Here is a 61,015-nt window from a genome sequence, read left to right as displayed (position 1 = left end):
AGGGGGTTAGAGAACTGATTCTGGATTTCCCTTCCAACACTAAAGCCCCACAGCACAGAAATGGCATAGCAAACACCCTTGTTCACAAGGACCCCTGGGCCCTGAGGACACAGCGAATGACAGGTTCCCAATGGCCATGACAGGCACATCCCTCTTAAATCATGGTCACATTTGGCTTCAAAGAGACGTCACTGGCCACTCCGTCACTGTTATTATGGATTTTATTACCAGCTTTCCTGATTAAAGACCAAAAATATCAAATAACCGCCTTATTGTCAAAGGTAAGCTTATGCTTAAATTCACACAAGTAGCTACAGAATCTTCAGGAAAGTATATACTAAGTTATTCTGAAATACTACCCTTCCTCCCACCAAAAAAAAATCCCACCCACCTACATGTACCATTTAAGTCAACAAATTAAAAGTATTTTAGTACTATCTACACTGAAAGTGGGAAGGGGGTAAGATAGAGAAATGGAACCCAGATCATTATCAAGAGAAATGTTTTCCTTTTCTAGAAACCTTTAAAATTAAGATTGATACTCATCCATCTGGAATGATTCTAGTCCTTTTAAGCAGTGAAGAGAGTGAGTCATTGTGGGCCCTTCTATTCCTATGGTTTTAAGTAGTAAACATCCTAAAGTGCCTCAAAACTAGAAGCAAAATGAAAGAGGCTCATCCATGCACAAAACCACAAGCACACAACCGCCATTAAGGATCTGAAGTAATACAAGGAAAGACTGACTGATTGGTGGATTCTTCTGGCCACACCTTGTGAGAAAACAATTACTCCGAATACTCAATTTTGCACTGCATGTTTTTGAAAACTCAGATTCAGGAATCTGCAAAATATTTTCAGTAAGAGATCTAACAGAAATGCTTTGCTTTTCAATTTAAAAACATATGCTAATATTGATTGAAATGACGACACTCCAATATCTACCTGTGTTCATGTTAAATCTGTAATCAGAGATGGTGATGTAGAAATGCACAGTCAACTGTCACTTAAAAACACACCACAAAAATTGGACATGCTATACACTTCTCTTTTAAAATGTATTTGTATTATTTTCACCAATCAAAACACACATAATATATTTTATTATAAAACATTAGGCAATGTTACTTTTGAGATATGCAATCTGAAAGGTCACACCTGTGTTTACTACCAGTGTGAAACACCGGAGGAGTTACATTAGAAATCAACCAGACGAATTCATCATACATCATTATCATGACTTACACAGCATCAAATCTGGATTAAACCAGTATCCCATTCAGTGTTTCAACTATGGACTCTGGGTGTCAGTAAGAGGCCCTGCCAAGGGTTTTCTCCTTTCAGCACTGCGGCTCTGAGTTTCATGGTGCAGAGATAAACACAGAGCCCTGTTTCCATCTCCTGTTTCCACAGCTGATCAACACTGAGCAGGATGTGTTTCGAGAATGCTCTCCTACTCTGACAGACTCTGTCTGCTCTCTGGAACCTGTACTTGAAATCAAGACCCAACATAGGGGAGGCAGTCATTTCCTTTTTAACAAAAAACTAAGTCAACAAACAAAACGAACCTAGTCCAAATTCCAGGCTAATAATAAATTACCTGGTTTATAAAAATATGTGTCCAAAATAGTTACTTCAGGGTTGTGTACAATATAAATTACAAAAATAAAATAGAAAACATGAAAAACTGAGCAAATTTTTCAGTTCTTTATCCAACATCAGCATTTATCCATGGAGAGCAGTTTGAAACCATCTGCATTGCACCAGGGCCCTGGCACATCTCGGCTCAGGAGGGAGGACCCTGAAGTGGGGTGAGGTATTTCTATGGAGCTGGGCTGTCTGCAGCCCTGTGGCCTGTCCTAGGTGCACTCACTGATCTCTGATGGAAGGTGGTCTTGGCAGGAAACCCGTCAACACCATCACAGACTCCATCCGTGAACACACAGAGGAATGAGTGAGCAGAAAGCCAATCTGTGCGGCACCTAGCTCCACTTACAAATGGCGCCTGGCTGAATGTACAATCACTCAGTGAAACCTCGATGCATCCTCAGCATCCCTGTGCTGCATATACATAAGCCTAGGACAGATAATGTATTTTTAAGACTCTCACCTTTCTTTTTCTCTTTAAAGATAGATTTAGTAAAGTCTTTTTAAAGAATGTGTATTAGAGAGGAGGCCATTTTAAGATGTTTATATATGTATAGTGATAACTTGCTTCACAAGACCATCAGGCCTCCAAAACCAAAATAATCCTAAGCCATGTAATAGGTGTTTCTGCCTCAATTCAAGTTAGTATTTCCATCTTATAGTTGAATGTGTCTAAACCTCACAATATAAAACTATTTATTACTTCAATATTAATTTTGTTCATCAAGGGTTCCAGTTTCCAGTGATAAGACCAATAAGATACAACTGGTGTAGAAATAATCATATATTTTAGATAATATTTATAATAAACTTTCTTATCAAAGTTCCTCCTCAGAACACATTCTATAGAATGTGAACAATGTTGATCCAATAGCTTCCAAAATAACTAAACACAAGATATGAATTTGTAACAGAATAAGCTCAAGGGAAAAGCATTATGAGCACAGGTAGCCGTATGTGACCATTGTAACTCCATTTCTGCAATGACACTTCAATACTCAGTATTTTACTGAACTTTGAATGATTTCCATATCAGTCTGAAAGTATCAATTTCAGGTGAGCAGTTTAAAATCAGAAAATGTTCAATAGTTAATTATTACCCTTTAGGATATTTCCTCCATATCCCTCAGAAGAGTTTTTCCAGAACATTCATGGATTTCCCTTAGGAAAAGGAAATGCCTCCACAAAGTGGAAAACAAACCACAAACAGGCATTCTGAACCAGTCTGCTTCCTAAAACAGACCAAAGGGGGATTTATGTGGTTTCTTTCAGAGAAGAAAGTCGAGTAAGAATGCTGTGTTGGAAGAGGGAAACTCTGCCTTATGAAATCACGTATCTCACCTTGAGTGACAGAAGGTAAGAAAGGACCCAGTCCAGGCTCAAGCAAAACAAGCACTTAGTAAGTGACTGCAATCATCTTTAGTGATCACTTCATAAAATTCTACTCTAACAGCAGGTGATGGGTTCAAGAATCTATTTGCCATCATATTATTGACACAGGTATTAGGTGGCTAATAAAGAAGGTGAAGTTCTAGGTAGCATTTTAAATTAATAAGTCCAGAAGACCAAGAAAAAAGAGATAGGGAAGATAGGATTTTAAAGGTATATATGTTTTAAGCAGCACAAAACAAAACTTAAAATTTTATCATGCAGTAAAGCTGAATGTACAGTCACCCAGACTAAGACAATTTAGAGAAAACAAAGTGTCCTGGTCTTAGCAGTGGTAATTCTCAGCCCAAAACATGACAAATTTAAGAAAAGTTACATTTTTAATTTATTATATAGATTGAATTATATTCCTTCTGAAATACGAAAGAAAATAACTCATACCCTAAAAGAAGGTAAGATATGATAATATGATGGCGGCCAATTAATACACATAAATCTATTTTTCTGGACAGACACCAAATTACTTAAGAGGATTAAGAGACAATTCTAGAAGCAGCACTACCTTGAAGATTATTTGGCTTTATAAATACTGATTTCCAAAGTGCTAGAGGGCAAGTCTGAGCAAGCATTTGTGGTCACATGCATAAAAGTCCCAACGGTCACTGAGGATGAGAAATTGTCACTATTACTGTACAACTTAAAAAAAAAATTCATCTATTCTAATTGCTCACCTGAAATGACCTTGAACAAAATCTCTAAAAGTGTGGTTTGCACCTTTTTTCTTTAGACATAATCTGCTTCATTTTATAATCTAAGCAAGGCAAGCCTAGTACGACTGAGTAGGGGCAAGGCATCGTGTTTCTTACATGCAGAACATGGAGTTTTTCTATTTGGTTCCATCAACTCCCAAGTATTTCAGGCCCATGGAAGCGAGAGTTCCTTCACTGATGACAAGCTTGTTATTTCTAACTTATCATCGACAACCTTCAAGGGGTCCTGTTGAGGCATCCAGACTGCTGTCTGTGTCTGAGGCCAGCGTCTGCTCAGTGGACATGGATGAAATGTCATTGATAGATGACGACTGAGAAGGAGTGGCGTTGCTACTTACTGCTGCATCTGTGCTAAGAAAACCAAATATAATAAAATCTGAGGCACGACACTGCTGCAAATCCAGGCAATGAGACTTCAGGTCATTTCTCAGCTCTGTCCTTTTGTAGTTTCCTATACTATTAGTATAAACAAGAAGTTAGTTGACTGTACATTTTGAACTTTTCCTGGAGTCTTTCTTTAGGCTCAAAATCCCAATTATTCCTCCGTCTTTCCCTGCAATATTCTCTTTCTTCCCAGTGGCTAAACATCATATATGTACTCATGTATAATCATGTTATTAACTACTTTAAAAATACCTGCTGGTTTTAAAAAGATATTAAAAGAAAATTGCTGAATTTATCCTAAAACTATCAGTATCACAAAAGGCTTAAGCCCAAGTAGGATTCAAGTGTCATCAGACATTTCAATTATAATCATAAACACTTAGTCCAAGGAAAAAAGCATCAACCTTTGAAAAATTCTTTTGCAATAAAAATACCTTCTAAAAGAAGGATTGCATACAAATTAAAAAAGGAAAAAAAAATTAGTGGACTCTCGTTCATTTTATTTTTGCTTTCTAAATCCCCAAAACTGACATGTTAAGGCAAATGAAACTATCCTATTTCCTACTATCTATATTTTAGTCTGGTTTGAACAAAAACAAAACATCCAGGCTCTCAGACGTAAGTCTTAAATTTGTGCTGAGTTAACAACGAGCACCTAAATTCGTATTGAAATTATATAATCTCTAGACACTTGACACATTTGTCATGCTGAATATAAAATTCAAGAATAAAAAGCAGTCCAACATGTACTTACGTGTGTGTGTGTGCATGCGCTTTCCAGTGGGAGTGGAGTGAGAAAATAAATATAACTAAAGAGTTTTGTTTAAGTAGAACCCTACAGGACACCATATATACTATGTCTCTAATACTCATACAGTTACCTAATTGTTAGTCAGACTTCTACCACTAAGTAGAACACGTAGAAAGATGAGAGAATTATATGAACAATTTTCTCAAAAGAAAACCCAATTCCATTTTATCTAGATTCACATTAATTTTCTTTTTTAACTGGTTGGGGGCAGTACAAAGAGGGTCATGCGCATTGAAAAGGCTTTAAATTCAATTTCCTTATCTATTAACGAAACTGACAGCAGCTGTTACAAGGATGAAACAAGAATGTTCATAATATAGTTGGTTCGCTGCCTGGCACATCAGTAAAATGTTAGTTGCCACCACCAGGACAAACCAAAAAGAAGAAGACTATTTCACATAAAGAGTTTTCAAATCCAATGCTGGTCAAGCTGGCACTTAACACACTGTTGCCACTTATAAAAAATGAATAGGGAAAGAAAAATATTATGCAATCAAACTATTAAAGCAATCACTAACCTGAAGGTTGATCTTTCACAACACCATTCTTGCTTCTTTCTTCCCAATCCATTACTTCTTTGTAAATTAGCTCTTCAAATAGAAATGCAAGTTAAAATGCTTCATCAGTTTCTCTGCATCTCAAAATCCTGCTTCCAAATCAATTGGAACCACTCCAAGGGCACTGCGATGTACTATTTTTAATTGTGATAGACAATTAAGTAATATAGTTTACCTAGACCAAAATATAATTTGATCCATTATACCTTTTCAACCCAGCTATTAAGACAGCCAGGGACTTCCCTGGTGGTGTAATGGTTAACAATCCGCCTGCCAATGCAGGGGACACGGGTTCGATCCCTGGTCCGGGAAGATCCCACATGCTGCAGAGCAACTAAGCCCATGTGCCACAACTACTGAGCCTGCGCTCTAGAGCCCGTGAGCCACAACTACTGAGCCTGCATGTCACAACTATGGAAGCTCACACGCCTAGAGCCTGTGCTCCACAAGAGAAGCCACCGCCTGCGCACTGCAACAAATAGTAGCCCCCACTCGCCACAACTAGAGAAAGCCTGTGCAATCAAGACCCAACACAGCCAAAAATAAATTAAAAAAAAAAAAAAAAAAAGGGCAGCCAAAAATGTACAGTAGCTCTGGATCCACAATGGGGGTTTTACAAAGTGGGGGTGAGGGAGAGAGAATGAGAGAGACACACAGAGGGAGAGAGGTGGGGAGAGAGGGAGGGAAAGTACTAGCAAAGTGGCTCTAACAGAACAGTTTAAGTACTGGATATTCTCACATCTTTTTGCACATGTTTTCCTCCATCATTACTGTGGTTCTCCAAAAATAACCCCTCCAGATTGGTCAGAAATTAATCTAATTACCTAAGTTTTTTCTTGGCTTCAATCTCAGTTTTCCTCAATTTTCATTTGTAAGAAAAACTAATTACCTATTAACTAAGCAGCTTCCTAAAATTTTGCTATTCATGAAACAAAATTAGCATATTGCAAGCACTTAGTGAGGCCTATGGGTGTGTGCACATGCAGGTCGTTGGTATCCCTATATCCCGGGGAGGGGCTCTTGGGAAGGACACATCACCATGTTTGACTTGTGCTGACCATAGTTCTCAATTACTACTGATTCTGCTTTTTAATGAAAAATTTTTAGTTCAGCCTCTTTTTTACTGGTTTAGTTTGCTGTGGGTTGTTTGGTTAATCTTATAGTGGTAATAATAACTATCTGCATATTTTTGAACTGCAATTTTCCCCAAACTCTTATTTTAAAACACATATATAACTACATGGCTTACAAATACAGCAGAAGTTCACATGACCCCAGTGGGGTCTCCCACGTCTGCTTTACAAGGACCTGTGAATTGGGGTTACTCAACGATTTGCAACATGTTGTCAAGGTAAGTGTGATACAATCACTGAGTTTAGTTTACAAACCAAGATTTGATAATGTAAGACTGTGTGAAAAAGTCTTTATTTTTCTCTTTTGAAGCAAATAATATGCAATTCATACACGTTCCTCTCTAATTCTGTTATCTTCAAGTTCTTTTTCTACTGGGAAGTGGGAAGAGAGAGGATAAATGGGCTGCAGGGTTTCTTGCCCCCTCTTAGAAAGGCTATTGTCAAAAAGTGATGTTGCCCTGTTGCAAGAAATGTCATAAGTAACAATCAAAATAAGTTCCGTCTTTACCTTTCCATTCTTCAATTGCATGTTCTCTTTCTTCCAACTGGGCATCATAAATTTGAGGTGGTGGCTAAAAATTAAATTACAGGTAAAGTCAATAGTTAAAAGAATAATGAGGCATGAAGAAAAAGAATCACTTTGTAAGACTTCTAAAATATTTATAATATGGACATAGTTTCATTAAATACTTGGCTTATTAAAGATTTCTTTAGAAGTATGATTTTCCATCAGTTTCAGAATCAAAATAATTGAGGAAAAATTAACCAAAAAAATAGAGCTATTATAGTCCTCTTAATAATCACACTCTAAAGACATCTGCCCAAATGTAATTATAAAATTAGTAATCACAGGCTGCTTCCTAGAGATCCACCCTGGACAAGGTACTGTGCTATGAAATACAGAAGCTGCAAAACACATTTCAGGTTTATATTTCTTCCTGTTAGAACTCCCAAACTCAATCCCCAATTCATAAATGGACTGCTTCAAACATTTGCTTAAAATCAGGTGTTTATAAATCAAATTCTTTTCATATAAAACAATGTTTAAAATGGTGGTTAAATGCATAGGCCAAGATGTAATAATGAGCATGCCACTATGTGGTTATTTCACGTCCAGCTAAAGACCATCCATACCAATGCTGCTACAGAAAAATGCACATGAGCACCAAACTCAGAAGTGGAACTCCCCTAGCAGGTTCCTCTGGGGAAGAATGAACAAACTTGTGATTTTCAGCAAGTTTCTTAGCCTGACTGGATGCCTAAACAAGATGATGTAAAGCAAAGCCCAAGGCACAGTGCCAGGTACACAAATGGATGCCTAAAAAAGGTGATATTATGATCACACATCAGCATCTGCATAAATGAAGATAATTATATCACCACAGCATAAGCATGTTCACTCCTGAGGTACTCTGAGTAGAGCCCCAGTAACAAGAGTCCCAAAAGGGGTTGCGACCCATGTTACATGGCCTCGTTGTAATCAGGAGTCCTTTTAAATCTAGGACTTCACGTAGCCATTCCAGACTAACAGACAGAAGGTCCAGGGAAATGTATGCCCTGCCTTTACACATAAGTCTTTTCAAAATAGATGCTTACCGCTTCTGCTTCAGCAGGGTCATACCAAACAGTGATATAAGGGTGACGCAAAGCTTCATCTACAGAGATTCGCTTGTCAGGATCTATCACTAACATTTTTGATAGTAAGTCTCTGGCTTGACTTGCTAGGGTAAAAACAAATATTAGATTAATAAAGTAATAGTGTTAGCCTGAAAATCACACAATAAAGAACTAAATGTGATAGCATAGACAGAACAAAAATATATTAACTTTGAGAAATTGTTGATAGCTTCAAGATTATTAGAGTCTTTTTCTTTAACAGTAAGTCAAGCAGCCACTTCCACTACAAACCAGGCTTTCAAATGTGCTTTCAGCCTCTGAATCTGGGAGGGGAGAAGGACAGGGCACAAGGCTGAGAAGCCACGTCCAGGGAGGGTGCAGGAGCTAAGCTAAGGGTGGCACTGCCAAGAATGCAGGCATGAAGCATAGGCAAGTGTTTTTTCTTGATGCCACATCGAAGTGAAATTAAAACAGACTAAGCCACACAATGATTTCATATTTGCACAGTATAGAACACTTCACAGATACCTCTGCTTTGCCTACCTGTATACAATGTTGGCAACATACACTTTTTTTAAATCTAGAGATTAGTAGTTAGAAAAAAATCCAACAAGTTCAATAACTTGGTTAAATACAAGGCTCACCTAGGTTTCAGCAATTAAAATTCACATGTATAGTATAGGCAAAGAAGAGATGGGGCTTTTCTGAATGAGGCACTGTTTATCTTGATGTAGAGAGAAACAAATCTATTCTTTCCCTTAAAACACTTAGTGATAGGCACAGGAGAAGGGGAGAAGGAGCCTTTTAAAATTTCTGACTCTTCAACTGGGCTAGAATCTTTATTCAAGTATTCTTTATACCTGAAAACTGTTTGAATTCCATTTGCTGTAATTAACATGAGTCTTTCAGACTGATGTAAATATTTTGACCACAGGCTTCAGTTACGTCACTTTATTGAGGACAAAATTTCTAGGTCTTTAAGCTTTCTTTCTGAAATGCCTTCATTCTAGCCTGTAAATGACTTTGAGGGTTTCAACTATTTTGTCTCTCAATGTTCACAGGTTTTAGAATGCAAACATAAAGTGAAAGCTTCACCCAGTATAAGAAAAAAGGATACCTTACTTTTCATTTTGTCTCGTTCAGATTCTGATGGAAATATCCAATCTGGAAAGAGTTCTTCAAATTTGATTCCAGGATACTTTGGTCTGTTTTCTACGTAATTCCTCACAGTTGGCTGAAGTTTCTTCATGAAATCTGCAGATGGTGTTCCTAGCTGCTCAATAACTTTATTCCACTGATCAATATCTAAGGAGTCTCTTGAGGAAAATACAACTGAAATGCCTTATATTCATATTACATAAAGTAGCATCATTCAAAGAAAAACTTAAATTATATTTATACTTATCAACAAGTAATTAACCAGGCCACCTCAGTGGGTCAGCAGAAGCATTCTGAAATAATATTCAAAAAAGGTTTGGGCTCCAAGTTAAGACTATTTAAAAAAAACTCTGCATCTTTATAAACTCTGATCACAGTTTATTAAATCAACACGATGAAGTCTGTATGCCTTCCCATTCTAGATCAAAATAAAGTTATCTTGTAACTGAAGAATACCTATGACTGAAAGGCTTAAACATGAAATTAGGTAGTAATTATATAGGCAAATTGAAATCAGTTCTCATAATAAAACTATGTTAGATCTAAAGCTCCCTGAAGTAGAGAGACCTATCTGACTGCTCAATTTACAGCTGGGAGCCACCCCTGCGGGGCAGGCCTGGAGGGATGGGGTGGATGAGGGGGTGGGCAGGAGCCAAGGCTCTGGACTTTCTGAGCCCTCACCATGTCCTTTCCCACTGTAGCTGTGCTTACATTGAGCAGTGACAGCTTTGAGAGGTCATTCTGTTTTACTTGGCACTGACCCGGACCATCACTGCAATACAAAGGAGTGTGTTTTATTTCCTTTCAAAGTATATGACCTGGGTTTCAGACTCCATTGTGTATTAGACACTCACTAGGTGTCCGGCAGTCAATCTCCCTTGGGTCTCACCTTCCTATTTGTAAAATGCAGACAATACCAGCTTTGCCTCTTTCACTTGGGGCTTGAGATAACTGGCAAGATGAATGTGGAAAGGGATTCTATTGATAAAACCATAAAAATTATACAAGAGAACGCAAGCCAGAGGAATCAAATAAACAGCATCTTTAAAAAGTGACTAATTGAGGTATGTCTTAGAAAAATAAAATGACATCACTGTGAAAGAACCTAGGGCACAGACACATGTTCTTTAAAGAACAAAGGAGGAGGCCCTCTCGCTTCCTGTAATGTCTTTCTTCTTGCTGGTACACCATCCACTGGAGGATTCCATCACCAATCAAACAAATTTTTTTTCTCCCATCTTAAAGCAACAGCCACTTTCCTTCGGCTGAACATCCGTAGCTTAGCTACCATTCCCATTTGCAGCAAAACAGAGTTGTCTATACTTGTATCTCTAACTCCCAGCCTCTCATTCTCTCTTAAACATCCTCTGATCAGGCTTTTCCCCCATCACTTCATGAAAACTGCACCCATCAAAGTTGCAGGTGACCATCCCTCAATTCTCAGTCCTCACCTTTTTGACAGTGTCAGTGAGCCTCCCTCAGTAACCTGCTTCCTGGCCTCCGGGGTCCCTTGCTCTCTGGGAGGTGCCTGCCTAAAGCTTTCTCTTTCTCATAGGCCATGTGGGGACAGGAGTTCCTTTTCTACCTCAGGTTACGAATCTAAAACAAATCTCTGAGAACTGCAATCTGGTTTCTGGAATCTTTTTCTATCTAATGTTGGAAAAAGTTAGCAAAATTGTCTTTGGAAAATGATGTAATCTCTGTGTGTTCTGAGAATGACAGTAGGTGACCTTATACATAAAATTATTATTACTGACATTGCAAGATGTTAACATGTAAATTAAGAATTTTAAATTACTTAATAGTGCACCAAAGAGTTCCTACACTTTTCATTTCTGTACTTTCTGAAGAAAACATTTAATTAATTAAAGAAAGGAAAGTCACAAAATGAATTAAAAATTGAGACAAACAATGTTAAGTAGATACTTCTAATTATGTATCTTTAGGGCATTCCCTGGCAGTCTGGTGGTTAGGACTCTGTGCTTTCACTGCTGTGGGTCCAGGTTCAATCCCTGGTCGGGGAACTAAGATCCCACAAGCCTCGTGGCATGGCCATCAATCAATCAATCAATCAACCAATCTTTAGAATACATCAACTTTTCCCTTTTTAAATGAATTTATTTGCAAATTAAAGATCTCCTTATTTACATTTTGAAACAACTGAATCTAAGGTAAGGCTATGGAAAATTGCTAGAAAATTTATTAGAACAAAATAAAATGCTGTATTTAACTTCACATAAAATCTGTGATGTGAAAAATGTCAAGGAAGGTAAATAAAATGATAGTAATAAAATCTTTTCATTCCAGGTTTGTGTTGTGAAGAATTTATATTACAAATAAACCACCCTCATAAAATTATAAAAAACTAAAATTACTTTAATAAAATACATATAAAACATGACTATACAACTTAATTTCTTTTAAAGATAACCATCAATCTGCCAGCGGACAGAGACCACTTTCATAACAAAAAACAAAATCAAAAGACTAATGAAAATTTTAGGTGGTTAGAACACAAATGAAAAAGGGTATATGTGAAGAACCATGTTAGAGCAAAAAATATTGAAGATGGAAGAATATGAGGAATATGAGAAAAGAAAGCTATTGAAACTATCATATATCTATTCTCCTTTATGCTATATGTCATTAATATGATTTGCTGACCACAGTGTAAGTTAACCTTTTGCATTTTATATTTATTTAAATGTGTGTTAAACTTCCCCATTGTGTCACAAAATAACCTTCTAAGTGGATCTTCTAAAATTTTCTACAAAATGTCAGAAGAGTAACAAAACAAAAAAATTTAGCAAATATTGTTCCTCACAAACTTTTTACTTTAATCTTTTTCATTTAGGTCTTATGTAGTGTGCTTCAGTTCTTACTTTGGAGGAAAATATTTTAATTCATCCTGGTAACTAATGAAATAGTATATTAAACAAATTAAACAAATTACAAATTATTGGCCTATTAAATATAGACAACAACTTTCTAGATACCTAAATTAACTGAATTAACTAAACAGTATTTTCATTTAAATATCAGGATACATTTGTCAAAGAGTAAATACAATTCTTATAAGCTATTTTTAATAAAATTAAGAACTAATATAAATTGGTTTAACTTAATTCTATGCCTCAATAAAATTGTTACAGGTAGTCAAGTAAAAAAGAAACATAAAATTGAACCATTTGGTGTGTGACACTAATTTAACAAACATAATCAAGACCCCCTTAGAATACAGTCTAGAATTACGACATTTTCCTTTTGACCTCCTGCTGCCCTTGGTATTTATGGAAAACATGGCCGGGAAGGTCCCCCGGGAAGGATACGATCAGTGCCTTGGAATATCACACAACCTTTCACCAGCTCTCCCATGATGCAACCCACTGACCAGATATCAACTGAAAATAAAGTGAAATGACAAAATTATGAAGTGCCATGAACAAAACAAAGGTGAGGAAAAGGATTCTAACAGTGTACTAAACACACAAACATGGAAAATAAATTGCTAGTAACGGGTGAACGTTTTTACACAGTATGAAATATTGCTGACCTCTATTTTGGCCTTCGGTTTGCAGCAATCTGGGCTTTTAGTGCCAAAGAGTCCAATACTTTACAGCTTCAGAAACAAACAAAGTCCCAGAAACAAGAAATGCCTGTCCCCACAAAGCTGTTTCCAGGCACATGCCCACCCCTGCCCCCAGCCTTCGTGGTCAGTGCTGGGTCTCTCCCTGTGAAGGATACAGTCTCTTCCTGGGAACAGGACTTTATGGAGGACCATTTCTGCCATGATGCACCCGACAGACCAGATGTCCACTACCAAACACCAGGTGATTAAAACCAGCCAGAGATCCCCCCACACATGTCCTTTCTCAAACCCCCTCCCAAACAAAGACAAACCCAGCTTGTCAGTGGGACTTTTGTAAAATATGAACACCACGCCTCCAGAATGATCCTTTTTTAAACTGTCAAGTCAGCAGGGCCTCACAGGGACAGGCTTGTCTGGGCTCCAGGTGAGGGCCAGAGGTGTCCCAGCTTCTGGCTGTTCGCCGTCTTCTGTGGGGGCCCAGCTGAATTACAGGCCTCAGATGCCCAGGCAGAGGGCTATTTATTGCCCTTGCTGCTGGGGGTGGGGTGAGAGAAGCTAACAGGGGACCTAATTTTCTCTCATGTCCACAGAGGACTGGAAGCCCACAGAGCTGTGTCTCTCAGAATGGGAGCACAGGTTATAAAACATCTGAATAAACTTGAAGCACAGCTCATTTCAGATGACTTAGGCAAACTTTCAGATTCTTTTTTTTAACACGTGAATGTGATTTAGTTCTGACAAATTTTTCAAAAGCTAAGTTTCAAAGAGATCTGATATTGCTTGAATAAGTTTTGCTGTGAAAAAAATACCAATTTTACACACAAAAAGCACATGTTGTATTATTCCATTTATATCAAGTTCAAAAATAAGCAAAATCAATTTATGTTGCTGGAAATCAGGATAATGGCTTCCTTTGGGGGTTGAGACCCAGAGGGGGGCTGGGAGGCCTTGGGTGCTGCTGGTTATGTGGGTGTGCTCTCATTGAGCTGCACACTCGGGATTTGCATACTTTTCTGTAAGTATGTTATACTTTGATAAATGTTCAAAAAGACTAATTTTAAAAGTGGATAATTTTAGCCAATGGAAATATAAAATTAATTATTTCTCATCTGTGAACTATGATAATCTATGTATAACACAGTCTCCACATTATACTTCATACCGTTCACAGGAAAGAGAAAAAAACTAGTGATGATGAATAGCACTATTTTTACACATCTCGGCCTCTTCCAGTTCTGTCTGTACTCACCGTTCTCTTTGTAGCCCATGCCCAGGATGACTTCAGGTGCCCGATAATACCGCGTTACCACGTAGGGGGTCATCATAAAGTTGGTGCATGCTGTGCGAGCCAGGCCAAAGTCAAGGATCTTAAGGGTACAGTCTGACTTTACTACAATGTTGCTAGGTTTCAAATCCTAGGGCAGAAATGGTTTAAATTAATAAAAGGAACCAAAAGCATGCTAAGTAAACAATCTCACATTGGTAAGGATTTGTGAGGTATGTGAGAGTGCTGGGAGAAGGAGGAAAGTTAGAATTGAACCCTGGGATTTTGGAACCATTTTGGAAAATCCTACTCTCATATTGAAACTAATACAAATCAGCCTAGAGAGGCCAGATGGTTGCCCTTACCCCTGTGTGGAAACCTTCATGACACTCCTTTGCTTAAAACCTTCTGAGAGCTTCCACAACACCCTCTCCTCCCTCGCTCCATGCCTGGTCATCCTTCATTTCCCAACACTCTGGCTCTTCCCTGCTGTCCAATACAAATATAACTCAATCCACATGTGTAATTTACATTTTCTAATAGCCACCTTAAAAAAAGTGACTAGAAAAGGTAAAATTAATTTTACTATTTTCCTTTACTCCAATACAGTATATTTCCAGAGTATTCATTTTAAAATGTAACCAACATATAAAAATTATTAATGAGATATTTTACATTCTTTTTTTTTGGTACTGTCTTTGAAATCCAGTATTTATTCACAATTATAGCCACATTCTGAGTACTTAATAGCCTCAGGTGGCTAGTGGCTATAATACTGGACAGCACATGGCTAGACTTCTCTGACCCTGGAATCTTCCAAAGGCTTCTTCTTTCCTTGGAAGAAGAATCTCATGATTACCAACCCCAACTTCCCACCCTTCCCTGGGACCTACCACTCCCCACCACACATACTACCCTCAGAGCCCCTCCTCTGCCCCTCCGAGCACGGGCTCCGTAAGAGGAGGCCTCAAGGCCCTCTCTGTGCTCTCAGCTCTCAGCCCAGAGTCTGGCACAGCAAACTCTAAGAAAATGTTTGCTGAGTGTACACATCATACTCCACCACACTCTCAACACAACCTATCACTTCTGCAGTTTTTTCCTTCATAACTCTAGGGACTTTCTCCATGGTGATCCCCCACATCCCAGACCCTTCCTCAGGCCACAGGAATTTGACTCTTGCCTTGGACTCCAGCCTGCAAACTCACCCTAGAAACTATGACTTCTAAACAATCCACATCTATTCTTTTCACAAGCGCTTTCCAATGTGTAGCTACAACGTCAAACTGCCAAGTCACACCACACAGTAAGGCCGTCACTTTTAGTGATGTTTCAGGCCCAGCACCTGGCTGAAACTTTCCAATCGATGTGTCACCAACGGGCATAGGTGTGCCTTGAGTGACGGCTGCCAAGTGTTATTGGGATAAGGAGAAAAACACTTAAAAATTACATCAGCTAAAATTATGTTTCATTACTGCTAAGCGCTCTCTTTCTAAACATCCGGAATTCAGTAAAATATAACTTATAAATATATATCACTTAAAAACATAATTAAAATTCCCACCAAGCCCATGCAGATGCACTGGTCCCTGGCTGGCCCCAGAGCACTTCCGCTGTGCATGTCCCGATGTGGAGATGTGCTGCGGGGAGCACTGCCAACTCACCCACAGCTGCTATTCTGCACAAAGGAAAGTGAGCGAAGAATCAGCCCCACGCTCAAACCAGTGACCCCTTCCTGTGAGAAGGCAATAATGCAGCTAAGGTAAAACAAACCAATCTGTTTCTAGGTTCCCTTTTTAAAACCAAAGAATATGGCAAGAACAGGCATTTCAGAATACAAATTACTAACACATAAAATAATGCTCAACTTCATGAAAATTAAAAACCCAAATGACAAGGAACAATTTTCAGTCTCTCTTCTGGCAACGAGGAAAAGAATGGCAATATCCAGTGCTGGAGGAAGAAGCAGAAACAGACCCTTCCTTACACTGTTGGTGGGGACGTCAATAAGTGCTTTCTTTTTAGGAGACTGATTTTTTAAAAAATTTGAGATGTCTGTACTTTACCACCAGCAGCCCCTGAAATCCAACCTGGCCCTGAACTAACACAGAGCCACATGAACAAGGATGATTAGAGTAGTGCCGCCAGCCAGTCTGATGAACTGCTGCGTGATTAGAAAACATGCCCATTCCAGCCACCTCCACCTGTCAGAAGATTGTCCTCTTGCACTGATTTTGTTGGAACAATGCACTTTACTGCCATCTGCTGGAAAACTATGATAACAGAATGCAAACCAAGCTGTCAAAGGTGTGGATTGTTGTCCTGGCAGGACTGGGAGAGGCAGCCCCGCCTCCCAACGCTTGCCGATGGGAAGGTGCTGAAAGATGTCTCAGGGCGCCTGAGGGCTCCCCACATGCACAGCTGCTCTCCCATCAGTCTCCACACACAACCAGAAGCAGCTTTCCGCAAACGAACTGGACTTGTAGTTTGAAGATGGCAGAGTAAAGACAGTTCTGCCCCTTCAAATCTTGAAAACCATCCCGAACAAGGAAAACAAGAAACACACATTAAAATAAAAATGACACCTAAATTTGGGGGCTTGACCCAGAGTGCAGGGATGGCATCCCTGGGGCAGCCAGTAAGGGTGCACGAAATATCTGCAACCTAAAAAGGGCAAGAGCAGAGGAGTGGAAGGTTGAGGCCGTTGCTATTCCTGGTCAGTTCTTGGTCTAGAACCCACTGACTGAAGAGGTGTTCTAAGAGGGAGAACCCTGCACATTGTAACAAGCGTCCACTGCCTTGATTTCCCCACAGGTACCTATGACCCCTTACTCAGGTGACTGTACCTGGGAACAGCAGACATTTGGAGAAGTATTAGACACAAGTTCTAAGTGGACACTGAAAGTCAAAGACTCAAAGCAACATCATGCCTCCTCTAGCTGGTGGTAGGGGGTGAGTTGTGGAGGCCAGGTAATAAATGGAGACTGGTCCAGATCTCTTCCAGCTCTATTATGATACAGGCCTAGGGCAAAACTGTGAAAGAATATTGCTGTTCATCTCACATGAGTATGAATGGTTTCTGATCGTCTTTTCTAATCAGTACGGAAGAATGCATCTGCCCAGTCAAAGGCTACATGCCACACCTGAGGCCTTATTAATCTGCTCTAGCAACGACACCGTGTCCAGCACAGCAGCTGCAATCAGGCCTACTGATCAGCTAAGGCTCGATGGTCTACATTCTCTAGCATCCATCTAGTTTCTTCAAGGGCTGGACTAGTGAATTAAACTGAGCTATGAGGGACCACCATCTTCGCATTCTTTAGGTTTTAATGGCAGCATTAATCTCCTCCATTCTCCCCCACCTCCCAGAGTTCAATAATGTTTTTGATATACTATCTTGAGGGGGGCAGTTTCAGGTTTCCACTTGGCCTTCCCCATCATAACTCTTACCTCACAGACCAGAGAACAAATGTAGGGGTCACTCTGCTAAGAGTATCAACTGCCAACTTTATCAGTTCCAATCACACACTCGAGGACTGGGGAGATGACTTGGGTGGGTCCATGGACCCAGTGGCCCATTGTGAGCCACCAGACTTAGACCCCTCAGGAATGAAGGTCTGGGTCACACTCAGGTAAGGCACAGAGACCTGCCAAGGTGATGGCTGAGGGTATGAATAATGGAGAATGGAGAGAATGAGTACCTGTTGTGGCTCCCAGGTCAACTGTAGTGAAAGGGGCTATAGTTGGTCCCTTCCCCTCAGGAAGGGAGGCCCACGGGGAGCCTGAGGGGGCTGCTCCTGACCTGTGTGGAGAAGTAGAGCTGAGGGGGGCAAGGGTGGGTGGTGGTAGCCATGAAAATGCCTACCTGGCTCTCTGCTGTGGGAGTGCAGCTGACAGACACCCCACTGAGGTAACCTGACCCTCCCCTCTGCTTATGACAAGGCCACACACCCCACAGTGGCTCTTGGCTAATGACTGCATGGGGAAGGAGGTCCATTCTTATGAGACACCAGATTCCTCTGATGGGCAGCTCCCAACCCTCCTTCGTGCCCTCTCTACTCCAAGGGGTCAGACTGGGCTGACCCCTGTCAGCTTCCCCACCTCCTGACTCACTCCCTCTGTTCTTCCTCACAGGCCTTCTCCCCATGCATCTCTTGCATGTCTAATGCCATCATGGTACACTAATGTCTTCAATGAAAAACCCCACATGCTCTATGGGGAGGGAAGGCAGCAGAGAGGAATAAATGACTTGGCTGAGTGGAGTAAATTCCAACCTCAGTGAGTGGCCCACAGTGAAATAATGTGGACCACAACACCTGGGAAGGGCTTAGGAATTGAACGACAAGTACTGTGGAAGGCAGGATGGGGCAGGGAGCAGGACACTGAGGGATCTGGGGTGGGGGAAGGTTCACAGAAAGGTAAAGGTAGACCTCCCAGATCCACACAGAGGTGTTGGTTCCTCCTTCACTCCTACTGGCCTATTATCTAGAAAAACTGAAACCAAGTTTCCAGACTCAGGCCTCAAGCACGATACCAACAGATCTGCTGGTATGAGGCACAGGAAGGGCATGGGTGAGGGGCCCAGCCTGAAGACAGGGCGCTGTAGTGAAGGTCTGCATTTTGCCACATGAGAACCTCAGCCCCACCCCACACAGCCTTTCATACCAGCAGCAGCCAGACTGCTCTCCCTCAGTCAAGAGACCGGAGCCTTTTCTAGAGAAACTAAATGATGTCCAGAGAAAAGACCTGCAAACAGAGACACCTGTGGCTATGTGTTGCTCTAGAGAAAAACCCCTCATTCAACAATCCCAACCCATGCACTTCCACTTGGCCTTCTAATGCTTCAATCTTAAATAGGACCAGTGACAAAAGGTCACCAGACATTTGAGGAAAACCTCACATGCGACAGCGAGAGACCAAATGCACTAAAACAAACAAACAAAACAAAACAAAACAAAACCTCAGGGGAAAGAAAAACACTGCAGGCAGCAATAAGACAACTTCAAAGGGACTTCCCTGGCAGTCCAGTGGTTAAGACTTCACGCTCCCAATGCAGGGGGCATGCGTTCGATCCCTGGTCGGGGGACTAAGATTCCGCATGCCACACAGCATGCCTAAAAACAAACAAAAAAACCCAAAAAACAAACTTCAAAGAAATTCTAGCCTTGTAGAGATGATAGTGCCTCCATGCAGGAAGAACAAAATGCTATTTACAATAGCCAAGACATGGAAGCAGCTCAAGCGCCTATCAACAGACGACTGAATAAGAAGATGTGGTATGTGTGTGTGTATATGTATATACACACACAATGGAATATTACTCAGCCATAAAAAAGGAATGAAATACTGCCATTTGCAGCAACATGAATGGATCTAGAGAATATTATGCTTAGTGAAATAAGTCAGAGAAAGACAAATACTATATGATATCACTTGGAATCTAAAAAATGATACAAATGAATATATATACAAAACAGAAACAGACTCACAGATATAGAGAACAAATTTGTGGTTAACAAAAGGGAGAGGGAAGAGGGGTATGGGATTAACAGATACAAATTAACAGATACAAATTAGGGGTATGGGACTAACAGATACAAACTACAATATATAAAGTAGGTAAGCAACAAGGAAATACTGTATAGCACAGGGAATTACACCCATTACCTTGTAATAACCTGCAATGGAATGTAATCTGAAAAAATACTGAATCACTATGCTGTACACCTGAAACTAACACAATATTGTAAATCAACCATACTGCAATAAAAAAAAGAACAAAATGATAAAAAAAGGAACTTTTAAAGATAAAAAAGAGCTCCAACTAACTGGTACTTCAGAGAAAGGCAGAATAAAGAACACAGTAAAGAAGGCATTCTGAAAGAAATAATAAAAATTTTCCAGAACTCTATGGCATGTTCTTCCAGACTGAAATGCCCACCAAGTGCCCACCACAATTAATGAAAAAAATTTCCATATCAAGGCATATCATCCTAACATTTCAGAATACAAGAAATAAAGAAACTTTAAAAAATGTTTCCAGAGATAAAACAAAACCCAAACCAGGGCACTTGCAAAGGATCAGTAATAAGAATGGCATTAGAAAGTTCAAAAGCCATACAACACTACACTACAACAGGGTACTGTATTTACACCTTAGAGGGGAACTGATTTGTAACTAAGAATTTTATATCCAACAGAATTATTAATCATGTGATAGGGCAGAATAAAGAGTTTCAGATATCTGAGGCCTCAAAAACTTTACTTCCCATGCACCACTTCTGGGGAAGCTATTGGAGGATATGTCCCACCAAAACAAAGGAGAGATGGGGATCAGGAAGAGGGCTCCAACTCCAGAGAGAGGTGAAGGAAATCCCCAGGAAAATGCTGGGGCGAGGTCCAGGATAAGCTCTCTGCATCAGGTATGGGGGCAGCCAGTCCAGATGCGAGCAGGGCTGAGGCGGCAGGAGACGATCAAGGTGATGGAACAGCTAAGACATTTGGATGCAGTGAGAGAAGACTTAGATACCTGGCAGAAACCTTAGGGTTTAATTAGCAATAAGGACGTGGAAAACTGCTCTCTCCTTAAAACAAACAAACAACAAAGACCAAAACTCTAACAAATAAAAGACAAGTGTTGTTAACTCTAGGGACAAAAAGTTGAAAGGAAAAGAAATATAATCATGGTGTAAATATAGGCTTAGCTGTGAAAAGCGTTTATAGGGTCACGATGACGTAAAACACACTATGGACACTGATCCAAACCAATTACATTGTAACTATACTGGGAGGACAGGGGGACAGGAAAGGTGGCAGGTGAGGGGCACGATTGGTGAAAAAGAGCTAAATCAGTACCTTATGTCCCAAACTGAAGAAAGATCAACAAATAGAGAGCTCATCATATTATTTCAAGATATGGAGATAAACACCAAAATAACAGCTAAAAGAACTGAAAGAATTTGTTCTGGGGAGAGAGAAATAAGAGGGAGGACGTGGGGGCTCTTTTTTAGTAAGTATTTGTAAAACTATTTGATCCTTGATAAAAATACAAAACAGATCGACCAACTTATTCAGCAAGTTGCAGAACAATATATGTACAAGATGATCCTGTTTTTGAAAAATGTAAGTTAAAAAGGACATAAGTATAGACAGATATGCTGGTATTAGCATCAGTAAGAAGATGTGTCAGTGTAAAGTTAGGAAGGAAACACACCCAACTGCCATCACTGGCCTCCTCCAGGTGACAATGGAGGGCTGGGGACTTCCATTCAATTTTTTGAATTATACAAGGTAAAAATTGGTGGGATTACAGGTGTTTTATTTTTCAAGTAATTAAATTTTATGTTTAGAACGAAACCATCTTAGTAAGCAAAACCGAATGTTTGTATTTATGCCTATGGTATAGTATACAGAAAAAAGGACAGGAAAAGTTCACAGAAAACCGTTAACAGGCTAAAGGGATAACTGCGGTTCATCACCTCTTGGGACCTGGAGGGGTGGTGGGTGTGCAAACAGGTGCCTTATCTACCTTTCCCACAATGACCACGTGGTACTTTCACAGCAGACACAAAGTCTGGCAGACCCACAAATGTGTGAACAGGAGGGCATAAGACAAGGGGAGGGAGACCCAGTGGGGAGGTAAATGGGATGGAGAGGTGGTTGGCGGAATCATGCTGGGCAAACCAAAACTTCCTTGGACCTTCTGGTCCGCAGGCATGGGCCTAAACCGCAGGGACGGAACATCACCTAACAAAGGCACGTGCATGCTGCAGCTCTTACAAGGCCCCCTAAAACGGGAGGATATTGCTTCCCCATGTATGTCTGGGCCCAAGAAGGGAGATACAAGCAAGACAAACTGTTTCCTTTTACAAAATTAATAAGGCCTAACATAATGAAGCCTAATAATCTGGGAACTTATTCTCAGTTAAGACTTTAATACAAAATATATTTAAGAGAAATTAAGAGTGCCTTAATTTATATAAAGGTCTGTGAATATTTTAGGAAGAGAAATAGAATGTTATGCTGGGAAATCTTTATTTTTAATTAAAAAGACTAGTGTTACTATTTTTAAAGCAAATTTGTCAACAGTATTTATATAATTTAAACTGAACACTTGGTGGCAGCAAAGGCTGTATTTTAAATGACTGAAGACTGGTCAGGAATTTTTGTGCCAGGCCCCCAGCAGGCACTGGGAGGGCCAGGACTGGCCTCAGGCTGCAGACCTCACTCAGGCCTCAGGCCTCATGCTCACAAGGGGCAAGAGTTTGGGCCTCTCTGGATTGGTGGGCTCTGCTACTGTGTTAGGCCTCTGTTCAGTGGCTGTGATGGAAACAGCCTTTCCTGGCACCCAACAGATCCAAAAGAATTACTACTACTACACCATCAAAAATCTCTCTATTCTTTTTTGTATGAAAAGGCTTCATTGTTTTTGTCTCACTATCTTCTTCCCCCCACAGATTTCAGTTCAGAGAAAATACAACTTCTTGCTGTTGAAACATAATATTGAAAGACAGTCTGTCAACAAAATTAGTATAGTAATAATTTAAGGAATGCAAAGAATGTTTTCAATAAAACTATATTATCTTTGCCTCTAGTCTCACTTAACATTATAGTTGCTAAAAAAAAAACAAACAAAAAACCAAACAAAAAAACACAACTCTATCATAATCTGCTCACACAGCGGTACAAGTGAAGAAAATAACAAAAACTCATAAAACCAGCTTAGAGAATATCTCTCTGGTTTTAAATATGTACCCCCTTACAGGCAACACCATCATTCAAATTCCAGCCTTGGCCTAGTCAAGAGGTCTGCTTGGAGCCTTTCCAAAAGCTCCCACCAGTATGGCTGGGATGCTGGAGTGGTAGAATTTTACGATGTAAGCAATGAACACTTGGGCCATAATTCACGTAAGACTTCTCAAGCAACTGTATCATATACTACTTGGCTCTAACTTTCCCCCGCCTCAAATCCAAATTCCTTGCTCACTAAAAATGGGATTTCAAATATGGAAAAACTATTAACACCAGGTAAATCTGGGTAAAGAGTAAAGTTCTTTGTCCTATTGCAATTTTTCTCTAAGTTTTAAGTTACTTTCAAATAAAAACTTAAAAAAAAAAGAAGTATTTTTCTGCAGTACTAGTCTAAACAGCTGGCTCATGCCTGCATCCAGGGTGGCTCACATGGGCCCAGGCAAACCAGGCATTCCACAAATGTCTTCTAATCTCAACTATATTTGGAAGAGTAACATGATCCCATAGTTTATTTGGATTTTCAACATTGACAAATTTTTAAAAAATATTATGTTCTTTTGTAACTGGAGATTATGACAACGAAATGATTGTGATTAAAAAACAAAACAAAACAATATGGTATCACTACTTACCCTATGAATTATACCAGCTGAATGTAGATGTTTAATACCACAGAGCATCTGGTAAAGAAGGTAGGACATTCTTTCATGGTCCAACTCCATATGAATAACCTGACATAAGTTAGCATCCATTAATTCCATAACCAAATACCTGAGGAAATAAATGATCAGCCATGTACACATGAAAATTATCCAAAATTCCTCTATGGTTATTGAACTAGAATTTTTATGAAATAGTAATAACTTACCACCTAGTCACTGCACTGGCTAAAGTAAAAAGATAACTTGTTTTCCCTAAACATTTGTAAGGTATCTTGAAAAGAAGCAAATGTATAATGAAAGTTTGTAAAAGTTTTCAAAAAATAAAAATAAAAACAACTAACAACAAAATGCCTTTCAAGTTAAATACAAAACAATTTTTATATCATAGTAAATAGAATCTCAAACATTCAAATTCTCCTATATTTAAAAATTTTTGCTATTGGATCATTCTTACCAACATAGAAACCATGCTGTTATTGCTCTCATCTTAAGAAAACTTTTGACCTTACTTCCCCCACCAGCTACCGTCCTATATTTTTGCTCCCTCTGCAAGCAAAACTCCCCAAAGAGGTGTCTATACTTATCATCTCCAATTTTTTCTCCCAGTTTTCCTTAATCCCACATTAATCAGGCTTTTGCCCCCACCACTTTGCTGAAACTGTCCTCAAGGCTCCATGTTGGCCTTCCGTGCTGCTAAATCCAATGGCCAGTCCTACAATCCTGGCTGACTGTGCCTTTCTCCTATCCCCAGCTTCTTACTGTTGAAGTGCCAGCACTCGGTCCTTGGTCTTCTTTTCTCTAACTGTACTTACAATCTTGGTGATCTCTGGTCTCTGGTCTCAAGACTTTAAATACCATCTATAGACTGACAACTACCAAATTAATACCTTCAACCCAGCCCCCCCTGCTGAACTCCAGGCTCATTTATCTAACTGCCTATTTCACAGTTCCACTTGGGTGTCCAATAGACATCTTGAACTAAAACTGAGTTCCTGATTCTACCCTACCCCGAAATCTGTTCTTCCCGTAGCCTTCCACATCTCAGTTGAGAGCACTTTTATCCTTCTGGTGCTCAGGCCAAAACTCCAAGTGTTGTTCTCAGCTCCTCTTTCTCTCATACCACACATCCTCTCTAGGAGCAAACACTGGGGTTCTACCTTCAAAACAGCGTCAGCATCCTATCTCTTGCCTTTACCATCACTATCACCGCTCTGGTCTAAATGCAGCCATCATAATCTCTCACCTGAATTGCTGCAATAGCCTCCTGACTGGTCTTCTGTGTCCTACCCTTAACAGTGGGTTCTCGACCCAGAAACCGAAGTTATTCTTTTTTTTTTTTTTTTTTAGAAATTCACGTTCTTATTTATTGATTGATTTATTGATTGATTGACTGCTGTGTTGGGTCTTCGTTTCTGTGCGAGGGCTTTCTCCAGTTGTGGCAAGCGGGGACCACTCCTCATCGCGCTGCGCGGGCCTCTCACCATCGTGGCCTCTCTTGTTGCGGAGCACAGGCTCCAGACGCACAGGCTCAGTAGCTGTGGCTCACGGGCCCAGCCGCTCCGTGGCATGTGGGATCTTCCCAGACCAGGGCTCGAACCCGTGTCCCCTGCATTGGCAGGCAGATTCTCAACCACTGCGCCACCAGGGAAGCCCCGAAGTTATTCTTTTAAAACATAAGTCAGATAAGCTCACTCTTCCTGCTGAAAGTCTTACTGACTTGTAAAGGAAAATCCTTACAATGGCCTAGAGGCCCAGCAGTGTCTGGCCCTGTCACTTCTTTGAGCCCATCTCTTCAACTTTCCTCTGCTTCCTCTGATCCAGCCACACTGGCTCTTGCTGTTCTTAGAACACACCAGGCACACTCCCCCTTCTGCTCCTTTACACTGCCTGTTCCTTCTATCTTGATACTACCCTCCCCCAAATATCTGTAGGACTAACCCCCTCACTTCCTTGAAGGCTTTCTTCAAATGTCACCAATCCAGTGAGGTCCTTCCCTAACTACCCTACTTAAAGTTGCAACCTGACTCCTAACGCCCAGCACTTCTGATCCCCCTTACCCAGCTCCATTTCTTCTACATTTGCCACACATCCTAATGAATGACATCATTTCCTTATTTGTTATGTTGACTGTCTATCTTCCCTGGCTTTCCTGCAAGCTCTAGGAAGAAATATGACCACCTGCAATTCTTAAAAAATGAAAGGGATTTTTGCTGTTTTGGTCACTAAAGTATGTCAAGTTCAAGACAGTGCCTAGCACACGGTTGGCAATCAAATATTTGTTTGTTTTTTTTTGTGGCCTCACCGTGTGGCTTGCGGGCTGAAAGCATGGCGTCCTAACCACTGGACTGCCAGGGAATTCCTGGCAATCAAATATGTGTTGAATGAATGAATGAATACATGAATACATTTAGGATAAAGTTGTGCATTATATCTCAATAATAAATTAATATTTCATCATTACTAAGATAATTCTATTTCAGATTTTGGAAGTTTAATGACTTACCCATTTCAAATAATAATTATAAACACCTAAACCCTACAATCTTGGCTTTCAGGGGACTAGAGAAAAACATGTTATATTTTATATTTCAGTAAAGGAAATCAGCGGCATTAATGGCACTGTCTGCTCTGAAGAATTATTTTCAGTCATCCTTTATCTGTTGTAGAAATGATAACCATCTAGGCACAAATAGTTGAATATTATTATTCATTTTCCTTAATATTCTCTTCCACAGAGAAAAGTGGCTAGGATATCATTTAAAAATGTGTTCTCACCTATATTTCCTAAGTAAAAAAAGCAGTTACTTTCTTTTCTAAATTTTTAGTCTTTGATGAGCAGTGTATTACTGAATAAAAATTATACTTACACATCTTGAAATTCTTCTAGAGTTTTTTGTGGTGTAAACACATTTAACAAACTAATTATCTGAAAAGAGAAAATTATATCTCAGCATGTCAAATGACTCTACTTGATTATAAAAATTAAGTTTAACATTAAAGTGTATTAAAACTACAAAAAAAATCACAGCAGAGCTTTGTATTTATTATTATTGTTATTGCTTTTACCAAAACATTCTATTACACAGCATTTGAAAAAAGCTAAATGATTAGGATTCTCATCTTGGAAATAATATGCACTTTTAATCAAATCACGTTTATGTGTCCCCAGTAACTTATTATTATAGAATTTTAACACATAATGTCTTTCTAGCTCTGAACATAAAAAAGTAGCAATTACAAGTAGAAAAACACTAAATAAAGCAATATGTTAACTCTGAAAACTTAAATACAATATGCAAATTTCTAAAAAGTTTTGAAATGTGAAGGCTAAGCTTATATTTTTGGTATGATAAAGATGAAATGCCTCATAGCATTACCTATTTACATTACTTTTATGTAAGGAGGATTCAAGAACTGACCCCACCACAGGCCTTGGTCCTGGCACCCCAATGGTTAAACAATGAATTCTGCTGCTTGAGCATCAAACACACGTCCTCAATCATTTCAAATGACTGAGGGAAAGATGAATTATTCAGTATATAGGATTGGAGTGGCTGGCTAGCCAAGGGCAAAAAAAACTAGATTCATACTTCAATCTTTACACCAAGATAAACTCAAAATGGAACAAAAATTTAAATCTAAAACATGAAACCATGAAACATTAAAATATGAATAAACATTTATACAATTCTGGTGTAGAAAAGCCTTTTCTAAGCATGACAGGAAACCTAGGAGATTTGATTATGTTAAACAACAACAACAAAAATCAGTATGACAAAAACAACCTAAATTAGGTCAGATGGAAAAGAAGTGAGGGTTGACAGCTTTAATATACAAAGATCTTCTATAAATGCGTAAGAAAGAAACCAACAGTCCTAGAGAAAAATGGACAAAGGCCATGAAAAACAAACTCTCAAGAAATAAAAATAAATGGCTAATAGAGATATGGAAAGAAAATCAACCTCACAAATAAAAATAAGGTATCATTTGTCATCTATCAGTTTGGTAAGGTAAAACAAAAAATCAACAATATGTAGCTCTGGGGTATTTTGAAATAAAAGACGTACTCAGATACTCAATAAAAGTATAAAATTGACAGTCTTCCTTGAGGTTAATTTGTCAGTATATATTATTAAAACCAAAAGTGTGCATAGTCTTTGACCCAGCAATCTTGGCCAAGGAATTCACCTGGACAAGTGTGCAAAGATGCAATGTATAAGGATGTTCACTGCAGCACTGCTTATAATAGCAAAAAACTGGAAACAATCTAAATATCTGATAATAGGTGATTGGTTAAATGAATTACTGTGCATCTGTACTATGTAGCCATTTAAAAAATGGTTTATATCTATGTTCATTAATGTATATGAGATCTAGCATCATTCCACTAGGGAAAAAGCAGGATGCATAATAACATAACTGAGCTTATTTATGTATGTGTGTACATATATGCATAAGAATGCTCACCAAAATGTTAATGATAGTGACCTGTGGGTGGTGGGATTCAAGGATTTTTCTTTCTTGTTTATACCGTTTGAATTAAAAAAAATAATAAACATATTTTTTTGTAACCTGAGAAAAAAACTTTTTTACTTTTTTTTTTAAACCTGTAAAATAAAGCATGCACTGGAGAATTTAAAAACAAACTCAAACCACAGACTCAAAAGATTGAACCTATCTTAGTTTTGTGTTTAATGTCCCTACACCAGAAAAATCCAGCATAAATGTTACAACAAAAGGAGCCATATAGAGTTGAGTGTACTTTTAAATACTTATCCCCCGCACCCCGTAACAAAAAGAGGTCACATGGGAGGGGATCTCCAAAGCCCCTGCCAGACTTAACATTTTATAATTTTATAACATGGCAAGGTTATCAAAATCATGTTCAAAATAATGCTCAGGCATCAGTAGTAGAACATAAAATGTGCCTGAGTACCTCATTTTCTAGAGATATACTGTTTTTCCTTAAAATGTACAATGCTTTGATTTCTGTAGAGATGCCAAGTACAACTATCTTGAATATAACATCATCTAATAACATTTATTTGAATAAATGTGAATATGTAAAAGCTACTTATAGAACAACGTTTTTCTAAAAAGTATTTAGATATTTCTCAATTTGCCAGGTCAATACTGTTGCCATTTTATACACAGGGAAACAGTGAAAACCAAATGGTCACAAGGTTAATTAACATTCCCATCCGTGTTGAGTGACCTAAATTCCTATGGACCATGGTGCCTCTTGCTGACTTCAATATCCCCAATGTTGATTAAAAATTCTGTCAATAAAATATAACCATTTAAATAGTATTTGTATCACTAGTTTACCCTAGGTCTAAGCTCATTGTATCTCCAAAGACCCAGATGATTATGACAGCATTGACAACATTAAAGTATTAGAAGAAACATAGACATAACTTACATTTTTATGATTGACACATTTTAAGAGGACAAGTTCACGATAAGCTCTCTTTGCATGAGTCTGATTCTGAAAAGGACGGCTTAGTTTCTTGACTGCAACATTTATCCCAAGAACTGTATCAAAAGCAGCACTATAATTAAGAAATATAATAGGCAACCCATTAGGATGATTTTGGAATATACAGCAATGCAGAATGTATATTCAATGTATTATCTTTTTAAATGAATAACAAATAAGGAAAAATCTGCTTGCTTCCACTCTGGTACTTCTGCACATTAAGAGCAAGGTGAGCTGGCTGAGAGTGCAGGACGAACGGACTCCTCTGCAGAGGCGCCACCATGGCAGCTGAAGCTAGGATGGGATTCAGCAATCCTTTGCACATGGACGTCTCATTATATTAGTTGAGATCATTATGTTCAGAACCAAGTAATTTAATACAGAGCATGTAAGACTGCTCAGGAAACAAAATCTTCAGTTTAAATATGTCAATAAGTTGAAAAAAAAGTCACTGGTATCACAGAGTAAAATATAAGTATATTCTGGAGTATCACAGTGGAGAAAATGGTTTGAACTCATGAGACGGATATAATAAATCTAAGTTTTGATTGATTGTGTTTTTCCCAGATGTAAGAATCTAAAAAGAAAACAGAAGCCAAAATCTCAGCTCATGGTAAATCCCCAAGATACAAAATCCCTAACATAAGCAATTGCTATATATAAAATTCTGCTAGAAATACCTCCTCATACTACTATGGTAAGAAATAAAATCTTCTAGGGGCTGTGTTTCCAGAATCTCAAGTTCCCAGCTGAAATTTATGATTGATTTTCCTCCAGAAAATAGACAGGAAAAATTGAGTACCTTCTGTACTAGTTTCAAGCTAGCACTAACAGTATGATTGCTGTCACTGTTACCTTTTGGCTCCTTATCAGGGGTTAAAAGCTGCTAAAGACCATCTGAGAACCTAAGCACCATTTAAAATACTGTTTCTATTTATTTATTCTATTCAGTTTATAACACTGTTTACACTTATTCACTTCTATTAATTTTTTTTGCCAAAAAACCCAAACTTAATTCAATTTTAACTTTTTTAAATTGAAGGCTGTCTGCTGTAGCATTTGGTTAAGAATTATCAGAAGCTTCATGTTACTTTGGAATTACTTTTTCTTTAATTCAGTTCACATTATGTGTTCATGTATACACAGATGTAAAATCACATGCCCAGGGACTTCCCTGGTGGTCCAGTGGTAAAGAATCCGCCTTCCAATTCAGGGGACTTGGGTTTGATCCCTGGTTGGGGAACTACGATCCCACATGCTGTGGGGCAACTAAGCCCGTGTGCCACAACTACTGAGCTCATGTGCCGCAAACTGCAGAGCCCACGCGCTCTGGAGCCTATGGGCCACAAGTAGAGAGAAGCCCGCATGCCACAAGGAAAGATCCCGCACGCCTCAATGAAGACCCTGCGTGCCACAACTAGGACCTGACGCAGCCAAAAAAATAATAAAGAAAATAAATTAATTAAAATCACATGCCCATATGCAAATGCAATATTCATATGGATTATAAAATGTTAAAAATAAATCTATCTGTGAAACAAATCATTAATTAATACATACACATGTGATTTGTACTTATATATATATATATTTCTCAGTCTTGAGAATTTAAAAACAGACACACCTTTTTTGGTCTCAAAAGTTTTTGTCCAATGAGCCAAATGGACCAATTCTGAATATCTGAGCGGACTCATGCTTCCCCATTCCTAGTTCCAACTCCAGGAGTAGCTACCTTCAGTTATTCCTGGCTTTACTTCTTTTAGTAATATCTCAACTCCAAAGAATATACTTTTATCACTATTTCCTCATTTATCAACTTCAGAAATTAGCTATTTACTCCCCATTATGAAAACTGAGGATTTAGTCACTTAGTTGAAACCCCCAACTCCTCCTAGTTTTTTGTTCTCATGTTATTTTTAACTTTTCCCTTGGTCACCCTTGTAACTTTAAATAACATGCCTAAACTTGTTGCATCAACTTTCAAAGGAACCTCTTGCTCCCCACTATGTAAAATGAGAATATTACACTTCATCTCCTTTTTCCTCCAGCTCTCTAATCTCTTTTCCTCCAATTTCTGTCTTAAATGGTCAAGTTTAATAACACATCTTTCAATCTCTATAATTAAATCTTCTGTGTTTCTTCCTTAGGATGTGTCTAAAAGTTGAAAATCAACTTACAGAGTGTATGTATGTATGTGCACACATGTAAACATTACTAATTTCAGAGCGAGGATTACATTTCATTTCTAAAGATCACATGACCCTTGCCACTCATAAGAGAATGTGATTGTTTCCAGCATTAAGGTTAAATGGATTCTCTTCTAACATTCCATAAGTTCTCAAACATCATGCCACTTTAAATTTGTTTTATTCTTAGATCATGACTTTTTCTAGCTTTTCTACCACAAGTTTCTAATAAACGTTTTTTTCTTCTTAAGAGAAGACAAATATACCTCTTTAGAGCCTGTCACTAGTACTTCTTACCTTCTTACTCACATTATCTATTGTTTGGAATCTATTTCATTTTGGGGGAAGACATTTTTCTTGGGGTTTCAAGGCCTGATGTGTAGCTATTGCCCTGGTATTTCTTTTCTCTGGCTTCCACTGTTTCTGGTGTTACACGTTCTTGTATTCTTTCTTGTTGGAGTACATTCTCAAGGAATTTCCTCAGAAAAAAAGGGCATGGAAGATAAATTATCTTACTCTTCCTTTATCCTTGATTGATAGTTTGTCTTCTAAGCTTGAAATCAATTTTCTCTCAGAACTCCAATGATTTCCAAAGTTGAGTGTTGTTGATGAGAAGGCGTATGCCTGTCTGATATTCATTCTTTTGCTTCCTTTTTTATTCCTCTCAATGATTTATTACAAAGAACCATGTTTTGTCAACAACCCCAAAGCGCTCCCCCCCACTAATCACTATCCTTCCTGCCCCCCAAAGACAATAACTACTTCTGACTTTTTTTTTATACTATAATTTTTAAAAATATATTTATTTATTTGGCTGTGCCGGGTCTTAGCTGCTGCACGCAGGATCTTCAATCTTCATTGCAGCATGCAGGATCTTTTAGTTGTGGCATGTGGGATCTAGTTCCCTGACCAGGGATCGAACCTGGGCCCCCTGCATTGGGAGCGCGGAGTCTTAGCCACTGGACTACCAGGGAAGTCCCCTACTTCTGACTTTTATAATCACTTCCTTGCTTTTACCAGTTAAACATGTATCTTCAAGCCCCTGCATCATTTATTTTTGCCTGGTTTTTGAAATTGTCTATGTCTGACTTCTTTCACTCAACATTATATTTGTGAGGTACATCTGTTGTTGTGTGAAGCTATAACTCATTCTGTGTCATTGCTATAATATTCCTTTGTTATGATTATATGACATAATGTTGATAGATACATTGGTTGTTTTCAGTTTGCAAGCAAAAAACATGGTCATAAACATTCTTGTACATGGTTCTGGGCATGCATTTCTGACGAGTAGATAGCTAAAAGTGGTATTACATATAGTTTACTTTAGTAGATAATGCCAAACTGTTTTCTGAAGTGGTTTGTTCTATCAATTTCTAGGCATTTGATTTTTTTGTAGTAATACTGACCCTATGTCCTGCAAGAGGGCCAAGTTTAACAAAAGGGAGATCACAAGGGAAGGGGTGGGGGGGCACTAATCCAATCACGAGAGCCCTTTAGAAGCAGAGTTTGTTTTGGCTGGTGGGAAGAGGGGAAAGTCAGAGAGATCTGAATCCTGAGAAGGACTAGACATGTTGTTGCCTTTAAGATGGAAGCGGGGGTCACGTGAGAAGGAATGTGGGACCCTCTAGGAGCAGGGTGGCACCTGGCTGATAGAGAGCAAGGGAATGGAATGGAGACCTCTGACCTACAGCTGCAAGGAACTGGGTTCTGCCAAGAACCTGAATGCACTTGAAAGCAAATTCTTCCCCAGAGCTTCCAGATAAGAGCCCAGTCCAGTGACACCTTGATTTCAGCCTTGTGAAATGCCAAGCAGAGAACCCAGGGAAGCCCACCCAGATTTCTGACCTACAGAACTATGAAATTATAAATGGTTGTTGTTTTGCTTTAAACCACTAAGTTTATGGTAATTTGTTATGCGGCAATAGAAAATAAATACATCCTCTCTTCCATATTTTTCTACCCTTTTGTCTCCCCAGGCTTCATTCTGGATACTTTTTTCCTCACCTATCTTTCAGATCACAATTCTCTCTTCAGTTATATCTAATATGCTTTTAAACCCACCTATTAACTTCATAATTCAATAACTATGTCTTATAGTTCTATAATTTCTATTTAGTTTTCTTAAGTTTTCATTTTCCACCAAAAATTTTTCATACTGTCTTTTATCATCCGGAACATAACATCATAACTCTTTGGAAGTCTGGATCCAATAATGCCAATAACCCCTGTGGATCTGTTTCTTTTCTCTGTTGTTTGTGCTGGATTTTGTGAATGTTGTCCAATCTCCTTGTGTAACTAGTTATTTCTGATTACGTGCTACACCTTGAACTTGCAAAACTGTTTGCTATCTAGAAATAATTTGATATCCAGTATGATGCTATCTTCCTCCAGGTAGAATTTACATTTATTTCTGCTGGGTACCTGGGGGTACTAGCAATTTGGGCTCACCTCACTTTGGGTTCAGCAAATGAGATGATGTGAAGCTAAGTGGCAGTTCCTGCAAGGGCCTGTTTCTTTTTGGTTCATCCTTACTCCTAGGATGCAGCCCTTTATTGGACCCAGTTAAAGCAAAGGAAGTTCACTAAGCCCCTTCAGAGGGCCCTGGACTCCAATCCCTGTCTCCTATAGCCCCACAAAGTAGTCCAAAGGACTCTCAGTCTCTCAGCTGCCCACTCCAGAATTTTCAAATGCCCTCAAGGAAAGAACACCCCAAATCCCGGGCTCCTCTTACTAGGCTTCTCCTTCCCCAGATACTGGCCTAATAATTCTTCATTTACTTATTCGCTCTCTAAGGGCAAATGCTGAGCATGGGGGTGGGGGTGGGGGTGGGAATGTTGGGAGCCAACTAGCAAAACTGTTTCATAGACACACTTTTAACTAACATTCCTACTTCTAGCCACCCGTTTCATCTTCGTTTTTTGTATCTGGCATCTGTATACTCACAACCTCTTTGGAGTTCTACTATAGATAGGTTCTCTTCTTTGTGGCAAATGTCTTATCTCCTTATTCTCACTTCCTCTGCAGAAACTTGTTAAATGCTCCATATCCACTGATTACTGCTCTCCTGTCTCTTTGTTTAGGTGTCTGATCCACCATCTTAAATTAGAACTTCCAAACCATACATTTTAGAGGTGTAACTATAAAGACACAATGATTTGCCCAAGAACTACTGCTATGAGGATCTGAGCTGGACTTAGAACTCAATTCTCCTGAATCATAGCCTTCCTATGCCTTATAGCGTATATCTTCTTTATCACAAAAATTTTGTTGTGGACATTATGTTTATTTATGTATACTAATAGAAAATAAAACAGTATAAGAACAGGCCAACATTCATGCTTGTACAGAACTAGAGGAAGCAAAAAGGAATAAGAGCTATACCAACCATTTCATGTTAAGGTTGTAATTGTCACTTCTAAGCATTGTCAGATCTAATATTACACTTCTTTTTAAAACACTTCATAAAAGATGCTCCACATTGCTGATTATTAGAGAAATGCAAATCAAAGCTACAATGAGGTACCACCTCACACCAGTCAGAATGGACACCATTAAAAAGTCTACAAGGGACTTCCCTGGTGGCACAGTGGTTAGGAATCTGCCTGCCAATGCAGGGGACACGGGTTCGAGCCCTGGTCCGGGAAGATCCCACATGCCGCAGAGCAATTAAGCCCGTGCGCCACAACTACTGAGCCTGCGCTCTAGAGCCCGCAAACCCCAACTACTGAGCCCACCCGCCTAGAGCCCGTGCTCCACAACAAGAGAAGCCACCGCAATGAGAAGCCCACACACCACAACGAAGAGCAGCCCCTGCTCGCCGCAACTAGAGAACGTCCGCACGCAGCAATGAAGACCCAACACAGCCATAAATAAATAAATAAATAAATAAATTTATATATAAAAAAAAAAGTCTACAAATAACAAATGCTGGAGAGGGTGTGGAGAAAAGGGAACCCTCCTACACTGTTGGTGGGAATGTAAGCTGGTGCAGCCACTATGGAGAACAGTATGGAGGTTCCTCAAAAAACTAAAAATAGAGCTACCATATGATCCAGCAATCCCACTCCTGGGTATATATAAAGACAAAACTATAATTCAAAAAGATACATGCACCCCTATGTTCATAGCAGCACTATTCACAATAGCCAAGACATGGAAACAATGTAAATGTCCATCTACAGATGAAAGGATAAAGAAGATGTGGGACATATATACAATGGAATACTACTCAGCCATAAAAAAGAACGAAATAATGCCATTTGCAGCAACATGGATGGAAGTAGAGATTACCATACTAAGTGAAGTAAGTCAAAAAGAGAAAGACAAATACCATATGATATCACTTATATGTGGAATCTAAAATATGACACAAATGAACCTTTATGAAACAGAAACAGACTCACAGACATAGAGAACAGACTTGCGGTTGCCAAGGGGGAGAGAGGTGGGAGAGGGATGGATTGGGAATTTGGGGTTAGCAGATGCAAACTATTATATGTTAGAATGGATAAATGACAAGGTCCTACTGTATAGCACAGGGAACTATATTCAATATTCTACGATAAACCATAATGGAAAAGAATATGTAAAAAAAAGAATGCATATATACATATAACTGAACCACTTTGCTGTACAGCAAAAATTAACAACATTGTAAATCAACTATATTTCAATTAAAAATTTTTTTAATAAAAGCAAAAAAAAAACAGTTAAGCACATCGTAGAACTGTTTTGTAAAACAAATAGTCCTTATTACTTTGGTTAAACAGCTTGAGATTTTAGAAGGAGAGAGAAAATGTGAATATATATATATGAAAGAAATGTACACACATTTTCCCTGTAGAGCTTTAAAACCTTGAATTACTTAATTCTACTAATAACTTAATTTTATAAATACTTCAAATGATAAACATTTTAAAACTTACTTCCTAATTATTTTATTAACAGTTTTAATGAACAACTAAAACATAGAAACAAATAAATCAGACAACTGTAAAAACAATTCAAAATTAGGAGTCAGAATATTTTAGTTGGATCCCAGCTCCTCCTTTTAATCCTGTATCAATACCTGCACTTTGGTTTACCTGCACACCTGTCCCTATATCTTTATCAAGCTCTAGTTTAAATAGATGATTAACAAGTTTTGTAAACCATGCATTATTGCTACTATAATATTTTACTTCTCAAAAATGTAAAAACACATGTATATTAGTTTCCTATTGTTGCTATAACAAATTACCACAGATTTACTGATTTAAAACACAAATTTATTATTTTACAGTTCCGGAGTGTGTGTGTGCGCGCGCGTACACGCGTGTGCGTCAATCAAACCAATCACACACCCTTTGGTTCGATCAGACAGAAGGCTCTATTCCAAGCATGAGCTGAGATTATCTGGAGTTCCACAGATAAGTCTCAAAAGATCAGGGTTAGGTGCTTCCCTGGTGGCACAGTTGTTGAGAATCTGCCTGCCAATGCAGGGGACATGGGTTCGAGCCCTGGTCTGGGAGGATCCCACATGCCGCAGAGCAACTAGGCCTGTGAGCCACAACTACTGAGCCTGCGCGTCTGGAGCCTGTGCTCTGCAACGAGAGGCTGCGACAGTGAGAGGCCCGCGCACTGCGATGAAGAGTGGCCCCCGCTCGCCGCAACTAGGGAAAGCCCTCGCACAGAAACAAAGACCCAACACAGTCATAAATAAAATAAATAAATAAATAAATTTATATATTAAAAAAAAGATCAGGGATAGTGTCAGAACAGGGACAGAAGAGCAGGGTTTCAGAGGAGACTCCAACCAGGAGATGCAGTGGGGACAAAAGTGATGGGCGTGGGAAAGAACGTGTCATATTTGCAGAGAAGGGACCATTGGAGATAAGAAGTTATCTAAAAGTTAGGGTTTGATGGTGGGTATACTCAAGCCCTTCCATCACTGATGAGGAAGAAAGGAGTCTGACTGGCACCATTCATAGTTTCTTGCTCTATCTACACGCCAAGAAAAAATCCTCTGAAGACATGTGGGGGAAGTATCACGGGAAAAGTTTCTCTCTTGTCCGTCTGGGACTACCACTGCCTGCACCACCACTGCTGCAGTTCAATGGGACCACGAAGCCTCGAGCCTAGAAGGAAGGTGAGGCGCAGTCACCCACCTTCCTGGCTGAGAGGAAGCCAGCACAGGCTCTGGTAGAAAGTAGCAGTAAAGTAATAATGGAAACCAGGTCTCCAACCATCTAGGCCCAGCTCTCGTGACGGCACCTCGTCTAAAAGCCAGAAGAAAACATCCCAGAAGTCTAAGAATAATTTTCATAATTGCACAAACATTTCTAAAAAAAAGTATCAATAATCTGAATCAAGTTAACTAACCCCTTTTCCATGCATCAGTAAAGTTAACCGAACTAAAAGGTTTTGATTTGGTAATGAATAACTGGCTTGGGTTACAAAGTTAAGTGAATAATTACATCAAAGATCACAAACTAAACTGTTAGCTGTGCAAGAGGCTCATTAAGAGCTATTTTAATCAGTTCAAAGACTTCTTTCTTGAGCAGAAAAGGGTGAAACCCAGTTTTTGATCCTTCCTTAAAATCAAAATTCAGGCCATGGAAATCGGGATTTGCAAGACGTGAAATTTAGGATGGTGTTAAACTTTTAGCCTCTACATGTATGTGAGGTGAAAGTTGCTCCTACAAATGTTAATAAAATTGTCATAAAATTATTTAAATGAAAATACTAAGAGTAAGTGAAAGTACACTTAAAATTATATCAATATATGACTTAAGTTACAAGAAAATGACAACATATTTTAATGCATAACATAACATGAAAATATTACATATAATACTATAGTATCAGGGGTTAAATATCCATTAAAAATGACAAATATCCTTAAGGCACCTTTCAGTTTACATTTTCAAAAAAATTTTTAATAAGGGGAGATTCACATAAACATAAAATGAACCATTTTAAAGTGAACAATTCAGTAGCATTTAGCACATTCACAGTGTTGTGCAATCACCACCTTTAAGTAACCCCAAAAGATTTTCATCACCCCAAAAGGAAACTCCATACCCATTATGAAGTTGCTCCCCATTCCTCTCTCCCCCTTGCCCTTGTTACCACCAATCTGCATCTTTCTCTATGGATTTACCTACTTTGGATATTTCACATAAAGGGACTCATATAATAATACTACCTTTTATGTTTGGCTTCTTTCACTTAGCATGTTTCTGAGGATCATCTATGTTGTAGCATGTATCAGTGCTTCATTTTTTTTTTATGAATAATATTCCATGTATGTATATAACACAGCGTGTGTATCCATTCATTTATTGATGGACACTTGGGCTGTTTCCACCTTTTGGCTATTGAGAATAGTGCTGCTATGAACATTTGTATACAAGTCTTTTTTGAACATCCGTTTTTAATTATTTTGGGAATATATCTAGGGATATTTAGTGGGTCATATAATAATTCTGTTTAACTTGTTGAGGAACCGTCAAACTGTTTTCCACAAGTGGCTGCACCATTTTACATTCTCACTGGCAATGTATGAGGATTGTAATTTCTTCACATCCCTGCCAACCTTTGTTATTTTCCATTTTGTTGATTATGGCCACCTAGTGGGTATGAAGTAGTACCTCATTGTGGTTTTGATTTGCATTTCCTAAATGACTAACAATGAGCATCTTTTCATGTGTTTATTGGCCATAAATCTTCTTTGGGGAAATGTTTATTCAAGTCCTTTGCCTGTTTTTTTGTTTTTTTGTTTTTAATTGGGTTGTTTGATGAGAACCTACTGTATAGCACAGGGAACTCTACTCAGTGCTCTGTGGTGACCTAAATGAGAAGGAAATCCAAAAAGGAGGGGATATATGTATACGTATAGCTGATTCACTTTGTTATACAGCAGAAACTAACACAACATTGTAAAGCAACTATACTCCAATTTAAAAAAAAAAAAAAAAGATGCTTTTACCCAAAAATAAATAAATAAATAAATTGGGTTGTTTGTCTGTTTGCTGTTGAGTTGTAGGAGTTCTTTATATTCTGAATATTAGACTCTTACCAGATAAACGATTTGCAAATATTTTCCCATTTGTGGGTTGTTTTTTCACTCTCTTGATAGTGTTCTTTGATACACAAAAATTTTTAATTTTGATAAAGTCCAATTTCTTGTTTTGTTGCTCATGCTTTTGGTGTCATTTCTAAGAATTCAAAGTCATGAAGCTTCCCCCTTTGTTTTCTTCTAAGAGTTTTATGGTTTTAACTCTTATATTTAGGTCATTGATCAATTTTGAGTTAACCTTTTACATGATGTGAGGTAGGAGTCCAACTTCATTCTTTTGCATGTGGGTATCCAGTTGTCCCAGCACCATTTGTTGAAGAGAATGTTCTTTCCCCATTGAATAATCTTGGCACCCTTTTTGAAAATCAACTGGCCACAGATGTATGGGTTTATTTCTGGACTCTTAGTCTTTAAAAATTCAGAACTTTCCATACTATAATTCTACCACTGCTTTTACCAGAGGAGGTTTAGCTTATAACTGTTTATTTGGGAACTTTCATTTCAAAACTAGAATTTTTTTAATGAAAAATATACATCCATAATGAGTAATTTCATTATTAAACATTTCTTTAAAAAACAAAGATGAGAAGTAGTATATGAAAACTGGAAATCAAAACTAATCTCTGAAAAACAGTATTTTTTAAAGTAGCATGTAACTTTATTGTCATTTACCATGCTGTAATGAAGTCATTAATTTTAACTGCGTAACCCTTGTAAAGCTCTCCATTATACAATTAATTATGAATTTCTAGTCAAGCTCTTAATGTGGTTATTACATTAAATGTCCTTGTATCAGTCTTGCCTAATTCCCTATGTCAAATTACCATCCAGTTCCAAATAAGAGATGGGTTATAAATCAAAAGAATATTTTACTGTCTAGAACTTTTTATTAACATCTAAGTATCCTAATATGAACCATCCATTCACTTTAAAACTTTCCTGGCACACTGGATTTAAGTACCAATATAGCATGTTATCAGTTGGAAGTTAAGATCACCACTATTTTAGATGCAAGCCAGGCATTCCTTCCAAACAGCCCCTTCCCCCTCATTAGTTTTTCTAGGAATCTCTGAACTACCATCTCCTCTCAGCTTCCAGGGCCTCTAACTACCTAAGCCGAAGAAAACAACTAACTTCCCTGATCACATATCTCTACAACAGAGGATCAATTACTAACCACTGATGCAGATTCTCTAAACTCAACATCTCTAATAAAAATATAAACTCTCCTACCAGAACATCCAAGAGTTCTCTTTTATCTTGAATCCCCTTTACCTACAAGCTGTAATCATTGGATGGTTAGCTTTACCACAGTTCCTTTTAGGTGCAAAGACAATCTTGTTTTTACTGACCAAAAAAAGAAGAAAAGATTTTGCCAAAAAACTAAGGGATAAAAAGCTTGGGAAGTGCTGATAACTGTAGTCTAGAAAACATGTGAAAAACTTTACCTTTAGCTGGCCAGTGATGTCGCGGCAGCTGACTGTCTTACCAAGCAAGAGACTAAGGTTCAGGGTCAGACCAACAGTTCTGACGTCCTGGGCTGGACACATAGTTGAAGTGAGACACCAAGGAAGAGACGGCCAGCCCAACCCCTCATACGGCATCCCTTCCTGGTTAATCCATGGGGTGATAATGACACTGACTGGCCTCATCCTGCCAATGAAGGGCAAGGCACTGCAATGACGGCGCCTAGAAATGAATAGGAGTGATTGGGAATAAAAGGGGGAGGGGGGAAAGGTGGCCAGGATGAAGAAATGAATAAAACTCCAAATTTCTGTTACAACTCACTGTCATACCTATTACTCTAATATCATAATGACAGGGGGAATGGAAAAGAAAAAAAAAAGAGAAAAGAAACAAAGAAAAAAGAAAAATTGCTACCTATTTAAATTTACGCAGCATTCCAAGAATTTGAGCTTGTATCCTACAATCTGACTATATGTAACTAAAGCAAGAGGTTGATTCAATTTAGCTTATAAACCTATAGCAAAGAAAAGGGTATTTTTATCATCAGTGTTTCTAAATTCTGACGACTTAGATCTATTAAGTTTTTATTACAACAAAAACTCAATCTACACTACTGAAACAGACCATACTTACCAGACAATTCCTTGGGCTCCAGAGCCAATTGGTTTCAACTGCTGGTAACGTTTTAGGACAGTGAAAGTTGAGTCTGCCACTTGTACACTGTAAAACTGACTATCACATTTACTGTCACTCATGATGTAGTGTCATATAATATTCCAAAGAGCTGGTACAGTCGTCAGATTCCTTGAAAGAGAAACAGAATGAACATGCATTCTTACTGAAATTATACATGCATAGCTCACTTAATAGTGTTTCAGATTTATTGGTATATAAGACAATGTGGCTGTAAGTTGGTAAACTCAGTTAGACCAAGTTCTGAACTTAAGCAACATGCAAAAAATGCAAAGACATTTTAATGGTACAAGATTATCATGAAAGGAAGGAATTCTGAGACCCTGCATGACCACATCTTAAGGGACTGGATTAGGAAATAACAACCTTTGGAGAAAATAATTTGTACATTTTTATTAGCCATGACAAGACTACATCACTATGTGATTCTCATCAGCTTGCTTCCGGTGGGACCAGATTACACCGTGCTGTCTCAACCAGAGATGAAGGCACTCTGGAGATGCTGCAAAATGAACATGTCTACAATTCATTCATGCAGAAAAACAAATGGACCAGTCTTCTGCTATGTCCACAAATTCAGGTTAAAGTGACGAACCAGAAAGCAAGTCCGATGCCAAAGTGATTGTAAAAGTGGTAAGTTAAAGAACAACAGGGTGTTGGAGGCCTGGTGACACCTGTGTGTGCCGTGGATGCTCGTGAGTGCGTTTCTACCTTGTGAGGTGGTCCCGGAGCTGGCCTACATTCCCCAAACCCTACATCACTAGTGGGCTTCAATACAGACAGCCATAGACAGAGAACTCTGTCATAAGCTACAGTCAATAACATGGACACTATGTTATCCACAAGGTATGAGTATAAACTGGCAGCCCCAGAGCAGCCTTTTTGTGGTTTAGACAGTAGGCTGAGATTCCTACACTGCAGGAGCCTGTATGATTTTATACAGAAAACAAAGCAAACAGAAATCGGCAGGCAGCTACCTTTACTCCGTTCCCTGGCTCTTATCTGATAATGTTTATTCAAAAGTTAGCAAGCTATTTATATTGGTCATTTCTTAAAAATTAAAAAGCCAACAATAAAATCATTTAGGTAAATATTCTACACTGTTTACAAACACAGAATTTAAATTTTATTCTACAGCTTCCCCAAATTCCTGCCTGTTTGTTCTAACACCTAATATTTAATATCTACCCACTGAGTTTTTTAGAGTGATGATATGTGTTTCAACACAATGATGTCTAGGACTTCCATTAAACATGGAAATTGATTAACAACAAGACTGAACAAAGAATTTAAATCAAATGAATAGTTTCTCCAACTGACTGTTGCTTCATGCTTTTTTACCATTCTCAGGGCAGTGGCTGAGGCACAGCTGGTAGTACCAGCTGCCATTCTGACCAAGAGCCATTGCACACTGGCTGGGGATTGCGTCTGGGAGGCCAGCGTTGCACTAGATAAACTAACACACTGCTCACAACGACCCACAGGAATTATCAGCCCTGTGTTACACTGGAGTGACCCAAGGCTTAGTGAGCTGGCCAAGCCATGCTGCTGTGAGAAGGGGGCCCTAAGCTCTAGGAGGGGAGGGACAGGTCTGTTTTGTTCACGGTGGCACCCTGTACTCCCAGGACAGGAGGACAGGGAGGGCCTGGCCCCTGGGACAGAGTGACCATTCAATATACCTCTGCTGATCTGACCCATAACACTGTAGCTAATGAGTCCCTCACGATGCTGCTCTATTTTACTGACATCTGAAGGAGTATCCTTTTCTTAATTTATTTATAGTTTTTAAGAGGCTGAGACAATTCACCTCAACATTTACAGGGTACCTTTGTACAAGAAAGTGATAAATAATATAGAAGACATATATCAAGATCAAACAGGTATTGGTCTTGAAGCAGCACCTACTTCACTATTTGGGGGAGAAGTGTGAGGAATGAGTCTATTATCTACATTGTAATATAAGTTATAAAGAGGTAAGGGCCATAAGCAAAACAGAAACAAAGCTGAAAGGCAAAAGAGGTCCTACCCACGAGCAGGGGTGCAGAAAACAAGAAGAGCTTCATGGAGGAGGTGGCATTTGCCCTGGATAGTTTTGCCAGAGACAGAGTAGAAGCACAGAACTCAAACTGACTGTGCTCAGACATGGTGAATTGCTCAGCTTGACGAGTGGAGTAGAAATGCAAAGGATCAGAGACAGACTCAGAGAAGTCTATTTCTTGGCCATATTGTAATGCACCAGCAATGCTGGTCATTCATAAAGCATTTCTTGAGCACCACTGTGGACCAGGTCCCTTGCCAGAACAGCCAGCATGCCTGCCTTCTGCGTTTCGAGCTTACAGAGAGCGTTCACTGCGGGTACACTCAGAAGAGATCGGATGCAAGGAGAGCCCTAAACCCAGAAGGGTGGAGGTTTAGGGTGCGGGGATAAGAAGTAGCATGTGCAGAGAGCTGGAGGTGCCTTCTAAGCATGACAAATCATTTGAGATTTGATTCTGCTGGGTCACGGGGGGAAAAAACTGGAGAGAAAACAAGGCCAGATCACCCCAGGCCCTGGAAGCCGCTCGGAGCCATCTGGGCCTGGGCCTGAGGGCTGCGGAGCCATCAAAGCACGAGAGGCATGGGCTCACACTTGCTTTTCAGAGAGGTCGTTCGGGAAGCTGAGAAAGGGTTGGATTCGAATGGGTAGGACTCAAAACAGGCAGACCTGACAAAAATGGCAGGATCGTGGCAGGTGGGGAAAAGAAGGAAATGCACGGCTTGGAAGAAGAATGTATGTGACTTGTTGCCCTGCAGGAGATGGGGAGAAACAAAGGTGAAACAGCTGGAGGTAAGCAGGAGATAGCTGAGTCGGAGAGTTCGGCTTTGGACAAGTTAAGTCTGAAGTGGCCAAGGGACAGTATGACAGGCCCAGGCTGCTGACCTACTCCAGGATCCACTCCTCCCTTCATTTTAGTAACAGAAGCCACCCTGTTCCTGCTGGACAAATGGCTACCCAACTAGAGATGACATATGGCCACTTTCCTGGCAGCCAGGTGTGACCAGATGACCAACCTTTAGCTAATGAGATGTGAGAAGAAGTGATGTATGCTACTCCCAGATCATTTTTTTAAACAGAAAGCTGCTTGCCTTTCAATCTATCTTTCTCCCTTGCTGTTGGCTGAGGGATCAGCAGTCATAGACCCAGAGATGGAAGTCACATGCTGAAGATGCTAGAGTCACCCACCAGCCAGAGTCTGGAATGACCTTGTGGCACTGAGCTGGCCCCCATTCTGGTCCACCTGCCCACACTGAGATTGGCACAAATTAATCTCAACCTTGTTGAACAACTCTGGAACTCTCTCTGCTACAGCTGTTGTAACCTGTACTCAGACTGGTACAGTATTAGGTTAGCTTTTGTGAATTTGGGGAGTACATTACATCATTAGGTCAATAATTAACATAATTTCATCTCAAGATTTTAAATAATTTTAAAATTAAAATAAGTTTCCCTTATTAGGCAGAAAAAAAAATCACCTAAGACAGAATCTGTCAAAGCCACCTCCTCTGTCAAGCTTGGGCTTCATGGGCTTCATGAGAGCAAGAGAAAGAACCCCAAACCAAACTAAGAAAGCATGTAATTTAGCTATTAATGAAATCAACTCTCTTTTGAGATTGTACTTCAACAAAATGGACCTCAACCTGGTTTCAGAAGACAATTTACAAATTGAGAGGTGTTAAGAATTCTTCATGCAACCACATTACCAACACACTGAAGGTGCAGTCCCTGCCTTAACTTCCCTCACCAGAAGGTGCTGGTTCCTCACCTCGGTTCCCAGCAGTGGGACCCAGTGCCTACCGTGTTCACTGTCACTTGGCTTCTGCAGGTCTGCCTCTGCCTCCCTCCACCAGGTCAGGAGCTCCTCAAAAGCAGGGAGGGCCTGTCTTCCCTCTCATACAACATTGTTCAATGCCCACCATTTTTCCACTGAAAAAGCTCCTAGAAGAACACACTGCTCCTACAGACCTAAGTGTGGTGAGTGGGTGCCTCGAGGTTAGGAATCGGCACGGCCTTTGCTAAAGGCATCTGGCTCACGTGCACACTCTCCCCACTTACCATGCTGCTTCGATGAATGCTTGTTTAATGAAATGCTCTAATCGAAAATCTCTATTTCTCCAAGACTGGAGACCTGTAAAATCTACCCACTCTATAAATAAACATTGGGCAGGAGGAACATTCCTACCTGTTTAGAGCCTAGAGTAAGAAATGCTTTAAAAATTTTTTTCTCTACCTCTAGTATTCTAAATATAAGCAATTCAGGTACTATAAATATTAAATCTGATTAATTTTTCTAAATAGAAAAATTAGCTCTAACTACAGCTTTACATAGTTATAAAATTTTAAAGTGGGAAAGAACAGTGGAGAGCATACAGTCTGAGTCTTGTGGGGATGACAGCTACCATTTACTGAGTTCTCCTAACAAACTCCTGATGGCCTCCTGTGTGCCAAGCATGAGGTAGCGGCTGTCAATGGAGTACTAATCAGACAGTCCCTTCCCTCAAACCACCAACTGCATAATTATCACACCACGTAGGAAGTGTCCTAGGGGTATGCACAGACTGCATGGGAGAAGCCCAGCAGAGTAGTGTCCAGAGGGCAGAGCGAGAGAACAAGTGCAATGTGTGAATGAGAGATGGATGTAAAGGAAGGCTTCCTGGAGGAGGCAAGACCTGCGTGCAAGTTAAGTATCAACCTAGGTGTGACGAAACAGGTACTTTCACACATGATGGTGAGAACTATAAATTGGTAAAACATTTTTTGGAAGCAAAATAGGTAATACCTAAGGAAAAATTTAAATGCACAAGACTCCTAACCTGGCAACTACAATTCTATAAATGTATCTGACAAATACATGTGTACAAATATTCAAAGATATTTGTGCAAGGATGTTTGTAGCACTGCTTGTAACAGGCAAAAAACTAGAAATAACCTAAAAAGTACCCTTGGAATGATTGAATAAATTATGGCACAAAAGTATAATAAAGCCATTAAAAACAATGCAGGGACTTTATGCACTGATATGGAAAGATGTCTAAGATATATAAGGAAATAAAGCAAGTTAAAGAAGAGTGCATATGGTAAATGCCAATGTATGGAAAAATACACAAACACATGCACACACACACACAATATGCTAGCAAGTGCAGAGAAACAGTGGGAAATGAGACTTTCATTCTTGCCATTATAACTTTGTTCTTTTTTTTTTTAAGCTATGCACATATTTCACATTTTAAAAACTAAACAAACACTTTTAAATGAAAAGCTGCAAAATGGTCACTCTGACACCTTTACAGAGAATGGATTTGAGGCAGATGAGACTGGAGGCAGGAAGGCAAGTGGGCCAGGCTCTGAGTACACAGTTATATACCTTCTCCTAACAGCCTGTGAGGTGCATAGTACTCTCCTCACTCTGCAAATGAGGAAACAACTTGGAGATAGTAAGGAACTTGCCCAAATTCTCAGCTGGAAAGTGGCACGGCCTGGATTTGAATTGAGGTGTATTTGACTACTATATCCATGTTTTTCCCAATATACTACTGTAATATCTCTAATTTTACTTAGAAAGTAAAGTGACTGTCCAAGGGCTGGTCAAGACCAGGCCAGAATAACACAGATCTTCACATCTCATCTTGTTGTCTTCACCCCACTAAGACACTTTCTTCTGATGATGAAGATAATTCAGTGATCCATAGACTCAAACCTTTAATCACACTAATGTTTCAGAATACCCAGGACATTCAATATTTAAATTAACTGACTGCTGTAATTAAAAGCAGATTTTCACAATCACCCTTTTTGTTTCAATGCTTGCTGCTGAAAGTTTTAATCAAATTGTTCTTTTTTCCTACTTCAATTCGTATTAAAAATAGCATAGCACAACAACTTAATCTTTCTTGTATAACCAAACACTTCACAGCACCTCAGGGCCATTCTTCTGAACATCAGTTCTTAAGTTACAGTACATACTATGATACAGAATTTGGTTATTATGTCACTCACAGGGACGTGAGTGACTCCAGCAAGGATTCTTCCTGCCTGCCCCTAGTAGTCGTCAGTCTCCCCATCTCCAGGCCCAGTGCCCGATACCCAGTGTTGTGAGTAAAGGCCTCATTGCTCCCCAGACATATCAATAGCCAAAGTGCTCTCCCAGCCTCCATTCCTGATACCTCCAAACCACTGTATACATACCACATTAGAAAGAAAGATCTGTCCACTTGAAAACCTTTACATGAATGCTTATAGCAGCTATATTTGTAATAGTTCAAAACTGGAAACAATCCAGATGTCCTTCAGTGGGTGGGTGGTTAAACAAATTGCTGTATGTCAATACCATGGACCATCACCCAAAGCAATAAAAATGATCGAACTACTGATATACATTACAACTTGGGTGGGTCATAAGGGTATTATGAAATTTTAGTAACAATTTTTAGTGATAAAAGCCAATTTCAAAAGGTCCATAGGACATAATTCCATTTATACAACATTCTTGAAATGAAAATTCTCTATATTATAGAGATATAGAACAGGTTAGTGGTTGCCAGGGGTTATGGATGGTGGGGGGCAAGGCGGGTGGTGTGGTTATAAAGGGGTAGTACAAGGGAGATCTTTGGGATGATGAAATAGTTCTGTATCTTGATGGCGATGGTGGTGATTATATGAACCTCCACATGTGATAAAATGACATAGAACTGTACAAGCATTGTACCAATGCTAACTGCCTGATGCTGGTATTGTACTATAGTTACATAAATATACAACCATTGGTGGAAACTGGGTGAAGAGTGTACAGGACCTCTCTACTATTTTTGCAACCTCTTGTGAATCTATAATTATTTCAAAATAAGGAATTAAAAGAGATTTGTTGAAAATATGCAGTGATCATACTGCTTTCCTGTTTAAATTCCTTCAGTAGTGACCGACTGCCTTGACAGTAAAATTCTAATTCTTAGAACAGCAGAGGAGTTCTGCAGGGCCTCTGGCCCACTCTTCGGCACTATCAAACCACCTGGGAGCAGCAGACCCCAGCTACTGCATACCTCAGGTCTCTGCCTGAGCCGTCCCATCTGCCTGAAATGACTTCCCTCCCCCTTTTGCTCTCCTGGACAAACTTCATCCTCCAAAGTCTAGTGCAAGCACCTGCTTCTCCTGCAAGTTTTCCTCTATAGGCTTTCCTTTCAAACTGTGCCGGGCATGTCCCTTTTTTGGCACCACATCCTGTATTCATTTGCATTGCAAGTCTATCTCTACTTCTACCCTGTGAGCTCCTCAAGAGCAGAAAATGTGTCTGATCTATATCTCAATCCTCTACTAAGTACACAGTGAGTGCCCAGGAAATATATGTTAAGGCAAAACTAAGTGGGAGAGTAAATGTGGTAAGGCAGCTTCCTACAATGGTTAAGATTAGGACTCCGGAGTCAGAGAGCAGTGGGTCTGCCGTTTATCTGGGTGAGTGAACTTGGGCAAGCAATTACACTCATGTGTAGAACAGGAATAATTGCAGAATCAACCTCAGAGGAAAACTAGCACAGTGCCTAGCACAGGGCAAGGTCTCAACGTCAGCTGACCTTAGGACACCCATTCTACTTATCCCAACAAATGTCTGCATTCTGCAAATGTGAATTAAAATCTGGTAAGTGCAAAAGCTGATGACATGGTTAATACTGGTGAGCACCTCAGTGAAAGACAGAATAGACAGAAGGCAAGGCACAGCATTTACTTTTCATTCTAGGGTGTGGTAGGCAGATGATGTTTCAGGAAATTTTTGAATTTTTTTTTTATACAGCAGGTTCTTATTAGTTATCTATTTTATATATATTAGTGTATATATGTCAATCCCAATCTCCCAGTTCATCCCACCACCATCACCCCCCCTCCCCGCTTACCCCCCTTGGTGTCCATATATTTGTTCTCTACATCTGTGTCTCTATTTCTGTCTTGCAAACGGGTTCACCTGTACCATTTTTCTATATTCCACATATATGTGTTAATATACGATATTTGTTTTCCTCTTTCTGACTTACTTCACTCTGTACGACAGTCTCTAGCTCCATCCATGTCTCTACAAATGACCCAATTTCGTTCCTTCCATTGTATATATGTACCACATCTTCTTTATCCATTCGTCTGTCAATGGGCATTTAGGTTGCTTCAATGACCTGGCTATTGTAAATAGTGCTGCAATGAACATTGGGATGCATGTGTCTTTTTGAATTATGGTTTTCTCTGGGTATATGCCCAGTAGTGGGACTGCTGGGTCATATGGTAATTCTATTTTTAGTTTGTTAAGGAACCTCCATACTGTTCTCCATAGTGGCTGTATCAATTGACATTCCCACCAACAGTGCAAGAGGGTTCCCTTTTCTCCACACCCTCTCCAGCATTTGTTGCTTGTAAATTTTCTGATGATGCCCATTCTAACTGGTGTGAGGTGATACCTCATTGTAGTATTGATTTGCATTTCTCTAATAATTAGTGATGTTGAGCACCCTTTCATGTGTTTGTTGGCCATGTGTATGTCTTCTTTGGAGAAATGTCTACTTAGGTCTTCTGCCAATTTTTTGATTGGGTTGTTTTTTTAATATTGAGCTGCATGAGCTGTTTATATATTTTGGAGATTAATCCTTTGTTGATTCGTTTGCAAATATTTTCTCCCATTCTGAGGGTTGTCTTTTCATCTTGTTTATAGTTTCCTTTGCTGTGCAAAAGCTTTTAAATTTCATTTGGTCCCATTTGTTTATTTTTGTTTTTATTTCCATTAATCTAGGAGGTTGGTCATAAAAGATCTTGCTGTGATTTAAGTCAAAGAGTATTCTGCCTATGTTTTCCTCTAAGAGTTTCATAGTGTCCGGTCTTACATTTAGGTCTTTAATCCATTTTGAGTTTATTTTTGTGTATGGTGTTAGGAAGTGTTCTAATTTCATTCTTTTACATGTAGCTGTCCATTTTTCCCAGCACCACTTATTGAAGAGGCTGTCTTTTCTCCATTGTATATTCTTGCCTCCTTTATCAAAGATAAGGTGACCATATGTGCGTGGGTTTATCTCTGGGCTTTCTATCCTGTTCCATTGATCTATATTTCTGTTTTTGTGCTAGTACCATACTGTCTTGATTACTGTAGCTTTGTAGTATAGTCTGAAGTCCGGGAGCCTGATTCCTCCAGCTCAATTTTTCCTTCTCAAGATTGGGGTCTTTTGTGTTTCCATACAAATTGTGAAATTTTTTTGTTCTAGTTCTGTGAAAAATGCCAGTGGTAGTTTGATAGGGATTGCATTGAATCTGTAGATTGCTTTGGGTAGCATAGTTATTTTCACAATATTGATTCTTCCCATTCAAGAACATGGTATATCTCTCCATTTGTTTGTGTCATCTTTGATTTCTTTCATCAGTGTTTTACAGTTTTCTGAGTACAGGTCTTTTACATCCTTAGGTAGGTTTATTCCTAGGTATTTTACTCTTTTTGTTGCAATGGTGAATGGGACTATTTCCTTAATTTCCTTCTGATCTTTCATTGTTAGTGTATAGGAATGCAAGAGATTTCTGTGCATCAATTTTGTATCCTGCAACTTTACCAAATTCATTGATTAGCTCTAGCAGTTTTCTGGTGGCATCTTTAGGATTCTCTACATATAGTATCATGTCATCTGCAAACAATGACAGTTTGACTTCTTTTCCAATTTGTATTCCTTTTATTTCTTTTTCCTCTCTGATTGCCGTGGCTAGGACTTCCGAAACTATGTTGAATAAAAGTGGCGAGAGTGGATATCCTTGTCTTGTTCCTGATCTTAGAGGAACTGCTTTCAGTTTTTCACCATTGAGAATGATGTTTGCTGTGGGTTTGTCCCATATGGCCTTTATTACGTTGAGGTAGGTTCCCTCTATGCCCACTTTCTGGAGATATTTTATCATAAATGGGTGTTGAATTTGTCAAAAGCTTTTTTTGCATCTATTGAGATGATCATATGGTTTTTATTCTGTTAATATAGTGTATCACATTGATTGATTTGCATATATTGAAGAATCCTTGCATCCCTGGGATAAATCCCACTTGATCATGGTGTATGATCCTTTTAACGTGCTATTGGATTCTGTTTGCTAGTATTTTGTTAAGGATTTTTGCATCTATATTCATCAGTGATATTGGTCTGTAATTTTCTTTTTTTGTAGTACCTTAGTCTGGTTTTGGTATCAGGATGATGGTGGCCTCATAGAATGAGTTGGGGAGTGTTGCTCCCTCTGCAATATTTTGGAAGAGTTTGAGAAGGATGGGTGTTAGCTCTTCTCTAAATGTTTGATAGAATTCACCTGTGAAGCCCTCTGGTCCTGGACTTTCGTTTGTTGGAAGATTTTTAATCACAGTTTCAATTTCATTACTTGTGATTGGTTTGTTCATATTTTCTATTTCTTCCTGGTTCAGTCTTGGAAGGTTATACCTTTCTAAGAATTTGTCCATTTCTTCCAGGTTGTCCATTTTATTGGCGTAGAGTTGCTTGTAGTAGTCTCTTAGGATGCTTTGTATTTCTGCGATGTCTGTTGTAACTTCTCCTTTTTCATTTCTAATTTTATTGATTTCAGTCCTCTCCCTCTTTTTCTTGATGAATCTGACTAAAGGTTTATCAATTTTGTTTATCCTCTCAAAGAACCAGCTTTTAGTTTCACTGATTTTTTGCAATTGTTTTCTTCATTTCTATTTCATTTATTTCTGCTTTGATTTTTTATGATTTCTTTCCTCCTACTAACTTTGGGTTCTGTTTGTTCTTCTTCCTCTAATTGCTTTAGGTGTAAGGTTAGGTTGTTTGAGATGTTTCTTGTTTCTTGAGGTAGGATTGTATTGTTATAAACTTCCCTCTTAGAACTGTTTTTGCTGCATCCCATAGGTTTTGGATCATCGTGTTTTCGTTGTCATTTGTTTCTAGGTATTTTTTATTTCCTCTTTGATTTCTTCAGTGATCTCTTGGTTATTTACTAACGTATTGTTTAGCCTCCATGTGTTTGTGTTTTTTACGTTTTTTTCCCTGTAATTTATTTCTAATCTTATAGCGTTGTGGTCAGAAAAGATGCTTGATATGATTTCAGTTTTTTTAATTTACCAAGGCTTGATTTGTGACCCAATATGTGATCCATCCTGGAGAATGTTCTGTGTGCACTTGAGAAGAAGTGTAATCTGCTGTTTTAGATGGAATGTCTTATAAATATCAATTAAATCTATCTGGTCTATTGTGTCATTTAAAGCTTGTGTTTCTGTATTAATTTTCTGTCTGGATGATCTGCCCATTGGTGTGAGGTGCTAAAGGCCCCCACTATTATTGTCTTACTGTCGATTTCCTCTTTTATAGCTGTTAGCATTTGCCTTATGTATTGAGGTGCTCCTATGTTGGGTGTATATATATTTCTAATTATTATGTCTTCTTCTTGGATTGATCCCTTGATAATTATGTAGTGTCCTTCCTTGTCTCTTATAACATGCTTCATTTTAAAGTCTATTTTCTCTGATATGAGTATTGCTACTCTAGCTTTCTTTTGATTTCCATTTGCATGGAACATCTTTTTCCATCCCCTCACTTTCAGTCTGTATATGTCCTTAGGTCTGAAGTGGGTCTCTTGTAGACTGCATATATATGGGTCTTGTTTTTGTATCCATTCAGCGAGCCTGTGCCTTTTGGTTGGAGCATTTAATCCATTCACATTTAAGGTAATTATCGATATGTATGCTCCTATTACCATTTTCTTAACCGTTTTGGGTTTGTTTTTGTAGGTCCTTTTTATATCTTGTGTTTCCCACTTAAAGAAGTTCCTTTAGCATTTGTTGTAAAGCTGTTTTGGTGATGCTGAATTCTCTTAGCTTTTGCTTGTCTGTAAAGCTTTTGATTTCTCCATCAAATCTGAATGAGATCCTTGCCGGATAGAGTAATCTTGGTTGTAGGTTCTTCCCTTTCATCACTTTAAATATGTCATGCCACTCCTTTCTGGCTTGTAGTTTCTGCTGAGAAATCAGCTGTTAACCTTATGGGAGTTCCCTTGTATGTTATTTGTCACTTTTTCCTTGTTGCTTTTAATAATTTTTCTTTGTCTTTAATTTTTTTCAATTTGATTACTATGTGTCTCAGCATGTTTCTCCTTGAGTTTACCCTGCCTGGGACTCTCTGCACTTCCTGGACTTGGATGGCTATTTCCTTTCCCATGTTTGGGAAGTTTTTGACTATAATCTCTTCAAATATTTTCTCAGGTCCTTTCCCTCTCTCTTCTCCTTCTGGGACCGCTATAATGCAAATGTTGGTGCGTTTAATGTTGTCCCAGAGGTCTCTTAGGCTGTCTTCATTTCTTTTCATTCTTTTTTCTTTATTCTGTTCTGCGGCAGTGAATTCCATCATTCTATCTTTCAGGTCACCGATCCATTCCACTGCCTTAGTTATTCTGCTATTGATTCCTTCTAGTGTATTTTTCATTTCAGTTATTGTATTGTTCATCTCTGTTTGTTTTTTAATTCTTCAAGGTGTTTGCTCTTCAATTCTTCTAGGTCTTTGTTAAACATTTCTTGCATCTTCTCGATCTTTGCCTCCATTCTTTTTCAGAGGTCCTGGATCATCTTCACTATCATTATTCTGATTTCTTTTTCTGGAAGGTTGCCTATCTCCACTTCACTTAGTTGTTTTTCTGGGGTTTTACCTTGTTCCTTCATCTGGTACACAGTCCTCTGCCTTTTCATTTTGTCTATCTGTGAATGTGGTTTATGTTCCACAGGCTGCAGGTTGTAGTTCTTCTTGCTTCTGCTGTCTGCCCTCTGGTGGATGAGGTTATCTAAGAGGCTTGTGCAAGCTTCCTGATGGGAGGGACTGGTGGTGGGTAGAGCTGGTTGTTGCTCTGGTGGGCAGAGCTCAGTAAAACTTTAATCTGCTTGATGGGTGGGGCTGAGTTCTCTCCCTGTTGGTTGTTTGGCCTGAGGCAACCCAGTACTGGAGCCTACAGGCTTGAACTTCTGCTGCCAGTGTCCTTGTCCCTGTGGTGAGCCAAAGCTGCTCACTGCCTCTGCAGGAGACCCTCCAACACTAGCAGGTAGGTCTGGTTCAGTCTGCTATAGGGTCATTGCTTCTTCTCCCTGGGTCTTGATGCACACACTACTTTGTGTGTGTCCTCCAAGAGTGGAGTCTCTGTTTCCCCCAGTCCTGTCGAAGTGCTGCAACCAAATCCCACTAGCCTTCAAAGTCTGATTCTCTGGGAATTCCTCCCCCTGTTGCCGGACCACCAGGTTGGAAAGCCTGATGCTGGGCTCAGAACCTTCACTCCCGTGGGTGGACTTCTGTGGTATAATTGTTCTCCAGTTTGTGAGTCGCCCACCCAGCAGTTATGGGATTTGATTTTATTGTGATTGCACCCCTCCTACCATCTCATTGCGGCTTCTCCTTTGTCTTTGGATGTGGGGTATCTTTTTTGGTGAGTTCCACTGTCTTCCTGTCAATGACTGTTCAGCAGTTAGTTGTGATCCCAGTGCTCTTGCTAGAGGGAGTGAGCACACATCCTTCTACTCTGCCATCTTCTCAGGAAATTTTTAGAAGACACCCACTTTCCAACATATAATAGTAGTTATGTTTCTGAGAGTTAAGAATTGGAAAAATGGATTTGATTCTAGAATCAGAGCTGGGGGATTTACGACCTGGGTTGCACCCTCATGCCTATATATGCTGAAATCAAACTAGTAGCAGTATCAGTTTAGATATACAATATTTAAATAGTCGAACAAATTAAATCATTTACAGTTCTGTAGAAATACATGTGTGTGTATGTTTATGTGTGTGTATATATATATTTTTTTCTTTTTTAAGGAAAAGGAGTTTTTTAAAAGCAATCATTCTCAATTATTCTTTCTCTTAAAATCATTGTAGGGGAGTGGAGATATGTTTTTTAAACAAATTGTTCTAAAAAAACAATATGTTTTTAAAACAAATCCCCAAGTTTTTCCTACACTGGCTTATGGAAAGAGAAACTAACAGGTGGTTTTCACACTGTTCATTCTCCTAATAGCCAAATAATTCAGTTATAGAAATATTCAAATAACAATTTCACAACAGGCAAGAACCCATTTAACATAAAGAGAGTTAATATTAATGCCTCTCTTTTAAGGGGAAAAAAAACTGCTTCATTTGTAATCCATATATCCTTAGAATCTATTTTTACTATTCCTGAAATGTTTCAGAGTATGCAGTCTTTGCTTAAGAAAGGTTCTAAGGTAAAATTAGCTGGGGAGAAAAAAGGAGTAGAATACTTTATAGAATCCAAAAACAAAAAAAGAACCAAGAAACCAAATGACATTAAATAAAATCAAATTTGTTGAATTTCACCTTCAAATGTTTAGTAAATTTCCTTAGCTGTAAGGAATTCCTATGCTAAAATGGAGACAATTCTTGCTCATTATTTTTATATCTATTAATTTACACCCCAACATTTTCCAAAGAGGATTTGAGGCACCTTTTAACAATACTTTAACTGGCAATCCAAAGGCCAATATAAAATGTGAAAAGATCCACAGTCCTTTCTAAAAAATGAGTTCTTGCTGGGCAAAAGATATACAAACTTGTCCCCGAAATAATATGCCCTCTTAATGAATCAGTCCAGGCACTGAGCATCAACAGCCGCTAACATCATAGTGTGAGCCAACCAGGACTACTTGCCTCTAGAGGAACCGTGCACCCCCCTAGGAAGGCACCCTGGATCCGACCAAACCTCGCCTAGATCCAACTACAACTTTTCAAGAAATACACAGAAACACAAGAAATTACATTGGAGAGGTACAATCAGTAAAATCCCAATAATGGAAAAGCTATTGCGTCAACAAATAAACTACAAGGAAAAGAAAAAGAGAAATAAAGGGGGATCTACAGATTAAATTTAAAAGACATATCAACTTATCACAATGTATGGACCTTATCTGGATCCTGATTCCAATGAAGAAACTATTAAAGAAACTATAAAATTTGTGAGACAACTAGAAATTTGAATGCTGACTGGCTATTTGATATTAAGGAATTATTGCTTTTCAAAGTTTAAAAGAATCCTTATCTTTTAGAGACATAAACTGAAAAATTCATGGATGAAATGACATCATAGTTAGGATTTGCTTGAAAATAATAGGTGGGGTGAGGTGTATGGATGGGATTAGGGACGAACAAGATTGGCCATGAGTTGGTAATTGTTAAAGCCAGATACTACTCTGTCTACTTCTGTATATGTTTGAAATTCCTCATAATAAACAGTTAAAATAAAGACTGATGTTGAAACTAGTTCATACAATCACAGAAGGCCAAATACAAATTTAATTTTCCTTAATTCTTAAGGAAAATTATGTAAAAATGTCACCTTCTTAACCAAGTATAACTACATATTTAGATTAGAAATAGCTGCCCTACTGCCAAATCAATAGTGTTAAGAAAAAAATGTGGTTTTGTTTTACCTTATGCATCATGAAATAAATTGGTTTACTCACTATTAATTGCTTCATCTGGCACTTTTCTCTATGCAGAAAATTAAGTAATTTTATTTTAAATAGACAAATTGAGGTGTATCCTCTAACATTTATTTAGGGAGGCCAAATAAACACATTTTAATCTGTCAACAAATTATTTAAAGTGGTATCCTGAAAATTAAATCCTCAGGAGTGGATTCTCCTCAGGAGACTCAGGAGAATCAAAACTCTTCAGAGAAGACTATGCCAAAATAGTATTATTTTTAACCCTGCAGGATCCTTTTGAAGGGGAAAAAAAAGGGTTAAATGAAGGGAAACATTATCTAAATTGGATGTTGTTCTTCCAGAACAAATGAAGAGCCAAAAGAGAATACTCAGAGCTGAGAGACCCAGGAAAGAATGCTGATCTGGGGGAGACCTGGGTTCAAATTTCACTTTCCAGCTGCTTACTATGAAACAAGACTGCTGAAACTCTGGGAGCCTCTGTTTCCTCCTCTGCAGAAATGGGCTTCATAGCTGCTATCACAGAGCTCCAGTGACAATTAAATGAGAGTACCTGGACAAATAGGGCCTAGCTCCTCTGGCCTTGGGCTACCTTTCCAGCTCATTGCAACTCTTCCCTCCTATACAACCTGCACTGGAGGTCGACAATCCTGCAACAAAGCTGAATGAGGTCTGTATTTTGCTTGGTTCACAGCATTTAAAACATTTTAAAATTAGCTACTGCCAACATTTCAAAATCAAGAGAGTGTAGATACAAATGTCGAGTTCTGACTTCTTTCTAAAAATTGCTGGGTGAGCTGGGTCTGGTTCTCCAGGGTCCCCACTACTCCAAGCTCTCTTACACCTGGCCCAACAGGCTGATTTTGACCCCACATTGGGCTAAAGTTCTTCCTTCACCCTGCCCTTTCCCACTTCTTGCCTCCCCCACCTGACAAGTTTCTCATCACCATTCAAGGCTCAACTCCAGCACCACCCATCACCTCCTCCAAGTTTTCATGGCACAGTCCCCCCTCTACAGCCAGCTGTCCTAATACTGTCTACATGTCTGCCTTCCCTACTGGGCTCTTGGGCTCTTGGGCTCTCTGGAGGAAGGGACCCTGTTGCTATTGCCTTTGTGTCCCCAGGGCCGAGCAGAAAGCCTGACCTAGATAATGTAGAATTCAGTAAATGTCTCCTGAATGCGTGGAAGGAAGTTACAGCTAAAACATTATAAAAATGTAAGATTTTATATCACAGCTTGTTCTGACAGTTACCAAATAAAGGGGTCAAGGACATTAAAATGTTTCACAAAATGAAAGCAAGCTTCCATCTGCATACTAGTTTCACAAGTTAGTCAGAAGTCACTAAACAAACATAAAGGAGAAGCAACAGGCGGGCAGGGTCATTCATTCATTCACTCGATTGATATTACTGAGTACTTACTGTGTGCTTTCTAAGCACTGGGGATAAAGCAGTGGACAAATCAGACAACTACCTGTTTTCATAAAGCTACATCCTAGTGGGAGAGACAGAAAATAAACAGGCAAATCAATAGAATAGTTTCAAACCAGATACTAGGAAGAAAATTAAACAACATAATGAGAAAGAATGACTAAGGGAAGAAAGAGGGTGGTCAAGGAAGGTATTGTGTAAAGTGAGACATCTGACCAGAAGAACCAGAAGGAGCCAGCTGTGCAAAGATCCGGGAGACAACTCCAATCACTGGACACAGCAAGTGCAAAGGTCCTGAGGTAAACAGGGCTAAACGTTCAAGGCAAGTAAGGTGGGTGGGACAGGAGAACGGTGCTCTGGGTTGGGGGAGTGGTGGGGGGTTGGCGGGGTGGGTTGGGCAGGGCCCGCTCTGGCGCTGCTGGGCACTGAGTGTGCAATGACAAGGCACTGGAGCAGCGTGAGTATGGGGGACTCTGGGCGGATGGGGAGGGGGTTCCTGCCACACTCAAACCAGCAAGGAGCAGTATGCCGCCCAATTTTTCACAAATGTGCACTGGGCTCCTGCCCAGGCGCTTTCACACACATTCATATAGACTGACAACAACACTGACCCAAAGGGTCATTTCTCCCACTTTGCTGAGGGGAAAACCGAGGAACATCAAGTGTCAGTGCCTTTGCTAAGGTCGCAGGAACCAAATCCCAGGCTTCTGAGCATCCCGGAGCAGGTGTGCTGCTGTGTGCCAAACAATCGGGAGGGGGGGCGCCCACAGACCCTACGGTAGGTCTGCCGGGGCCAGACTAGGGAGCGGGCCCTCAGCTTTGGGGTGCTGACAGCCGGGCGGGAGGGGGTGCTGACAGCCGGGCGGGAGGGGGTGCCTGCGGCAGCCCGGGGGACGAGGGGCTGCGGCCGGGGTCACCAGCACCCCGCAGACCCCGGTCGGCCCCACAGAACCCGGTCCGCCAGCCCCGCAACCCCCCCTTCTCCGCGAATCCTGGCCGCGCGGCCCTCCCGCCGTCCCTCCCCAGCGAGGCTCGGCCCGAGAGTCCCCGCTGGGCCTAATCCGCCCGCCGGGCTCACCTCGCCTCCCCGCCGCCGCGCCAAGGGGAGAGGGCAGGCGGGCGGACTGGCGGCGCTGCGCGCTGGCGGCTCGCGGCTCCGCTGCCCGGGGCTCGGCCGGCCGCCCCGCCCCGCTCTGCGCCGCTCCGCCCCGCCGCCGTCGCCGCTGCCGCCGCCGCCGCCGCAGTGGGTGTGAGGGACGCCGGAGCGCTTAGAACCCTTCCGGTCTGGCTCCGTTCTCCTCCGCTGCTGCCGCCGCAGCGGCGCCCGGCCTGACTGACCCGCGCGCCGACCAATCAGCGCGCGGTAAGCCGGGCTGGTACAGCCAATCGCGCGCGGGGTGGTGGGGGCGAACTACTGCCGGGCGGCTCGGGCGGGGCGGCGGGCGGAGCCAGGGCCTTCAGAGCCGGGGGAGCGGCGCTCGACGGCAGCGCGGCACATCGCAACCGCGCTTTATTGACGCAGGCACGGTTCGGCGTGCTAGTTGAGCTCGTTGCCCCCACAGGGGCCCACGGCGCGGCGGCCGAACAGGGAGCCGGGAGACGGTGGAGAGGGCGGGCTGGCGGGACCGAAAGCCGGGCCACTGGGCTGCAGGTGCAGACTGGCAGCGGCGAGTCGGCCTGGAGGGAGACGGAGCCGGCCCATTTGGGGGAGAGCCCGGGGTGAGGGTGAGGGCGAGGGCCAGGGCGAGGGGAAGCTGGGGCCTTGGCGTCCAGGACCGGGAGGCGGAGGCGGCGAGGGAGTGGGGACGAGAGGAGAGGACCTTGGATTCCTCTGCTCACTGTGAACGAGTTTGTAGGGGTGCTCCCAGAAGTCGGGGACGGAGATGCGAGGAGATGGCCATGTTTAGACAAGTATCCTCGGCAGGTCAGCGACAGGGCAGGAGAGGACAGGATGGTGCGCCTGGGGCAGAGTTCAAGCTTATGTCTCAGAGGAGAATGGCAGAGTTGTAAATGGAGGGAAGGGAGTGCAGTGCTGAGGGCACCTAGGACCTGGGGTTTGTTTACACTGACCTTTTTTTCCCCCCTTATCCTGATCACTTCATTTATTTATTTATTATTATTATTATTTTTAATTAATTAATTAATTTATTTATTTTTGGCTGTGTTGGGTCTTCGTTTCTGGGTGAGGGCTTTCTGTAGTTGCGGCGAGCGGGGGCCACTCTTCATCGCGGCATTTATTTATTTTTTAAACATCTTTATTAGAGTATAATTGCTTTACAATGTTGTGTTAGTTTCTGCTGTATAACAAAGTGAATGGAAACTTAAAAAAAATGGTTCTGATGAACCTAGGGACTGGACAGGATTAAACACGCAGACGTAGAGAATGGACTTGAGGACACGGGGAGGGGGAAGGGTAAGCTGGGACGAAGAGAGAGAGTAGCATTGACATATAGACACTGACCTTCTTTTCAGGC

General features: G+C 39.9%; 1 protein-coding gene across 4 annotated transcripts; it reads right to left on the bottom strand.

The window, feature by feature from the left end:
- Positions 1-1,041: 1,041 nt before the first annotated feature.
- Positions 1,042-59,721, bottom strand: MAPK9 (mitogen-activated protein kinase 9). 4 transcript variants are annotated; one of them, XM_061190048.1, is made up of 12 exons: positions 59,620-59,721; positions 41,554-41,724; positions 40,902-41,142; positions 26,594-26,652; positions 23,697-23,835; positions 14,302-14,467; positions 12,793-12,864; positions 9,428-9,610; positions 8,285-8,409; positions 7,197-7,260; positions 5,517-5,588; positions 1,042-4,149 (listed from the first exon to the last, which is right to left on the bottom strand). In XM_061190048.1, exons 2-12 carry the CDS (start codon positions 41,673-41,675, stop codon positions 4,007-4,009), a joined length of 1,386 nt encoding a protein of 461 aa, XP_061046031.1. In that variant the 5' UTR covers positions 41,676-41,724; positions 59,620-59,721; the 3' UTR covers positions 1,042-4,006. The 4 variants fall into 4 exon arrangements, with proteins under 4 accessions (XP_061046031.1, XP_061046032.1, XP_061046033.1 ...); XM_061190049.1 differs by lacking the exon at positions 40,902-41,142 and adding an exon at positions 29,149-29,278; XM_061190050.1 differs by having other exon boundaries at positions 4,057-4,154.
- Positions 59,722-61,015: the final 1,294 nt, after the last annotated feature.

This window comes from Eubalaena glacialis, chromosome 4, assembly GCF_028564815.1.
Source record: "Eubalaena glacialis isolate mEubGla1 chromosome 4, mEubGla1.1.hap2.+ XY, whole genome shotgun sequence".
Classification (NCBI taxonomy): Eukaryota; Metazoa; Chordata; class Mammalia; order Artiodactyla; family Balaenidae; genus Eubalaena; species Eubalaena glacialis.
The sequence above is the reverse complement of the archived record's forward strand: the minus strand, read 5'-3'. Positions and strand labels throughout refer to the sequence as shown.

Excerpts from the sequence above, each read along its gene's own strand:
- MAPK9 (XM_061190048.1), bottom strand. The coding sequence starts at position 41,675 with ATGAGTGACAGTAAATGTGATAGTCAGTTTTACAGTGTACAAGTGGCA. Across the intron at positions 26,653-40,901 it reads ACATCACTGGCCAGCTAAAG|ATAATTAGTTTGTTAAATGT; the intron begins GTAAAGTTTTTC and ends TTCTCTTTTCAG. Across the intron at positions 14,468-23,696 it reads CAGCTGGTATAATTCATAGG|GATTTGAAACCTAGCAACAT; the intron begins GTAAGTAGTGAT and ends TTTCTGCCCTAG.